The sequence below is a fragment of the Oncorhynchus clarkii genome, chromosome 19 (genome assembly GCF_045791955.1).
Source record: "Oncorhynchus clarkii lewisi isolate Uvic-CL-2024 chromosome 19, UVic_Ocla_1.0, whole genome shotgun sequence".
Classification (NCBI taxonomy): domain Eukaryota; kingdom Metazoa; phylum Chordata; class Actinopteri; order Salmoniformes; family Salmonidae; genus Oncorhynchus; species Oncorhynchus clarkii.
In genome coordinates, this window is record NC_092165.1 from 26,247,547 (window position 1) to 26,319,635 (window position 72,089).

Below are 72,089 nucleotides of genomic sequence, written 5' to 3' on the forward strand. Positions count from 1 at the left end.
ATCATGAGGGTGGAAAATGATGTGGCTATATTGAAGCAACATCTCAAGACATCAGTCAGGAAGTTAAAGCTTGATCGCAAATGAGTCTTCCAAATGGACAATGACCCCATGCATACTTCCAAAGTTGTGTCAAAACGGTTTAAGGACAACAAAGTCAAGATATTGGAGTGGCCACAAAGCCCTGACCTCAATCCTATAGAAAATGTGTGGGCAGAACTGAAACAGCGGGTGCGAGCAAGGAGGCCAACAAACCTGACGCAATAATATCATCTCTGTCAGGAGAACTGGGCCAAAATGCACAAAATTTATTGTGGGAAGCTTGTGGAATGCTACCCCAAATTCTTGACCCAAGTTAAACCATTTAAAGGCAACGCTACCAAATACTAATTGAGTGTATGTAAACTTCTGACCCACTGGGAATGTGATGAAAGAAATAAAAGCTGAAGTAAATCATTCTCTCTACTATTGTTCTGACATTTCACATTCATAAAATAAAGTGATGATCCTAACTGACCGAAGACAGGGAATTCTTACTTGGATTAAATGTCAGGAATTGTGAAAAACTGAGTTTAAATGTATTTGGCTAAGGTGTATGTAAACTTCCAACTTCAACTGGACATACGGTCTTTGTGGGGACGCCGTCGTCCATGCACTAATTGATGAAGCCGGTGACTGAGGTGGTATACTTCTCAATGCCATTGGATGAATCCCGGAACACATTTCAGTCTGTGCTAGCAAAACCATCCTGTAGCGTAGCATCCGCATCATCTGGCCACTTCCGTATTGAGCGAGTTACTGGTACTTCCTGCTTCAGTGTTTGCTTGTATAAGCAGAAACCAGGATAGATTTATGGCCAGATTTGCCAAATGGAGGGCGAGCGAAAGCTTTGTATGAGTCTCTGTGTGTGGAGTAAAGGTGGTCTAGAGTTCGGTTGCACATGTGATGTATATGTAAACTCAGCAAAAACCGAAACATCCTCTCACTGTCAACTGCGTTTATTTTCTGCAAACTTAGCATGTGTAAATATTTGTATGAACATAACAAGATTCAACAAAAAGAGACATAAACTGAACAAGTTCCTGATGTAACTCGGACAGTTGTTGTTGCCATCATGTACCTGTCCGACAGGTGTGATGTTTGGATGTACCGATCCTGTGCAGGCGTTGTTACACGTGGTCTGCCACTGCGAGGACGATCAGCTGTCTGTCCTGTCTCCCTGTAGCGCTGTCTTAGGCGTCTCGCAGTACGGACATTCACGCAGATGAGCAGAGACCCTGGGCATCTTTCTTTTGGTGTTTTTCATAGTCAGTAGAAAGGCCTCTTTAGTGTCCTAAGTTTTCCTAATTGTGACCTAAATTGCCTACCGTTTGCAAGCTATTAGTGTCTTAACGACCGTTCCACAGGTACATGTTCATTAATTGTTAATGGTTCATTGAACAAGCATGGGAAACAGTGTTTAAATCCTTTATAATGAAGATCTGTGAATTTATTTGGATTTTTACTAATTATCTTTGAAAGACAGGGTCCTGAAAAAGGGATGTTTCTTTTTTTGTTTGTTTATATAACGTTTTTTTTTAAATCAAAGTTGCCCGGAGGTCACGTGTTCTACTTATATCAGTACACTCCTAACAACATAACCATTACGAAACTTCCATTCGATCAAATAAACCTCCATACAACAAATAAGCCATTACATGTTTTTGTTGACCAAATTCGACACTTCTGTTGACCTCCATACAAAACCTCCTCGCTTGGTGAGTGGGAAAAAAACGAAACTCCGCCACCTGCCGGAGAAAACATATTATTGGTATATTATATTACACAGTGTCCATGTAGCTTCGCCTCTATTTTCAATGAGTGCTAGCTTTGTAGCTTTGTGACTTTGTCAAGTAAACTCGCTGGATATGAACATTTATGTATAGTGCATACTGTTATTATCTTATTCAATGATTCATCATTTGTTTAACAACAGTTTCCAAAAATAAAGATTGAACGTCAATTATATGTTTACATACTGGATCCAATGTGTACATCCGGCGTGTTGCTGCCTCTACCGCGCAGACTCGTCTCTGTGTTTCCGTGTTAGCTAGGCTGGCTAACAGTAGCCTAGCTAGCTGGCTGCCGTCAGCGGAGCTTTTACAATCGACTCCGACTAGATACATGCAATATCGATGGATACACGATTTTCGACAATAATTCATTAATATGCATATGCTTAAACTGTGTACACGTGAATTGTACTGTTGAGAGTGCAGTGACAACACAATCCGTAACATGCGAGCGAGATTAAGAACAAGATATTAGCCAAGTTTGCGTCTTTAACTAACATCTAGCTAGGAAGTGCACTATCCAATTTATGGTGGCTTTGTTGATCCATTTAGTGTGTTTCGTCCTCGTCTGTATTGAGGGAAAATGAAGAAGTTCAATATTAGAAAAGTGCTGGACGGCTTGGCTGCTTCTTCATTTTCCTCTGCATCTCCACAACCGGGAACTAGTCAAAACGATGTGATCCAAGAGACACTACAGTCGGAGCATTTTCAGCTCTGCAAGGTGGGCTACTAACTAGCTAGCTGTTTTTGCTGGGAATCATTGAAGTTTACCAGCGAGCGAGTTAGCAGGAGCTGTGTTGACACGTTGACAGCGCGTGATTTTTAAATCATTAGTGTCTTAAGTTATTTGTGTCTCTGCTGACATTGCATTGATGCGGTTCTTGTAACTAGCTAGTATAGGGGGTTGCCAGCTATATAATTATAGGATTGCTAGTTGTCAAGATAATCAACTGACTGCCTCTCACAGTCCCAATGTCTGGCATTGCCATTGGCCAAAGCATCAACCCACCAGCTAACTAACGTTAACAAGCAAGGTTATGTCATCTGTCTTTAATGTCCTCAACCAACCAGCCATAAATTAAATCTGAATAATCCTCTGGATTATGTCATTAAGTAGCGGACTAAACTGCACTCAAGGAATTTTCTGATTTAATTTCAGTGGAGTTTAGCCTGCTATAATTAAAGTGATAATGTCATCCAGTGTTGTTGGCTAGCTAGCAAGCTACAGCAGCTATCCGATGATCTGACTGTGACAGGGAACACCTGGCTTGTCAAACGGGATAGCTACTTTCCTAGAAATATTTAGCTTTTTTCTTCTGTGGGAAAGAGAGACTCGTCTAGATATGGATTTAAACTGATCATACATCTTTTGTATTTAGACGAAAACAATTGCCTTTGAAATGTCACACAGTTTCCTGGATACAACAAAACATGAGATAACATAACAGTACTTGATTGAATGTCTGTAAATTGTTTATCTGGAGGTGATCTAACAGCTAATGCAGAATATGTTCTTTGGCTCCTTCAGACTGTGCGCCATGGCTTCCCTTACCAACCCTCCTCCATGGCCTTTGACCCTGTGCAGAAGATTCTGGCTGTCGGGACTCAGAGCGGAGCTGTGAGACTGTATCTTTTTTTGTCTTTAAATAGGGAACTCAACAAACAGTATTAGCAATCCCAGTGCAATTAGACCTATCTCTGACATTATTCATTTATGGCCAGTTTCCCAGACAGGGTTAAGCCTTGTCCAGGATTAAAAAGCATGCTCAATGGAGATTCTCTGTTGATAGTTATATGGGACCTTATATTGGCTTCAGTGTAAGATCCTCAAGTTCAGTAAATTAGGAAATTGTGGTTATAGAGGATTACCCAGTAGTAGCACATGTTTCTCTGAGCAGCAGAGTCAGGTTCACTATATAGGGAATAGGATGCCGTTTGGGACGCACCCACAGACTCATTAGTAATATCTCTACCATGACATGATGAGCTGTTCAGCTCTGCTCTGCTGCCATATCCTGGGGAGCCAACCTGGCCCAAGCTCCTCCACTGTGCTGCCTGGTGTATGCCGGCCCAGTTCCCCCTCATGGCCTAGGCTATGTGCTTTGAACATCTGGTCCTGCTGTGCATGTCTGTCAGACCGTGTGAGAGCGCACACAGCCAAGCTGCTGGCTACATGCTGCAGTCCCAGGCAGGGTCCCGGTCCTCATTGGTGAAACATAAGCCTGGAGAATAAAATAGCTGTTGGATTTGTACAACTCCCTAAAGGCTCAGTCAGTTAAGCTCGGCTTGGGTAAACGTGTTGCTTTGAAGGTCATTCAATGGCATGGCACCAGTTTATATTGTTCTCAGACAGTCTTTTTTTGGCATCATGTCATGCTCTAGTTTAGAAAATGTTCGCTTTGCACAACGCAAAGTAACACAGTCTGCTGTATGTCATCAGGAGCATCTCATTGCTCCTTGGGTAAGTCGTTATTGTAAAAGATAATGTGTTCTCAATGACCTTAACTGATTTAAACAAAGCCAATATATGAGCAGCCATTTACCATATGTTTCTTATTTATAGGGATGGGTTGCTCTATTCCTTTGTCAGTCCCAGTCTGTATCCTAGGACCATTGTTTGGTTATAATCCACCTCCTAAAGAACATAAACACACACTCCTCCATGTCTTAGTGGTCTAAAATGGTCTACATTTGATAGATCTATCTATACTACCACAGTGTTTTCCTCTATATTTCATGGACATTTCCACTACTTATCTAATAGCTTTATTTCTATGACTCTTGGAGACAGGTAGCCTAGAGGTTAGAGTGTTGGGCCAGCAACCGAAAGGTTGCGGTTGTCAATACCCAAACCGACAAGGTGAAAAATCTGTCGACGTGTCCTTGAGCAAGACACTTCACCCTAATTTGCTCCAGGGGAACCTTTACTACTGTGTGTGTATATGTGTATGTATGAAACTTGCAGTAGTAGTCTCATTAAGAAATAAGGCCCAAGGTGGTGTGGTACAGTGCATTCAGAAAGTATTCAGACGCCCTGGACTTTTTCCACATTTTGTTACGTTAGCCTTATACTAAAATAGTTTCCCCCCCTTCAATCTACACACAGTACCCCATAATGACAAAGCAAAAACAGGTTTAGCCATTTTTTGCTAATGTATTACAAATAAAAAATAATAACATTTACATAAGTATTCAGACCCTTTACTCAGTACTTTGTTGAAACACCTTTGCCAGCGATTACAGCCTCGAGTCTTCTTGGATATGATGCTACAATCTTGGCACACCTGTATTTGGGGAGTTTCTCCCATTCTTATCTGCAGATCCTCTCAAGCTCTGCCAGGTTGGAACTGAAGCTTCGCTGCACAGCTATTTACAGGTCTCTCCAGAGATGTTTGATCGGGTTCAAGTCCGGGCTACTCAAGGACATTCAGAGACTCGTCCCAAGCCACTCTTGCGTTGTCTTGACTGTGTGCTTAGGGTTGTTGTCCTGTTGGAAGGTGAACCTTCACCCCATTCTGAGGTCCTGAGCGCTGGTGCAGGTGCAGGTTTTCATCAAGTATCTCCTCTATTTTGCTCCATTCATCTTTCCCTCTGTTCTGAATCCTCTCCCAGTCCCTGCTGCTGAAAAACATTCCCACAGCATGATGCTGCCACCACCATGCTTCACCGTAGGGATGGTGCCAGGTTTCCTCCAGATGTGATACCTGGCATTCAGGCCAAAGAGTTCAATCTTTTTTTCTCCTGGTCTGAGAGTCCTTTAGGTGCCATTTGGCAAACTCCAAGTGGGCTTTCATATGCCTTTTACTGAGGTGTGGGTTCTGTCTGGCCACTCTACCATACAGGCCTGATTGGTGAAGTGCTGCAGAGATAGTTGTCCTTCTGGAAGGTTCTCCCGTCTCCACAGAGGAACTCTGGAGCTCTGTCAGAGTGACCATCGGGTTCTTGGTCACCTGCCTGACCAAGGCCCTTCACCCCCGATTGTTCAGTTTGGCCGGCCGGCCAGCCAGCTCTAGGAAGAGTCTTGGTGGTTCTAAGCTTCTTCAATTTAAGACTGATGGAGGCCACTGTGTTCTTTGGGACCTTCAATGCTGCAGACATTTTTTAGTCCCCGTCCCCAGATCTGTGCCTCGACACAATCCTGTCTCGGACCTCTACGGACAATTCCTTCCACCTCCTGGCTTGGATTTTTCTCTGAAGTGCACTGTCAACTGTGGGACCTTATATCGACAGGTGTGTGCCTTTCCAAATCATGTCCAATCAATTGAATTTACCACAGGTGGACTCCAATCAAGTTGTAGAAACATCTCAAGGATTATCAATGGAAACAGGATGCACCTGATCTAAATTTTAAATCTCATAGGAAAGGGTCTGATACTTATTTAAATAAGGTATTTCTGTTTTATTTTTTTATACATTTTCAAGAAAAATCTAAACCTCTTTTCACTTTGTCACTATGGGGTATTGTGTGTACATTGATGAGGAAAATGTTGTATTTAATAAATTATTATAAGGCTTGTAACGTAACAAGATGTGGAAAAAGTCAAGGGGTCTGAATACTTTACGAATGCACTGTATATGGCCAATATACCACGGCCAAGAGCTGTTCTTGTGCACGCTGTTGCGGCGTGATATAATGGCCATATATCAAAAACTCGTGAGGTGCCTTATTGCTATTATAAACTGGTTACCAACCTAAATGAAGCACAAAAAAAGTAATGTTTTGTTATATCCATTATCAGGCAATCAGCATTCAGGGCTCAAACCACCCAGTTTATAATACTGTTACCGGTTACAGATTCTGAGGCGTTTGACACTAGTTCCTACTTCACAAATGTCAAATAGCAGAAGAGCAAGTTTTTTGCATGTTGTGTTATATTGTAAGCTGTTTGGTTTTCTATTGAAACACATTATTGTTTGTACATTTCCATGTGATTGAGATATGCAGGTTCTTGTCTTATGATTGTCATCATGTTGTCATCTGATATGAACCCTTTTGCTGTTGTGAAATGCTGCAAGGCGAACCACTGTGGTTTACCAATGAGGAAGTGTCTCTTTATCTGTCAGTTGGTGGAATAGCCTTTTTCTCTCTGTGGTGTAGCATGCCTGGGTTAAAATATACTGAACAAAAATATAAACACAACATGTAAAGTGTTGGTTTCATGAGCTGAAATAAAATAAATCCAAGAAATGTTCCACGTGCACAAAAAGCTTCTTTCAAATGTGATGCACAAATGTGTGCATGACGGGTGTGGCATATCAATAAGCTGACTAAACAGTGCAGTTTTGTCACAGAACACAATGCACAGAACACATATGTTGTAAGTTTGAGGGAGCAGGCAATTAGCATTCTGACTGCAGGAATGTCCACCAGAGCTGTTGCCAGATAATTTAATGTTCATTTCTCTACCATAAGTTGTCGAGAATTTGTCAGTACTTCCAAATGGCCTCAACCATGCCAGCTCAGGACCTCCACATCTGGCTTCTTCACCTGGAAAACGGATGAAACTGTGGAAAACGTCTCAGGGAAGCTCATTTGCATGCTCATCGTCCTCACCGGGGTCTTGACCTGACTGCAGTTTGGCGTCGTAACTGAATTCAGTGGGCAAATGCTCACCTTTGCTGGCATGCTGGAGAAGTGTGATCTTCACGGATTAATCCCGTTTTCAACTGTACAGTGACTGAGTATGGCGTCGTGTGGGCTAGCGGTTTGCTAATGTCAACGTTGTAAACAGAGTGCCCCATGGTGGCGATGGGGTTATGGTATGGGCAGGCATAAGCTATGGACAACGAACACTATTGTATTTTATTGATGGCAATTTGAATGCACAGAGATACCGTGACGAGATCCTGAGGCCAATTATTGTGACATTTATCCGCCCCCATCACCTCATGTTTCAGCATGAAAATGCACGGCCCCATGTCGCAAGGATCTGTACACAATTCCTGGAAGCTGAAATGTCCCAGTTCTTCCATGGCCTGCATACTCACTGCCCATTGAGCATATTTGGGATGCTCTGAATCAACGTGTACGTCAGCGTGTTCCAGTTCCTGCCAATATCCAGCAACTTTGCACAGCCATTGAAGAGGATTGTGGCATGTTGTCTCACACAACAGCCTGATCAACTCTATACGAAGGAGATGTGCCGTGCTGCATGATGCTGATGGTGGTCACACCAGGTACTGACTGGTTTTCTGATCTACGCCCTTACCTTTTTTTGTAAGGTGTCTGTGACCAACAGATGCATATCTATATTCCCAGTCAAGTGAAATCCATAGATTAGGGCCGAATGAATATATTTCAATTGACTGATTTCCTTATTTGAACTGTAACTCGGTAAAATCTTATAAATTGTTCCAGGTTGCGTTTTATATTTTTGTTCAGTGTGCTATTTGAAATGTTAAAAATGCTTTGAGAGCTTGTTCTAGCCTACCTGAAGTGTCAGATGGGTGGGATTTACAGTTTTGGGTCTATGCTATTGGTCTAATTAAGCCAGGCAGACTCAATCAATTACAGATCAAGTATTTCAACTGTTATCAAATAGTATTGGAACCCAAGTCTGCTACTAAGAACAGTGCCTCTCAACTAGAAAGGAGATGCTGATGCTGTCATAGGAACCACATGTGTCTACTTCACTGCCATTGCACTCATCATCAAGTGACTTTATAGCCCTCTGATCAGATCCTATTGTGATGCCTAACAGTGGAGGCTGCCTGGTTAATGGCACTCTGTTGGGCTGTAGTGTAACCCCACCTTAGTTTGTTCAAGGCATTCAGAGGTTGTTTGATTTATAGCTGCTGTTAATCCTGTTCAAACAGACATTATTTCAGTGTGTCTGTCCAGATCCAAGCTAACGACACAGTAGCAAGTACACTGAGTGTACAAAACATTAGGAACATCATCCTTATGTTGCGTTGCTCTCCCTCTTGCCCGCAGAACAGCCTCAATTCGTTGGTGTCGAAAGCATTCCTCAGGGATGCTGGCCCATGTTGACAGCAATGCTTCCCGCAGTTGTGTCAAGTTGAACTGTTAGTGGCATTGGGGTATTATCTTGCTGAAAATATCAATTTTGGATGCACATGATTGGCAATGATGTCCTGTGGCATTCAAAACGTTGCTCCACTTTTTTATCAAGGGGCCCAATGTCTGCCATGAAAACAGACCCCACACCACCGCCAGCCTGCAATGTTGACACGCACCATGTTGGATGCATGTACTCATGGTTTTCTCCATACCCGAGTCCTCCCATGGGCGTGAAACAGCAGGAACCGGGATCCATCAGACCAGACCAGGCAATGTTTTTCCACCTCAGTGTTTTAGTTCCTTAGCCCACCGCAACCAATTTCTTTTTTTCTTTTTTTTCTGAAATAAATCTTAAGGTCGTCGACTGCCATACCACATTCATGTCAAGGTACGATGAGTTGTGCATTGGGTGCTGGACTGTCAGTTGGCTGACTGGCACTTAAATCCTTTGTCTTGCCCATTCACCCTCCGAATGGCACACGTACACAATCTATTTCTTAATTGTCTCCAGGCTTGGAAATTGTTATTTAACCTGTCTTCCTCCGCTACATCAACACTGATTTAAACAGGTGACATCAATAAGGGATCATAGCTTTCATCTGGATTCACCTGGTCAGTCTATTATACACTCAGTGTATACTGTTCTGTTCTGCCTGCGGCTCTGGAATCCTGACCTGTTCACCGGACGTGCTACCTGTCCCAGACCTGCTGTTTTCAACTCTCTAGAGACAGCAGGAGTGGTAGAGATACTCTTCATGATCGGCTATGAAAAGCCAACTGACATTTACTCCTGAGGTGCTGACTTTCTGCACCCTCGACAACTACTGTGATTATTATTATTATTTGACCATGCTGGTAATTTATGAAGATTTGAACATCTTGGCCATGTTCTGTTATAATCTATACCCGGCACAGCCAGAAGAGGACTGGCCACCCCTCATAGCCTGGTTCCTCTCTAGGTTTCTTCCTAGGATTTGGCCTTTCTAGGGAGTTTTTCCTAGCCACCGTGCTTCTACACCTGCATTGCTTGCTGTTTGGGGTTTTAGGCTGGGTTTCTGTACAGCACTTTGAGATATCAGCTGATGTACGAAGGGCTATATAAATACATTTTATTTGATATACAGTACAGCAGGCCTTATCTCTGAGCATGTCTGTCGTCTGGTGCTCTTTTTATTTTCACGACCAGGTACATTAAGGAGGCTTTATAACTTATAAATGCCGCCCTAGCTTAGTTAAACATTCTAACCCCATTAGAAACCAACATATAAGCTTGTTTTATCCTTTTGTTTGTAGACAATGTAATTGTAAACAAACTACAGATTGGCCCTTTAAGTATTTTTAAGCTAAATCTAATTTAATCTGCAGTCATTTTGAGACTGCTATTGGCTCAATTCCACAGTGAATTATTTCTCACAGGACTGTTCCCATGGTTGCTTGGCAGTTATGTATAGTATATCAGTGGACTTGGGGTCATACGTAGTTTCACAGTGTCAGCAGACAGGAAACATCTGACTTGAATGACCCTACAGCTTGCATCCCAAATGGCACCCTATTCCCTATATAGTGTACTACTTTTGACCAGAGCCCTAGTCACAGGTAGTGCACTAGGGAATAGTGTGCCATTTGGGACATACGCACACACAGAGAGAGAGAGCTGAGACGCCGTAGTAGCCCTGTGCTGCCTGTCTAATTGGCTTCCATAGAGTTATGAATAAGTAACACTGTCATGGTCTACTGGTTTTTATTTATAACTCCCTCACTTGTATTTAGTCAGTCATATGAACATATATAGTTGTTGTGTGCAGCGGAGTCAGTTACTGTTGTTTTAAAAGCTAAGGGAGGGAAGCAGCGAGTCTTGACTTTCTCATTCAACTGCTCAGGGAAAATACATCAAACAGACCCAATGCTGAAGTTGAATGCAACATGGTCTAAGCATAGGAGGATCCCCATGTGCCAGTCGGATACAGTACTACCATGCCTCCCCTTTTAAATACTATGTATCTGTATTGTTTTCCTCATTGTTTCCTTGAACCCTGCCAGAATGGGTATTTACACAAAATATTTACACAATGGCTGGTGCTGTATGTGTCTTGCTGGTGACAAATCTAATTTCCCCTGGGGATGTCTATAAACCCAGATGCTGATGATGAATACATGTCCATCTCTCCTGTATGGTCTGTCCCTTGACTGAGCTGTTTAGTTTTGGCCGTGCGGGTGTGGAGTGTTACTGTCAACATGAGAGTGGTGCAGCTGTCATTCAGCTCCAGTTCCTGGTCAACGAGGTGAGTCCCGCTCACAGAGTTGGGTACAGGGCACATCTTTGCAATTTTTGTTCCCCCTCTATCCAACTTGATTGTCCCGTTCCCCGGCAGCACTCCCCAGGGCTCTGTCTCAACAGTGTTTCCTCAATTCCTTGTGTCCTCTCTGCTCTCACCTTCTCAAAACGCATTTGAGAAGGAGGTCCGAGGGACAGAACCTCCCAATGCGTTTTGAGAAGGAATTCGAGGAGAAAGGACATTATGCAATCGAGGAAATGCTATTGATAAAGTCCTGGATTGAATCATTGCCTTATCCCTTCAGCCCTAGTTAGTCATCCCTTCAGCCCCATTCCTCTTCCATATAATCTGTTTTTATCCTGCTCATTAGCATGCACTACAGTCAGTTAGACAGTATGTAACTCGCCTAGTGGTTCTTACCCAATGTTTAAAGGGTAGGTAGCATAAACGTAACCACATTTAACACATGGATTGGTGTCAAAAGTCCCAATGCAAAGTTACAGCTGACTTTTCTATTTTGGGATTTATTACATAAAACCGATCAAAATGTCGTAAAATATTTTCCAGGTGATTTAAAATAATGTAAACTCCTACAGAAAATAACAAAATGTATCACTTCAAGTTAAACCAAACCGTTTGCGCTCATGACTACCGATTTCAATTAAATGTTCAGCCAACTTACAAACCAATACTTTTTGAATGTATTGTTACAAATCGACTTCTAAGCTTTCTAGCCAACTAGCCTACTAACGTTAGCCCTAGATGCCTACTAACGCTAGCCCTAGCAGCCTGCTAACGTTACATTAGCACTGAATGAGTCAGCTAGTTGCTATGAACACCTAGCACACAGCTACATTAAAGTAAAATCATTGGAAATAACGCCTTCTAACCAAATATTTAAAAATGCTAGCTATATGCAGTTATCTTAGACGGCAAGCCAGCCAGCAAAAAGGAGAACAGATGAGGTATCACCGTTACACAATTAGAGCAAGCCGGTATGATTTTCTCTTTTTTGTTTTGAGCCCACGGCAAGAAGGCACCGGTGCCTGCAGTGTTAACAGGTTCCCACTAGATAACACAGCCACAAACTCTGTGAAGAGCATGAGTTGTGGCTTGCGTTAGCCTGCTTGAGTTAGCTGCCGTGCTAGTATACGAACTCGGTAGCACAGAGTAGATCCTCCATATGACGTTGAGAAATAGTGCATTGTGGGTAGTTCCGGAAATATGTTAATAAATGTCAAAACCCCAAAACACAACTATGTTTGTAGTTATAGGTAACCAGACCGTGACTACAGTTAAGTTACTAAATCTTTGACCACACTGTGTTGTTACTTTGAGTAAAAACGTGTGCTTCCTACCCTTTAATGGACCATGGATCTTTACTAGTGAACACATTGAGTAAACAGTAATGTAGGCTTTGTGGAGGCAAAACTCTGTAATGCGTTCTTTATTGTATGGACATGATATTATCTGACTCAGCCCTACCTCTGACTCAGCCCTGTCCTGTTATCATGTTTACTGAAGTTGTGTTCAGTAGGCAGGCAAAAACGAACGAAAATGTCCAAAATGGAGTGAAACGTATACTTGTCGAATAAGAAATACACATTTTTGTCAAACTTTTTGCAACCATGTGCCATTATGAACATGACCCTGTTGGTTCTTTATTAGATGTGTGGAGGTATTATAACCCCTTCATAACCACTATCAACAGGGGGCGCTAGTCAGTGCCTTAGCTGATGACAGCGTTCATCTGTGGAACCTGAGGCAGAAGCAGCCAGCTATCCTGCACACTCTCAAATTCAACAGGGAGAGGTACGTAGGTATAACATGAACAGTGGTCATATTTGAATAGAGCTAAAGCTGTAGCTACGTTCAAGTTGGCTAACTTAGACCCATGAGTCATCATATTAAATATAAATAGTATTTTCTCTTGTCTTGATTCACCCACTCTGCGGTTGTGGTTACGTCCAAAATGGCACCCTATTCCCAATATAGTGCACTACGTTTGACCAAGGCCCATCAAAAGTCGTGTGCAATCTAGGGAATAGGGTGCAAAGCTGGGACATACCGTGTGTCCAAAATTACTCCTGCTGCTTGTTGAATCTCTCCCGCTTCTCTGTCTGGCCAATAGCCCCTGAACCTGCTTGATACCATAGTAACCAATTTCCTTCTGCTTTTAGTGATGTCATGTTTTATTCTAATGAAAGACTTCGCAAGGCCCAGTGGGTGCGTCTGAAATGCCACCGTCTTCATTTTATAGTGCACTACTTTTGACCAAGGCCCATAGGGCAATAGTGTATCATTTCGGACACAGACAGTCAGTTTCTTGCTACCAAATAGGAATTCATGCTGCTGTCTCTGTATGCAAATATTACACTGTGTATTTATTATGGACCCTTTTTGTCACATGAAAGTGGTAGGTTCACCGGTCAAGTTTTGTAGATTATTTGATATGTCCCTCGCTAAGATAGGTTATTAGGTCCCCCTTTTTTAATGTGTATATTTTATTGCTTCAGAGAGAGCTATCAGATTGACAGTATTTGACAGGTGAACCTACACTTGATGTAGTTATGTTTGTTGAAGTAACTAAGAAATAATATCCTCTTTCTCATTCACCTTTTTACATTATTCCCTTCCATTTTGACAGGATCATGGTCAAATAATCATAATTTCTGCATCCCAAAATGGCACCCTATTCCATATATAGTGCACTACTTTTGGCCAGAACATTATGGGCCCTGTTCAAAAGTAGTACACTATATACGGAATAGCATGCCATTTGCGATTCACCTCTTGATTAGTTTTGCCTTTGCCCCTACAGGATCACGTTTTGTCACCTGCCCTTCCAGAGTAAATGGCTGTACATTGGCACAGAGAAAGGAAACATCCACATCGTCAACGTTGAGTCCTTCACACTCTCAGGCTACGTTATCATGTGGAACAAAGCCATCGAACTGTGAGTTTGTCTGTCTGTTTTATGCTGTTATCTGCTTAGGTTTCTATGTCTATGTCCCAAATGACATCCAATTCCCTATGGGCTCTAATCAAAAATAGTACATTATACAGGAAATATTGGTGCCATTTGGGATGCACCCTGTGTGTTAGTTAGAAGTCTGTCAAAGACTGTGTTTAATTCTTTTGCGCCATTTCTGCCATGTTATTTTAACTTAGACCAAGGGTTTTAAACCAAGGGTCCATGGCCCCTAGGGGCCTGTGGAGGTACTATATATATATATATATATATATATATATATATATATATATATGTATGTATATATATATATATAATGTATGTTTCTTTCTAATGATGTCAACATTATTTTTCAACTCCTAATATTGAGCAAATTACACTAATTGGAGCCAATTACACTCACTGGAGTATCTGACATATGTTTGAAAAAGTACCCGCAAATACTGTAGGCTACCAGTGCGGCAAGTGCTGCTGGTAAGCTTTTTTGACTTGGACATACTTTTTTGCCAACACATGGCTAACCTTTGTTTAACCAACTAAACAGATGCTCTTAGCGAAAATGTGCTTGTAGTTAGTTACCTTTCTAGCGCATAGGCTGAGTTAAGAGTTTACACGTACTCTTTCAAAATAATGAAAAACAATCTACCAAATCTCCAAAAGGACTAATTCGAGGCAGAAATCAGTTGGAGCACTCAACAAAAAAAGCAGAGAGTAATAACTTTGTTCAGGATGAGTACAGTTGACTGACATTTCAACGTCAAGCTGACGTGTTCTTTAGTGTCAAAGTCAGTCACCTGTACTCATCCTGAACAATGGAATAAAGTGAGTTAAAATGAATTATTCTCTGCCTTTCTTCTTGAGTGCTCCAACTCTTTTCTGCCTCAAATGAGTCATTTTGGAAGTTTTTCTTGGTAAGCCCTTTTCATGACTTTTGTCATTGTTGTCAAGCACCCCTCCTTTCCTTTGTTTGGTGAGGTGTGAAAGCCCACCTGAACACTTATCTCCCAAATCTATTAATTTTAATATGTTGATTACTTCTCCTTGCCTTTATCATTCACCTGATGATAAGACAAGATGTGGTATTTCTTCCCCCCACTAACGTACAATGGGGGTCCCTGGGTTTGCCTGGGAGGGGGTTGAAGACTTAGACTATTAATTTCCTTGACAGCTGGGGAAGTTGGAATGTAAAACCAGGAAGAAGAATTGAGTGAGATAAGAATCTTACATTCATTGTTTGAATGAAACAGCCAGTAGAAGCCAATCATGTTAGGAGTGAGCCTGTTCCCTCCATCTCCCCCTGTTCCTCCTTAGGTCCTCCAAGTCACACCCTGGGCCTGTGGTCCACATCAGTGATAACCCTATGGACGAGGGAAAGGTAGGAACTTTCCAAAGAACATTTAATTTATTCATTCCAGAGCTTCACAACATTATTGATTATTTACAACATGCTACTAAAAATCCAATTTTCAAAATGTTTTGTTATTTTGGCAGATTTTGATTGGATTTGAATGTGGGACTGTTGTGTTGTGGGACCTGAAATGCAAAAAAGCTGACTACCGCTACAGTTATGATGAGGTAAGGCATTTTTCTGTGGCTGTTGGTTCCTTTGGGGACTGACTGGGGAGAGGGGGAGTTCCATTTAAATATGAAATGCACAGTGAACATTGTGGTTCAAGATTTGTCGTACTACATTATTGATCTTCATTGCTTAAGTTTGTATTGGGGCTTGATGTTGATGCTCAATTCAACGTAATTATTGGAAAGTACCAATGGATATGTAAGACATGTATATTTTTGTGGTTTCTGACTGATTATGTAACAATAGTTTGGAAAAAATAAGATGTTAGAAGATAGCCTTTTCTAAAAGTCACGAGTCATCCACACCACAACATGCTGTTATTATTTCCCTCAAAGTTAATGTACACTAATGAAGCAGCCACTCTGTGTTTATTCCTCTCTCTGTGTTTTCTCTTCTCCTCCAGGCTATCCACTCGGTAGCCTGGCACCACGAGGGCAAACAGTTCACCTGCAGCCACTCAGATGGAACTCTGACTACATGGAACGTACGCGTCCCTGCCAAGCCTACAATCATCATCACACCACACGGTACGTTCTGTTGTACACACAGACATACCACCAAGGGTCTCAATGCACCTTAGGGGGGAAAACAGAGGGATGGAAACAGCACAACATATACCAGGCGGTGTCAGAAGGGCCTACATTTTTTTGACTCGGGCTACCCAAGTCGATGACATGGCATGTGGTACTGGAGCACCTTGTCTGGGACCAAAAGGCTCATAAACAGCTTTTACCCCCAAGCCATAAGACTGCTGAACAGTTAATCAAATGGACTATTTACATTGACCCCCTTATTTTATTCTTATTTGTTATTATTTTTTGCACTGACTCTTGCACAGGCTTGATGTACACTCACTGGACTCTAACCACACACACACACACACACACACACACACACACACACACACACATACACACATACACACACACACATACACGGACACACACAAAACACACACACATGCATATTGACGCTACACACACACACACACACACATTTACATTCTGTTTATTATCTATGCATAGTCACTTTACTCCTACCTACATGTACATATTACTTCAATTTCCTCAACTAACCCGAACCCCTGCGCATTGACTCGGTACCGGTACTCCTTGTATATAGCCTTGTTAAAATTATTTCGTGTTACTATTTTTCCTTTAGTTTATTTAGCAACGTATAAAAAATGGTTTAATCTTTGCAATGTTGGTTAAGGGCTTGTAAGTAAGTATTTCACTGTGAGGTCTACACCTGTTGTATTCAGCGCATGTGACAAATCAATTTTTCAGCACATGTGACGAATACAATTTCATTGGAAATCAAATTTTATTTGTCACATACACATGGTTAGCAGATGTTAATGCGAGTGTAGCGAAATGCTTGTGCTTCTAGTTCCGACAATGCAGTAATAACCAACAAGTAATCTAGCTAACAATTTGAGCATGCCTAAATGAGTTATGATAGACTACATGTTTATGTGGGCATTGAAATACATGTTTACGAGTTCTATAAATCAGTCTACAGAAAGTAATTTTTTTTGTGTGTGCAAAATGACATCTCAGGTAAGCAGCCCAAGGATGGAAAGAAGCCAGAACCATGTAAACCTATCCTTAAAGTGGAGTACAAAACGACAAGAGCTGGGTGAGTGATTGGTTGTCCTAATAAACAATAATAAATAAAGGCTAGTCCAGGGACCCACACGTTGTCCTGTGACACACTTGAGCATATGATAGGTCTTGTATTATTTATTTACTGTACTTGTTTCTTATCTAGGGACGCCTTTGTGGTCATGTCTGGAGGCCTGTCCTATGACACAGGGTGCAGGAGAGCCTGTCTGACGGTGATGCATGGGAAGAGTACTGCCCTCCTGGAGATGAACTATCCCATCGTAGACTTCCTCACGCTCTGCGAAACACCATATCCAAATGGTGAGTTAGAGTTTTATACTATGGAAGCATATAGCTGTAAAAAAAAATCCTTTTGAAATTGGATAATGATACTTTATGAGCGCCACCTTATTCCCCATTTTGTTGTGTTACAGCCAGAATTCAAAATGGATTAGATTTTCTTCTCTCACGCATGTACACACAATATCCCATAATGACAAAAAGAAAACTTGTTTTTTGAAATGTATTGAAATATCTCATTTACTTAAGTATTTGCACCCTTGAGACCATACTTTATAGATTACAGCTGTGAGTCTCTAAGAGCTTTCCACACCTGGATTGTGCAACATTTGCCAATTATTTTCAAAATTATTCAAGCTCTGTCAAATTGGTTGTTGATCATTGCTAGACAACCATTTTCAGGTCTTGCCATATATTTTCAAGTAAAATTAAGTCAAAGCTGTAATTCGGCCACTCCGGAACATTCACTTTCTTCTTGGTAAGCAACTCCAGTGTAGATTTGGACTTGTGTTTTAGGTAATTTCCCTGCTGAAAGGTGCATTCATCTCCCAGTGTCTGGTGGAAAGCTAGTATTTTTCCAGTGCTTAGCTCCATTTTGTTTATTTTTTTTATCCTGAAAAACTCCCCAGTCCTTAACGATTACCCATAACATGATGCAGCCACCACTATGCTTGAAAATATAAGGAGAGGTAATCAGTAACGTGTTGTATTAGATTTGCCCCAAACATAACACTTTTTGTTCAGGACTAAAAGTGAATTGCTTTGCCACATTTTTTTCAGTATTACTTTAGTGTCTTGCTGAAAACAGGATGCATGTTTTAGAATATTTTTATTCTGTACATGCTTCCTTCTTTTCACTCTGTCAATTAGGTTAGTATTGTGGAGTAACTTCAATGTTGTTGATCCAGCCTCAGTTTTCTCCTATCACAGCCATTAAACTCTGTAACCGTTTTAAAGTCACCATTGGCCTCATGGTGAATTCCCTGAGTGATTTCCTTCCTTTCCGGCCACTGAGTTATGAAGGATGCCTGTATCTTTGTAGTAACTTCACCATGCTCAAAGGGATATTCAATTTTTTTTTACCCATCTACAAATAGGTGCCCATCTTTGTGAGGCATTGATAAACCTCCCTGGTCTTTGTTATTGAGTTTGTGTTTGAAATTCACTGCTCGACTGAGGGACCTTACAGATAATTGTATGCGTGGGGTGCAAAGATGAGGTAGTCATTCATAAATCATGTTAAACACTATTATTGCGCACACAGTCCATTCAACTTATGTGACTTGTTAAGCGCATTTTTACTCCTAAACTTATTTAGGTTTGCAGTAATAAAGGGGTTAAATACTTATTGACTCGAGACATTTCAGCTTTTCATTTTTCATTAATTTGTAAAAAAAAATATATATATTTTAAACATAATTCCACTTTGACATTATGGGGTATTGTGTGTAGGTAGGCTTTTGACAAAAAATCTGACATGCCATAACTTGGTATATTTGGAAAGAAGAAATCTGGGAGATTGAGGAAATAACCAGAAGATAGGTAGGCGTTACATAGTTCAGAATACACAAGATCAAGCACACACAAAATAACATTTTGTTTTGTTTTTTTATTTTGAAAGTTGTCTTTCATTGACAAGCTATGAGTGAATTATTGATTCCCAGAGCTGGAAACGCATCAGATGGCTTCCACAACATGTGAAAAATATATTTTTTTAATGGGATTGATAGACCCAACAACTAGAAATGGGCAGATGTTTTAGTAAGTGGTTTCAGGTGTGGTCACGGGACATTTCCAAGTGTCCCTAAACCTCTCCAAAGTGGCATGTCTGTAAGTTAGATAATTCCAGTGCTATTACATATTTGCAATCCCTAAATGCTATTTGTTCAGTATGAAAACACAATTCATACTATATCAACCTCACTCAAACATTGTGGTGGTGTTATGGGGTATCCAGGGTACATTCAAGTGTCCTTTCCACCTCTCCAAAGTGTCCGAATGTGGTAATTGCACTGTTTTTGCACACTGGACGTGCCTAAAAGTTATTGTTCACTATAAAAACTAAATTTCTACAACACCAACCTCTCTCGAACATTGTGGTGGTGTCGGGGTACATACAGGGGATATCCCAGTGTTTTTTTTTCAACCTCTCCAAAGTGCCTGAACTTTTAGCCTAGGCATATCCAATGTATTGGTCCCACATACAAAACAATATAAAAGCAACAGATATACATAAAATATATATAAAAATGTGTTCTCAAACATAAACTTGTTTAGACACGTGTCCTTCACTAAAAAAGGTGCAAAAATAGAAATAAGCTGAACTATTTACAAATGGCATTTGTGTTGGATTTACATCCCAGGTGTAGGTTATTTAATTTCACTTTCACCGTAGCTTGTGTATGTCATGATAGTCTTTGAAGCAGTCCCTCTCTGCCATTTCAGACAGAAGATCTGGCATCCCCCCTTTTCCCCCTTTTGTGTTTTGTGCAATGCTTGCAGTTCTTCCTTTTGTCTTTTGGCATGCGTGTTGGGTAGTGGCGTTCACCTTGAGTGGGGGTCTTGTGATGGTCCCCAATTCGGCCATTTCCAACACCAGCTGCTCTCGAAGGCCAACTGGGAGAGAGGGCTTTTGCCATCTGCTTGTGGAGAATGAAACCATTTACTGTAGCCAACTCCTCTTATCAGAGGTGTGGACTCGAGTCACAACTATGATGACTTGCAACTCGACTTTGACTTTAATACCAATGACTCGTGACTTGACTTGGACTTGAGCCTTTTGACTCGACCTGACTTGATACCCTCCCCAAGCCCAAATATTAAAAATGATCCTATTAAAAAAGTGTGCAGTGCATCAACTCTTCATTTAATGGATTACAGTTCGAATCGGACAGCAGCCAATCAAATTGTGCCAGCTGAGAAAAAGATGTGCGTGGCAGTGCAGAGGAACGTCGGCGGGTGAATTCAGATGGAGCCCTTGGAAAGATGATACCCAAAATTATTATTTTTGGATATAAAGACGCCGCTGTATCAACAAAAAACAGATTGCAACTTGCGAAACATGCGGAGGCGCAACAACTTCCAACTTTGTTCGACATTTGAAGCTGCTCAAAGAACGGTAAGTTGTGGCTAATATAGCCGACAGCTATATAATTTCTAACTTTACTAGTGTAGCATGTAGGCTAACGTAACGTTAAATCAATGAGCCTCCACACAGTCACTCAGTGCGGGAACGTGATCATTGCACCCAAGATTGAGCTACAACTGGCTAGGCAGTTGGCAGCCTAAATCCTGCCTGATGTTACTGCTGTTCCTAAAACCATTGACATATGTTAGCCTACTGTAACCACACAGAGAGTGTGTGTGTGTAAGGTTGGGAGATTGTGTACAAGCCTACATCGCCCCATAGCGATCCTCGATAGTCGATCACTATTGGGTGGGGGGGTCTTTGTCATGGCTACCCATGTATTTCCATGGAAATATAACATTTATTTGTAACGTAATAAATGTAAAGATTTTTAAAAGCATTCATGATTTGCGTAAATGTAATATACTACATATTACTCTTGTTAAAAATATTAAATGCTATTACATTTGGTGAAGAGCACATTATGACTTGTTTAGGACTCAAAACTCTAAGTTTAGGACTTGAGACTTGACTTGATACTTGACAGTCTTGACTTGAGTGCTAAGACTTGAGACTTACTTGTGACTTGTAAAACAATGACTTGGTCCCACCTCTGCCTCTTATACCACTTCCTGGTCTTGTGGAGGACCTGGTAGTAGCCTATCAGAGCATCAGTTAGATTGACACCCCCATGCTGGCATTGTAGTTCTTTACAGGAATGGGGACATTCTTCCTTTTTAACCCTCCTTGAGACAAAGTTGTTATTGAATGCCTTATGCTGTGTGGTGAGCATGGTTACTTCCCTAGTGTCCTTCCATTTCACAAAAAGCACCTTGTTCAAATCAAATTATATTGGTCACATACACGTATTTAGCAGATGTTATTGGGGGTGTAGCAAAAGCATGTGTTTCTAACAGTGTGCCCATATAAGTGGATCCAATCCTTCTAGAAAGCAATTTTTGTCGGCCAAGTCGAAATCCTCGCTGTCCAAATCGCTCCCCTGATCCGAGTCCGACTAGTATTTTATTAAAAGCTTCTATGTTGGTATGCTTATTCATAGCTGCCTTCTTATTAGCTTCCTGTTTGATATTCTTAGTTTCTTTCCCCCTTAAGATGCCATCTTTTATGCTAAATGATGAAATCTGTTTTACAATGTAATGTAGCGTGCTTAGTGCGGCTTGTCTCTGGGCCAGGTAGCAATAGTTTGCATTATACATAAAAGGTTCTAGGCCTTGCTTTCTCTCACCCAGGTCAACTGCATATCCCTAGAAAACGTATCTCATTGGCTACAAGACTATCAAGGTGCCATAGTAGCCAATCCCCTGTGTAATGGATGCCTACGGCGCATAATCAGCCTGATGTCATGTTTTTAATGAGCAAAGATATAGTCACTCGGTGGACATTCACATTGCCATTAAGTCATACATCATCAGATAACATTGACAATAGGCTAGATTTGTTCCTACCAACCTAAGAATTAATTTCATACCCGCCATGTATCTATAATACAGACCAAATGGAAGCTTACCTTGTAAGAACATTTTGACTCTCGGGGCTGGTGGTCAATAACGGTAGGTCACAGACAGCCAAATAAGACATCCTAGTTTAATTTTTTTATTCAACCTTTATTTAACTAGGCAAGACAATCAAATTCTTATTTTACAAAGACGGCTTACCCCGGCCAAATCCTCCCCTAACCCGGACGACACTGAGCCAATTGTGCGCCGCCCTATGGGACTCCCGATCACGGCCGGTTGTGATACAACCCGGGATCGAACCAGGGTCTGTAGTGACGCCTCTAGCACTGAGATGCAGTGCCTTAGTCCGCTGCGCCACTCTGGAGTCCCGGATTTCAGTGTGTATCGACGTATTCTGTGTTTATTTATTTTATGCTTCACAACGCTAACCGGAATGGAGGTAGCAGCCATCTTGAAATGAGGTCTTCGTCTCAGCCTGCCCAAATATGATAGTAAGCCACACCAAATATTTTAAGGCACAGATCAATAGCCAAGATACTCAGCATTCCGCAGACACCCTGCTTTTGCAGATAAGGGCTTCCGTTCTCATACCAGACTGAACTGGAAAAAAAAATCTTTACATTTAAGAGGTTAAACAACAAAATGTGGAAAAAGTCAAGGGGTGTGAATAATTTATGTATATTAAACTTCAATATCTAACACTGTGATTAGGATTTCTTTATCAAGACTTTTCTGTCTTTTTCCCCATGGTTTAACTCTTCTTAACATGTTTGAACTTTTTTTTCTGCATCACAGATTTCCAGGATCCTTATGCCGTAGTTGTCCTTTTGGAAAAGGATTTAGTTGTCATCGACCTTAGACAAATAGGGTGAGTTTTGTTGTTACAGTAGGCTACTTGTGTGCTTACTTGCATGTTTACTTATGGTGGCACGATACATGGAACGATGGCCTACTGTTTGCAGACTTGACATATAGTAGGGGGGTGGGGTTAGAATGTAAAGTAATGAAGTAATATTCTTCTTCTAAGTCTTAGTGTCTTACAACCACAGCCTTTTCCCTTTTGATTGACAGATACCCAATATTTGAGAACCCGTACTCTTTGTCGATCCACAAGTCTCCAGTGACGTGCGTAGAATATTTTGCTGACTGCCCTCCTGAACTCATACCTGCACTTTACTCTGTTGGCTCCTGGCAAAAGAGACCGGGTTACAGTAAGAAGGTAATGTATCCCACTTGAAAAGAACATTTTATAAAATAGGCTTTATCCCACTTAAGAAAGGTGTTATGTGCTTACAATTTGTTTTAAATATTGGAATAGGGCTCTCTAGGCTAGGTGGGGCGCTACCGTCCCCAGCTGACCAACATCAGAGAGACAACATCAACAGAAATCTCATAATTAAAATTCCTCAAACATACAAGTATTATACACCATTTTAAAGATAAACTTCTTGTTAATCCTACCACAGTTTCCGATTTCAAAAAGGCTTTAAGGCGAAAGCATACCATGCGATTATGTTAGGTCAGCGCCTAGTCACAAAAAAACATACAGCCATTTTTCAGCCAAAGAGATGAGTCACAATAAGCAGAAATAGAGATAAAATGAATCACTAACCTTTGATGATCTTCATCAGATGGCACTCATAGGACTTCATGTTACATAATAAATGTATGTTTTGTTCGATAAAGTTCATATTTATATCCAAAATCTCAGTTTACATTGGCGCGTTATGTTCAGTAATGTTTTGCCTCCAAAACATCTGGTGATTTTGCAGAGAGCCATATCAATTTACAGAAATACTCATCATAAACGTTGATGAAAGATAAGCGTTATACATAGGATTAAAGATATACTCATCCTTAATGCAACCGCTGTGTCAGATTTCAAAAAAGCTTTATGGCGAAAGCACACCATGCGATAATCTGAGTACAGCGCTCAGCCACCAAAACAAGCCATACAGAAGAGAAAAAAAGAACACAGAATGGGCATCAACACTGTCACATGACCTTGTCATACAGATTGTGGAGTCAACAAAACTCGGAAATAGCGTTATTAATATTCACTTACCTTTGATCTTCATCAGAATGCACTCCCAGGAATCGCAGTTCCACAATAAATGTTTGTTTTGTTCGATAAAGTCCAACTTTATGTCCAGATACCTCCTTTTTGTTCACGCGTTTAGTTCACTAATCTAAATGCACAAAGCGCAGGCACTAAGTTCAGACAAAAAGTCAAAAAAGTTCAATTGAGGTTCATAGAAACATGTCAAACGATGTTTATAATCAATCTTTTGGATGTTTTTATCATAAATCTTCAATAATATTCCAAAGGAAAGGGAACGGAGCTCGCGCAATAAACAACTCATAGCTTTCAGCTGAGCCACTTACTGTGAGTGGTCTTATTCTCTCCCCTTTCACAATAGAAGCCTGAAACAACTTTATAAAGACTGTTGACATCTAGTGGAAGCTTTAGGAAGTGCAATCTGACCCCATTTACACTGTATATTGGATCGGCAATCACTTGAAAAACTACAAACATCAGATTTCCCACTTCCTGGTTGGATTTTTCTCAGGTTTTCACCTGCTATATGAGTTCTGTTATACTCCGACATCCTTCAAACAGTTTTAGAAACTTCAGAGTGTTTTCTATCCAAATCTAATAATAATATGCATATCCTAGCTTCTGGGCCTGAGTAGCAGGCATTTTACTCTGGGCACGCTTTTCATCCGGATATGAAAATACTGCCCCTTATCCCAAAGAAGTTACATGTGTTATGTTCTTACAATTTGTTTTAAATATTGGACTAGGGCTGACATAAAACAATTATATTGGAATAGGGCTTTGCCTGTATCTATGTGGTCACAAGGTTATATTTGTGTAGTAAATGCCTTTTTTTGTATTTCCAGGAATGGCCCATAAGTGGTGGTAACTGGGGCCAAGGCACACTAAGCTACCCTGAGATCATCGTCACTGGGTGAGTACCTACCGAACACCTGAAGGCTGAGACAGAAACACAACCATAGAGATCCTATAATTCCCCTCTATAAGTAATTCTTTATACGTCTATGTGCACAACACTTACTTACTTATAAACTGGATTTCTATTATGTATTTATGGTATCCATTTACAAACAAAACTGTTCTCATTTTCCTTCTTTGCAATGAACAGACATGCTGATGGCTCAATCAAGTTTTGGGATGCTTCTGCAAGTGAGTGGCGTTTCATTTGATTCCTTCGATTATATAATTGGTTGAAATAAGAATACCACAATGGTTCGTCCCTTTTGTAAAGCAATGGAATACATTTGTGTGTAGTATGTAGGTCATTGCTAATAGTTCAGTACAATATCCCCCTTCCTTTGTTCTAGTAATGCTCCAAGTACTGTACAAGCTGAAGACTGCCAAGGTGTTTGAGAAGGCTCTAAAGGATGGTAATGAGGAGAAGCCGAGCACGGAGATAGTGGATGAGGATCCCTACGCCATCCAGACCTTGTCGTGGTGCCCAGAGAGCAGGATGCTGTGTGTGGCTGGAGTCTCTGCCCACGTCATTATCTATAGGTTCAGCAAACATGAAATAACCACTGAGGTGGTGCAGGTAACTGTAGCAACCAGTTTCTCAATATCATACCAATGCAGCGTTTTGAATATAAAGTTGAAGTCGGAAGTTTACATACACCGTCGCCAAATACATTTAAACTCAGTTTTTCACAATTCCTGACATTTAATCCTAGTAAAAATTCCCTGTTTTAGGTCAGTTGGGATCACCACTTTATTGTAAGAATGTGAAATGTCGGAATAATAGTAGAGAGAAGGATTTATTTCAGCTTTTATTTCTTTCATCACATTCCCAGTGGGTCAGAAGTTTACATACACTCAATTAATATTTGGTAGCATTGCCTTTAAATTATTTAACTTGGGTCAAATGTTTCGGGTAGCCTTCCACAAGCTTCCCACAATAAGTTGGGGGAATTTTGGCCCATTCCTCTTGACAGAGCTGATGTAACTGAGTCAGGTTTGTTGGCCTCCTTGCTCGCACACGCTTTTTCAGTTCTGCCCACAAATTTTCTATAGGATTGAGGTCAGGGCATTGTGCTGGCCACTCCAATACCTTGACTTTGTTGTCCTTAAGCCATTTTGCTATAACTTTTTTCATTTGGAAGACCTATTTGCAACCAAGCTGACTGATACCTTGAGATGTTGCTTCAGTATATCCACATAATTTCCCACCCTCATGATGCAATCTAATTTGTGAAGTGCACCAGTCCCTCCTGCAGCAAGCACCCCCACAACATGATGCTGCCGCCCCCATGCTTCACGGTTGGGATGGTGTTCTTCGGCTTGTAAGCCTCCCCTTTATCCTCCAAACATAACTATGGTCATTATGGCCAAACAGTTATATTTTTGTTTCATCAGACCAGAGGACATACGTACCTGTTCCCTCCAGCATCTTCACAAGGTCCTTTGGAGTTGTTCTGGGATTGATTTGCACTTTTCGCACCAAAGTACGTTCATCTCTAGGAGACAGAACGCGTCTCCTTCCTGAGCGGTATGACGGCTGCGTGGTCCCATGGTGTTTATACTTGCGTACTATTGTTTGTACAGATGAACGTGGTACCTTCAGGCATTTGGAAATTGCTCCCAAGGATGAACCAGACTTGTGGAGGTCTACATTTCTTTTCTTAGGTCTTGGCTGATTTGTTTTGATTTTCCCATGATGACAAGCAAAGAGGCACTGAGTTTGAAGGTAGGCCTTGAAATACATTCACAGGTACACCTCCAATTGACTCAAATTATGTGACTTAGCCTATCAGAAGCTTCTAAAGCCATGATATAATTTTCTGGAATTTTCTAAACTGTTTAAAGGCACAGTCAACTTAGTGTATGTAAACTTCTCACCCACTGGAATTGTGATACAGTGAATTATAAGTGAAATAATCTTTCTTTAAACAATTGTTGGAAAAATGACTTGTGTCATGCACCAAGTAGATGGCCTAACAGACTTGCCAAAACTATACTTTGTTAAACAAGAAATTTGTGGAGTGGTTGAAAAAAGAGTTTTAATGACTCCATCCTAATTGTATGTAAACTTCTGACTTGAACTGTATGTACTGTATATTAGGATGTGTGGGTATATTACAGGGATGTTTTTTTTTACCTGACTAATCTGGAATTCCTGCTTTTATGACTTTCTCCATTTATAAAATCGTTGAACTTTACCTATTTCCGAAACCATTATTTCCCCCTGATTTCCCATTTCATCTGCTATTAGTGTTCATGTTTATGACTAGATAGTATCACTAGGGCCCTGTGTTTTGGGCATGAATGTCACATGACCTGGATTTGAACCTTTTTAAATTAAGCTTTTTTTCCAGCACCATCCTCAATTGCTTTCATTTTTGGTTTAATTCTCATTTTTAATTGTTAAACTCTAGGTGATATGATACTCCAAAACGCAGGGCCCTCATTATGACTGTAAATAGCTCTGGATAAGAGTGTCTGCTAAATTCCTCAAATACAAAAAAAGTAACATTTATTTACTCTCAGCTGTTGGAGGTGCGTATGCAGTGTGAGCTGGATGATGTAGATTCTCCAGACACCGCAGGAGAGCATCCTCTCACCCCATCTACCCCAGTGCACTCCACCTGCCCAACCCAGGAGGGAGAACCCCCTGAGACCCAGTCCTCCACAACTGATGACGGGCCCCGGGATAATGTACCATGCCTCAAGTACGAACCAAACAGTTCATGTTCTTTTCCTGCTTAGCATTGACATTTTCAATTGTAGAATCTCCAATATAATGTTTTATTACAAAAAGTGCCATCCGTGAAGATAAGATGATAATAAGTAGGCTATTTCTATATAAAATTAATGCAGATACAAATACATGTGAACAGTAGGTGGTAGTGTAGATGTGTAATCTAGGTACACTACAGTATGCACTTTTAACACCACAAGTCACCTAATCCTGTTGTGTTGTTTCCCTGCAGGGTCCGGAGCTCCCCTCTGAAGCAGTCTCCTGGTTACCAGGTGGAGCTGGTAATTCAGCTGGTCTGGGTTAGTGGGGAGCCGCCTCAGCAGATCACCAGTCTGGCTGTCAACTCCTCATACGGACTGTAGGTCTACGTCTGTCTGTCTGTCTGTCTGTGTGTGTCAGCACGAACCACTGCACTCTTGATGGTCACGGTGTACATTAGACACATCACCTGCAGTTGTATTCATGCAGAGATCATACACAAAGGGAATATACTGTAACTGCATCAAAGGCTTTATTGGTTGCCTTAGGGCACACGTGTCAAACTCATTCCATGGAGGGCTGAGTGTCTGCGGGTTTTCGCTCCTCCCTTTTACTTGATTGATTAATTAAGGTCACTAATTAGTAAGGAACTCCCCACACCTGGTTGTCTGTTTTAATTGAAATTTAAAAAAAACTACAACCTGCAGACACTAGGCCCTCTATGGAATGAGTTTGACACCCCTGCCTTAGGGGCTGAAAACCTTTTTGTGTTGTTTATAAAACTGCAGAGGACCTCGGTTAAATTATCGCATTCTCTTTTCCCTCAGTGTGGTGTTTGGCAACAGCAATGGTCTGGCTGTAGTGGACTACCTTCAGAAGACCCTCGTCCTGAACATGGGCACGTCAGAGCTGTACAGTCCCTCAGACCCCTACCAGAGACAGCCTCGGTCGCCTCGCAAGAAACCACAGCCGTCTGGAGGTGAGGGGCTCCCTGAATGTTGAGTAGGCTAAGGCATGTTGTATGTTCCCAGAAATGAGACATGGGAGTATATTCAGACAGAAAGTAGAATCAGAAAGACTGCAATATCTTCCTTTTGCGATTTTAGTTTTTCATGCAGCAGCAGGGGATAGTAACTTAAGTATGTTCCCTAGAGCTCCCACCTGACGGGGTCATGAAAGGGATTAGTATAGTGATGTCAAGTGAGTTGTAGTCCGGACTGAAAGGCACTGATAGTCAAAGCCAGGGGATCGAATGAGAACACAACTACTGTATATTCAGTGAGGTCCAAAAGGATTTGGACCGTGGCAATTTCTGTTGTTGTTTTGGCTCTCTACTCCAGCACTTTGAAATGACACAATGGCTGAGGTTAAAGGCCCAGTGCAATCAAAAATAGGTTTTCCTGTGATTTAAATATATTTCCACTCCTATAAGGTTAGAATAATATTGTGAAAATGATAATGCCCTTTTAGTGTAAGAGCTTTTCGAAAAGACTTCCTGAAATTTCAGCCTGTTTTGGTGGGATGGAGTTTTGGCCTGCCTGGTGACATCACCAGGTACATTTGTTTTATAGACCAATAAGAAAGAGTTCCAAGCCTCTCTGCCAATAACAGCTAGTTTTCAGTTTTCCCCTCCCCACTCAGACCCCTCCCAGACATTCCTAGCAGATTTCCTGCTTGAGAAATTGCTCTTTTGTTTGTTTTTGACCATTTTAATTGAAAACAATCACAGATAGGTACTTACTTGTTACATAAAAATTGCTACATTGGGCCTTTAAAATGTAGACTGTCATATTTTAATTTGAGGTTATTTTCCTCCATATTGGGTGAACCATTTAGAAATTACAGCATAGTCTTTTCATTTTAGTCTTTTCATTTTAGAGGACCAAAAGTATTGGGACAATTTGCTTGTGTATTAACTTACTGTAGTCAAAAGTTTAGTATTTGGTCCTATATTCCTAGCACGCAATGACTACATAAAGCTTGTGACTCTACATCTTGTTGGATGCATTTGCAATGTGTTTTGATTGTGTTTCCGATTATTTGGTGCCCAATAGAAATTAATGGTTAATTGTTGTGTAATTTTTGAGTCACTTTTATTGTAAAAAAGAATAGAATTTGTTTCTTAACACTTTTATATTCATGTGGATGCTAGTTTGTAGCCAGACGTTTGATGTAGTCATTGCATGCTAGGAATATTGGACCAAATACTAAACTTAAGTGAATTTTTACAAATACTTTTGGTTCCCTAAAATGGGCTGGCTATGTAGAAAAAGTGCTGTAACCTCTAAACGGTTCACCCGATATGGATGAAAATAGCCTCAAATTAAAACGGCAGTCTGCACTTTAACCTCGTAGTCATTGTATCATTTAAATTCCAAAGTGCTGGAGTACAGAATCAAATCAACAAAACATGTCACTGTTCAAATACTTTTGGGCTCGTCTGTCTATGACTCTTAAAGCCAGTCACTGAGCTGGCTAGAGGTGCAGGCCTCACACTCTTGGCAGCCAGTTTGGCTTCACACCCTAAGTGCTCCACCCCTGTAGTAGCCATCTCTCTGTCATCACTGGTGGACTGTCCATCTGTTCAGTGGCTCAGTAGAAACTCAGAGAAACATGCTTATCATGAGTGGGATCTGTCTGTGCCGCGGAGGTACTGCAGGGAGTCTGCGGAGAGATTTAAAAAAAAATATATATATATATACATCTCTTCTCTTTTTTTATTACTAACCAAATCAAATCACATTTATTTACATAGCCCTTCGTACATCAGCTGATATCTCAGTGCTGTACAGAAACCCAGCCTGAAACCCCAAACAGGAAGCAATGCAGGTGTAGAAGCACGGTGGCTAGGAAAAACTCCCTAGAAAGGCCAAAACCTAGGAAGAAAGCTAGAGAGGAACCAGGCTATGTGGGGTGGCCAGTCCTCTTCTGGCTGTGCCGGGTGGAGATTATAACAGAACATGGCCAAGATGTTCACATTTTCATAAATTACCAGCATGGTCAAATAATAATAATCACAGGCAGAACAGTTGAAACTGGAGCAGCAGCACGGCCAGGTGGACTGAGGACAGCAAGGAGTCATCATGTCAGGTAGTCCTGAGGCATGGTTCTAGGGCTCAGGTCCTCCGAGAGAGAGAAAGAAAGAGAGAAATAGAGAATTAGAGAGAGCATACTATAACCAACTATAACAGATTCAACCAATTTTGGCCAAGGGATCCGTGGAATAAGTTTAAAACTTCTAATGCAATACAATGTAATAATATTAAAGGTGCTGTATGTCATATTTTTCCATTGCAATTTCAGAATGCACACACAAAATTGCATTTAATGGTGCAGCCCTCTTATTGGTCTACAAAAGACGCACCATCTCTGTTCCACACCGCCATGAGAAAACTAGTGATCAGTCGTGGAAATAAAAGTGCAGAAAACAACTTGGCTTCCTATTTAAAAGAAGATGAATAAAGCTATGAAAGAAAAATACTGGAGTTTTGGCGCAGTTACTGGCGCAAAAACTATATTGTCAAAACGACATATCCTAAAAAAAATAATATCCCTATGTAAATATTATTTAAAACTAATTGTATCAGTATTTTACATGTGATAAGGCCGCACAGAAGGTCAGAGATAATTTCAGATCGTTGTAAAAATCTGAAAGATCCAAAAGGGCCACTAGATGTCTTGTGATACCAACATTTTAAGATACCAAAATTCTGGTATTGTAGTTTACTGGTGAACTTATAAAGTTTCCAGTAATATACACTCTCTTTGCAACCCCACTCCTGTCATTCCCCCACTCATGTTCTCTTGCTCTCTTGCTTTCTCTCTCTCCCCTCTGTCCCCCCTCTCTCTGTCCTCTTTCCACTCGTGCTCTTCAATTGCCACTCAATTGCCACTCGCTGTTGCACATAAGCTTCAATTCCCCCTGTCAAAAAGGGGATTTATGGCTGATTTGAGATGAAATCGTCAACCCTGTTACTTTTTATTTGGCACTTAATAGACACTTACTATAGTATATTTTATTTACTTAACCTCTTGATAGGAAAACATGTTTTTTTAGGAAATTGAACATGTGCTCTTTATGATTAAAAAAAAAGAGAGAATGAGGTGAAATCAAACGTTGTTTTGGGACCAAGTTACACTTGGAGCACTAAATTGGTGGATGACCCAGTTGCTAGCCTCTGAGTTCCTTGGATTCTTTCTATTCTTATGATTTTTTATCAATGTTTTATCTTAACTTTCTTTACTGTGGTTCTCCCTCTGTTTCTCTCTCTCTCTCTGTTGCTTGCCCTCTCTGTTGCTTGCCCTCTCTCTCTCTGTTGCTTGCCCTCTCTCTCTCTGTTGCTTGCCCTCTCTCTCTCTGTTGCTTGCCCTCTCTCTCTCTGTTGCCCTCTCTCTCTCTGTTGCCCTCTCTCTCTCAGTTGCCCTCTCTCTCTCTGTTGCCCTCTCTCTCTCTGTTGCTCTCTCTCTCTCTCTGTTGCTCTCTCTCTCTCTCTGTTGCTCTCTCTCCCTCTCTGTTGCTCTCTCTCCCTCTCTGTTGCTCTCTCTCCCTCTCTGTTGCTCTCTCTCCCTCTCTGTTGCTCTCTCTCCCTCTCTGTTGCTCTCTCTCTCTCTGTTGCTCTCTCTCTCTCTCTCTGTTGCTCTCTCTCTCTCTCTCTGTTGCTCTCTCTCTCTCTCTCTGTTGCTCTCTCTCGCTCTCTGTTGCTCTCTCTCTCTCTCTCTGTTGCTCTCTGATGCTCTCTCTCTCTCTCTCTCTGTTGCTCTCTCTCTTTCTCTGTTGCTCTCTCTCTTTGGCCTTGTAAAGACAAAGACATTCCACCTGTGACGTCTTGCATGGCCCGCCTTTCTATCTTTTATAAGTCTGTGAAACAGACTTATCGTTCTTCTAACGCCCGTAAGTCATCTCATGTTTATCATACTCGGTTGTCTTCTCCATTTTTTTCTCTCCGTCTCTCTTCTTCTCTTCGATCTGTTTCAATCACCATTTGTTTTCATGCATTCAGACAACTTATTTTAGCTGACACTTATTTAAAAGTGTATGAATAAGTAGCTTAACTGGACAGGGAATATGATTTTCATACGATAGTCACATGGAGGAATGGGGAAGATATACTGCAATAACTGACAGCATTAGTCTTAATATCTATAAGCTCAGTTAAAAAGCTGCTCCTACCAAAGTTACTTGCCTCAGATTTTTCCAAACTATGAACATCTTAAGCTCACTTTGAAGCTAGTTGATGGTCAGCAGCAGTCTTCAATGTAGAGAACACGTTGGTCTAAGACATGTCTGTTCTCCACAGCTCTCAGTGATAACAACACGTTGGTCTAAGACATGTCCGTTCTCCACAGCTCTCAGTGATAACAACACGTTGGTCTAAGACATGTCTGTTCTCCACAGCTCTCAGTGATAACAACACGTTGGTCTTAGACATGTCTGTTCTCCACAGCTCTCAGTGATAACAACACGTTGGTCTAAGACATGTCTGTTCTCCACAGCTCTCAGTGATAACAACATGTTGGTCTAAGACATGTCTGTTCTCCACAGCTCTCAGTGATAACAACACGTTGGTCTTAGACATGTCTGTTCTCCACAGCTCTGTTGGTCTAAGACATGTCTGTTCTCCACAGCTCTCAGTGATAACAACAATGGAAACAACGCTTTAGAAGAGAAAAGCAACAAATCACCAACGTCAGGTAAAATGTCATTCTCCATTACTGTATAATACAAAGCACAATCTACCTTTTACTTGAAGAAGTACAAATGACACATGTTTGACATCTATTTACTAGCTGCTTTTGAGTATCGACTCAGTTAAGGAGTGTTGAAAGGGTTGATGTCCACTGAAGTGTTGTTGTCGCCGTATACAGTAGGCTCTACGTCACCCACCAATTCAGACGATGAACACAAACAGGAAAGGTTCATACAGAAGGGTACTGTATTACATTGATGAATCAACCACATCTACTGAGCTTCATTCTTCCCGTATGTTCTGGCCACCGGCAATGCAATTTTACATTTGTCTTTTTAAAACACATTTGCAGTGAAGTCCAAAAGCAGACGGTTTTCCAAGACGGTTGCCAATGACTTTGGTAGTGTATGATCCCTGTGTTATAAACTCTACTGCTTTCTCTCTCACCGACTTCACTGGGCTTCTAACCAAGGCTGTGCCTTAATCCAACGTGCTAATAATGATGATGATGATGATGATGATGATGATGGAGACGATACATGCACTCAATCTGGGTTGTTGCCGTCAATCACAAGGTGGCTGATTGTCTGTCGAAGTGATCCGCCACACTTTGTCAAATGCATGACAGATAAGAGGGGCCTCCACGTTTCTCTCTTAGGATGACATTTACTCTGCTTTTTGCACTAGAGTAAAATCATTGTAGCACATGTTCTCTCTGAAGAGAATAGAATGTGAAATAAAGATCAAACTTTTTACAGAATCACTCAAATCTAAAAGCGATGCAATTTTTCACTGGTTCAAACGTAAAGTAATTCTGACTATTAATCTCTTACTAATTTTGAACTAATTTGAGGTATTGGGAATGTTCATCAATAGAATAACGTAAGTTTTGGTTTGACAAAAATCTATAAATATTTATATTACAGGACCTTGGTACTCGATTATTCCCTTGAATGATTTTTCCTCTCTCTCCTTTCCAGTCTTCCTTTCATTGTAACAATAACCTGAATTCAATCTCTTTTTCTTGTCTACCTCTTGCTTTTTTTGACGTTACATGCTGTGTGTGTGTGTAATAATGCTGGGCTCGCGTTGACTGTGTGAGAGAGGGTACTTCTCCTAGCCTGGCTGTTCGGCATGATGCACTCAATAACCAGCTGCCTCTGAGGATCAATGCTAATTCTACATTCTCCTCTCACGCTTTTTTTGCCAATGAATGGCGGATGACAAATTATCTGAGAGTGATCATAACAAGCGTCATTTTATATGACCAGTTCAAAATGTTTTATTCCGTTGTAAAAGAGGGTATGTTTTTTTTATTTTATTTATACTTTTTTTTTCTTGCAGCCAAGATGTCAAGGAAAATTTGCTCGCCTACAGAGCAAAAGACAGACCTGGGTAAGCCCTTACAACTCTGTGTTGTTTACATTCCCTAGTAGCCCTTTTACTTTTCAGGTGCTGTTCCAATCCCACTTCTTAAGTACCCCAAACTTTACTTACATTTTCCATGTTCATAAATGTTGTTTTGTGAGAGTGTAGCCCTAGCCTGGTGGATCCAGCTTTGTTGATAGCTTCGTTTACCATTACAACAGAATCGTGTGCTATCGCACGATCAGGCTTTGGTTCCACCAGGCTAAGCTTAGCCTGACCTGTAAGAAAGACACTACTGTGCAACATTCAAATGCTGTTATCTTGTAATCTGGTAAACTGAGACACGTACTCTCTGTTTGCCCTCGTCCTCTCTGTGAGCAGAGAAGAGGGTGCGACGCCAGCGCTCTCTCCCGTATAAGAAGCGCTTTTGTTGTGTGAAGGAGGGCAAGGAGCCCAGGAAGTCTCTCTCCCAACAAAGGACTCTCTCAGTCCCTTACCTCAGTGAGTGGACCAGGCATGTGGTCTGCGTCTGAAATGGCACCCTATTCCCTATATAGTGCACTACTTTTGACCAGGGCCCACATAGGGCTCAGGTCAAACGTAGTGCACTGTATAGGTAATAGGGTGCCATTGACTTGGGCTGCAGTGGGATAACTGGTACTGGTACTAACCCCCACCTCTTCTGCTAAGTCCTACTGTTAGCTGGTTCTGAACTTTGAACTTTAACACTAACTCTCTCACTGACTGACTTGTTGGTTCCCTTGTTTTGTTTTTGAGGACGTTCTTCAGTTACTGTCTGCATTGTGTTGAAAATCCTCATTTTCTTGTTTACTTCTCTGAAACACGTGTGTTGAATGCAGCAATGTGTTTGACACAGAGATGGATAGTGATCACTACTTGGAAATAACCTGTTTTTGCATGGACATTGCCATTGAAGGCTTTCACCATTTTGAAGCAGTCAACTGGGTGAGACTTCCTACAGGTTAAGGAAGGATCACATAATTCCATCCAGGTCACCAGAATGGATGAGCCATTCTACTCTTGAGCAAACATTCTATAACCAGCACGTGGCAGTAAATCACCAACCTTGGCTTCATGTCTGTTTAAACAACACACTCCAGGTGGCACAGTATGCCACCTGTCAGCCAGCCAGACAGCCAGTTTGTTTACCAACTCCTAGAAGTAGTAGAAGAAAATTGACTACTTTGAGATGGAGATGGCCTCAATGGGGCTGCCCCTGCTCTCACAGTCACCATCATGGTACAGACACAAAGATGAGTCATCTATGTTTTCCCCATGCTATTCAAACTGCCACTCATATTGTAGTAAAGTAATCCCCTTGTCTCCTCAAGTGTGGTACTGCATAAGGTCGTTTTTTTTTGGGGGGGGGGGGGGCGTTCCACATTGAGAATAGGCTTTCTTTAGGCAAATGGCCAGGGTGTTATTGTAGGTCAATTAGGCACTGAACTTATTTGTCAACATTTTTTGGAAAACACAATAACACGATCTCCGGTAATCTCTTGGTGATGAAAGGCCATGTGGTTTCTCTGGAATTTCCTTTATTTTGTGCTACTGTCGTTGGGTGGGTGTTTCATGTGCTGCTCCTTGTGTGCATTGTGAAGAAATGTGATGTTTTTTTCTCATTCTCTCTAGCTTGGATGTACCTCTGTGTCCCTGGGTTAATAACCACTCTTATTTTCCTTTTCCTATTCCTACTAAATCAAAGTATCTACTTTTCATATTATCCCTCACTTCCCCTCTCTCTCTATTTGTCCTCTGTGGGCCACCATCCAGATGCCAAGGACAGTTTGTTCAGCCGCTCGAGGAGCTCCAGTGTGACCAGTATAGAGTTGGAGTCCCGCGAGGCCATCTCCTCCATCCACTTCAGTGAGAGTTTCCCCAGGAAGACAGACGGCAGTGGCAGTCCCAGCCTGTGGGTGGGCACTACCCAGGGCACTGTTCTGGTTCTGGCCCTAAGCCTGCCACCCACAGGGGACCTGAGGCTTCAGCAACCTGTCAGAGTATCATCTTGTGGTCAGTGTGTTTGCACCCTATTCCATGTAGTGCACTACTTTTGACCGTGGCCCATATGGCAGCCATGGTAAGTTTTAATGACAAGACAATGAATGCTACTCAGGGCGCCAGTCCAACTTTTCAGGTCTCAGAGAAGGTTAATTAGTCACGGTGGTGGCAGAAGCATTACCACCACCGTCATTGTGGTGGTCGAATCTGGATGTAACCGGAAGGAATAGCTTGCGGCCACAAATGTTTCTTTGCGTTAAAGCAGTGGTTCCCATACTGTGGTTTGGGGACAACTAGTGGTGTACAAGGTTACCGCAGATTGTCAGCAAACTATATATATTAACACAAATATATACAGTGCATTCGGAAAGTATTCAGACCCCTTCTTCCACATTTTGTTACATTACGGCCTTATTCTAAAATGGATTAAATACAACATTTTCCTCATCAATCTACACACAATACCCAAAATGACAAAGCGAAAAAAGGTTTTTAGAAAGGTTTGCAAATGTATTAAAATAAAAACATACCTTTATTTACGTAAATATTCATACTCCTTGCTATGAGACTAGAAACTGAGCTCAGGTGCATCCTGTTTCCATTGATCATCCTTGAGATGTTTCTACAACTTTGATTGGAGTCCACCTGTGGTAAATTCAATTGATTGGACATGATTTGAAAAGGCTGTCTATAAGGTCCCATATTTGACAGTGCATGTCAGAGCAAAACCCAAGCCATGAGGACGAAGGAATTGTTCGTAGAGCTCCGAGACAGGTTTGTGTCGAGTTACAGATCTGGGGAAGGGTACCAAAAAATGTCTGCAGCATTGAAGGTCCCCAAGAACACAGTGGCCTCCGTAATTATTACATGGAAGAAGTTTGGAATCACCAAGACTCTTCCTAGAGCTGGCCGCCCGGCCAAACTGAGCAATCGAGGGAGAAGGGCCTTGGTCAGGAAGGTGACCAAGAACCCGATGGTCACTCTGACAGAGCTCCAGAGTTCCTCTGTGGAGATGCAGCTCCCCACCAATCAGGGCTTTATGGTAGAGTGGGCAGCCTCATTGGAGTTTGACAAAAGGCACCTAAAGAACTCTGACCATGAGAAACAAGATTCTCTGTTTTTCAGCGGCAGGGACTGGGAGACTACTCGGGATCGAGGGAAAGTTGAACGGAGAAAAGTGCCGAGAGATCCTTGATGAAAACCTGCTCCGGAGCATTCAGGATCTCAGACTGGGGCGACGGTTAACTTTCCAACAGCACACAGCCAAGACAATGCAGGAGTGGCTTCAGGACAAGTCTCTGAATGTCCTCGAGTGGCCCAGCCAGAACCCGGACTTGAACCCGACCGAACATCTCTGGAGAGACCTGAAAATAGTTGTGCAGTGACGCTCCCTATCCAACCTGACAGAGCTTGAGAGGATCTGCAGGGACAAATGGGGGGAAACTCCCCAAATACAGGTGTGCCAAGCTTGTAGCGTCATACCCAAGAAGACTCAAGGCTGTAATCGCTCCCAACGGTGCTTCAACAAAGTACTGAGTAAAGGGTCTGAATACTTATTTAAATGTGTTTTTTAAGTTTTTTTAATGAATTTATAAAAACCTGTTTTTGCGTTGTCATTATGTGGTATTGTGTGTAGATTGAGCGGGGGAAAAATGTAATACATTTTAGAATAAGGCTGTAACGTAACAAAATGTGTTAAGGGGTCTGAATACAGTACTTTCCGAATATACTGTAATATATTTTTTGCATTTGTTTGTTTGCATTAGAGAAGGAGGGAGTGAGAAAATTCCTCAGAGGTCTAACCTGTTTCTGTTTTCCAGGTACTCTGATCAGACTATGGTGCAGCATAGCTCATAAAGCATTATAAATGTGCTTGTAATGCATTATGAATGGAAATATATAACTTGCCTCTCTATCCCAGGTACTCTGGTCAGACTTAAAGGAGGTATCCTGACCATGGCTTTCCTTGACTCCCTTGGGGCGGTCCTCCCCCCTTCCTACGAGCCGTGGTCGGAGCCCAACCCTCCGGACGAGGAGGAGAAGGAGAAGGCAAGGCGGCGCAGGCTGGCCTCTCCACCCCCCACCCAGGAGGGTCAGGACAGCCAGTATGCTGTGGTGTGTTCAGAGAAACAGGCCAAAGTGGTGGGCCTACCCTCCCAGTCCTGCTTCTTCAAACACAACATCACAGAGAGCTCCTTTGTGCTGAGAGCTGACGTGGTGCAGATGGCTGCTGGACTCTGCCTCGCCTGCTTCTGTGCTAATGGACACATCATGGCTCTGAGGTACTCTTATAGGCCCAGTCTGTGGTACTGTATGTACTCTGAGGTACTCCTACTGTAACACAGACCTCTGGTGCTGTTTATGACTGATTGTGGCAGATGTTGTGTACTACAATGCCTATTTCAGTGCATTCATACTGTTTGTGTCTCTTGTTCAATCTTTGCCTCTCTCCCTGTCTTTCTCGCTCCTTCTCTTCCTTCCAGTCTACCCAGTCTCAGACCACTCCTGGATGTGAACTACCTTCCCCTGACAGACATGAGGATAGCCCGGACCTTCTGCTTCTCCAACCTGGGCCAGGCCATGTACCTCACCTCCCCCACCGAGATACAGAGAATCACATACAGCCAGGAGACCTGCGACAATCTACAGGTACGTACGTACGTGTGTGTGAGTGAGTGACGGAGAGATATCACGTTTTGTGTTTGTGGGTATGATAAATACTTTAGTTCTCTTTGACACATACTGTTACATCGGTATCTTCTCTAGGAAATGATGGGAGAGTTGTTTACACCGATAGAGACACCGGAGGCTCCTAACAGAGGTTTCTTCAAGGGCCTGTTTGGGGGAGGGGCTCAGTCCCTGGATAGAGAAGACCTGTGTGAGTATCATCCCCACAGTACACCTCACCGTCAATATAAAACTGGCTTCTCATTTAACTGTGACTGACATTCTAGAGCATTTTGAGGGCACATCGGATTGATTTGGACATAGATTATGCTGTACAATATGTTTGGCATGTGTTTATTAATGGCACATTCTTATTGGACGTAGAGCTAATGGCATTGCAATGATGAAGCCTGTTTTGTTGGCACACTGGTTCTCTCCTTTTCTCCTCGACAGTTGGTGAGACGGCGGCGGGAAAGGCGTCTCGTAGCCTGGCGCAGCACATTCCTGGGCCCCAGGGCATGGAGGGCATGAAGGGGGCAGCCTCGGGAGTGGTGGGGGACCTGGCCCGTGCCCGGATAGCCCTGGACGAGAGGGGGCAGAAACTGGGCGAGCTGGAGGACAGAACCGCAGCCATGATGGCCAGCGCTGACTCCTTCTCTAAACACGCTCATGATGTAGGGAATATCCACCTGGTCATCTGAGGTGCAAACCTGGTGTCAACTAGTATTTGTTATCTTTCAAATACTTTGAGCGTTTGATTGATTCTGCCTGGAGTGCACGATGGACAGGGTTTTCACTTTCGAGAAACAATGAAGCTCAGCTAAAGTATTTGAAAGAAAATGAAAACTACCCGAACCCAGGTTTGATGAGACGCCTGCCTTCTGTGACAGTGTTGTCAATATATATATATTTAACCTTTTATTTTATGAGTCTCGTACTCTCATCCTCTTCCTTCTTTTTCTCTCTCAGATGATGCTGAAGTACAAAGATAAGAAGTGGTATCAGCTTTGATTGCAGCGAGAGGAGACAGTGGGCCTCAGTTCTCTGCTCACACCTCTTCATCTACAGGAGATGCAGCTCCTCCTCTTCTTCATCTCTCTGCAGGAGGAAGTGTTATCTAACAGACTGATGCCTTCCTCCTAGCAGCACAATATAACACTCTGCATTACCTCAGTCACCTGGTTACCAATGAAGAGGAGTAGACTAACACAGACAGACAGGAACAGAGGAGGAAAGTTATTCTGGATGTTTCTATGTCATCTGAAAGAGATTATGTTCATTTCCTTAACACACCACAGGGGAGCCTAAATGTATGGGTGCTGCTCTTGTGTTTTATCAGTCATGTTCTCAGCTGCTTTGTTGTCCACGAGGTAAGACAATTCTACTCAAAATGAGCACCGTTAGGTTGCCTGTGATTACCTGTGCAGTGTCCAGGTGAGGTGATGCCTGCTCTTCAGTGTCAACCAATCGCAATGGACATCTGAGGGGAGTCTCCTGTGTGTGGAGGAAGCTCCATGGAAACCACAGTCAGTGGCGCCAGCTCTCTGCTCTTGAAGTCTCAATATCTATAGCAATGTTGATGAAAGGATGAATCAGTGATTGATTCACCCCCTCTGTGTTTCTTCTCAAGTCATTCCTTTTTTTCCTACTGATTTGTGTCGTCTTTCATGCGAGTCATTATTTGAGACAGTTTATGTTTTTCAGGAGTCCATCCACTCACTTAATTAACCATGAGTTTATTGATAGGTCCTTATCACACCATCAATATAACCTATCTTTTCTCCTACTTACAGTAGGCCTGGTTATACTTACTTATATTATCAGGGTTTGTTTTTCTATCAGATTTGTTTTGAAGCAGGAAGTCATACTATACAGTTCCCATGTTTGTTTACTGAAAGGTAAAAGTTGAACTGGTTATGGAGAGTGAGTTATCAGCTGTTGCGTGTGCTGAGTGAAAATATTACAGGCTCTTACTGAACCCACTAGACACAATGAAGTCTACATTAATATGACCAAAACGTGAAGGATTAGTATGTTGAAAACACTTTGCAGTTCTATCGTACTAATAGAGGTATGGCCTTAGAATGACGTCAGTGCCAGTTTTGTATTTTTGCTCTGGACTCTTGATTGGCTGAGAGATAAGAGTTATGTACAACGGAATAGGGTGAAGTTGCTGATCTTGGGTCAGTTTAGCGTTTTCCTCACTAATGGTTGTGGGAGGGGATTCTAGCTAATCCTAAATCTGTACCTAAACGATACCGAAAGGCCTACAACTCTTCCTCAACATACTACACAATGTCGTAATATTGCGGTACTGTATACAGGTTGGAGTCTTCTCACAATCCTTTGCGATACTGATTCTAATCGGACAATTTGATTCATACCACTCATGGCTTATTCATTTTAAATCGTTTTTAATGTTTAGAAAAGAAAGCATGTCTGTTCCATCACAAGGATACAGATATAAGCTTGCTGTCTTTGTATTCGTAGCGTCAGTAGAAGATGTGACCAGGTGTCACTTGATGTGCGGTAAAACATTCTTTGGCCATTATTCTCTGAATCGACCGCTATTTTACAGACAACTCTCCTCCGCCTTTGCTTATCATGACGCGTATATGCTAACCTCTACCTATGTATGTGTATATCTGTGTGTTTGTGAACGTACATATATTCAGATATGTGTATGGGCACATATTTATACTTACAGTATATATTTTTCCTTAATGGTGTTTTTCAGCGTGATTTTTTTTTTGTTGTCCGGTGCAAGGAGATGCTGCCATTTGTGTTGAGGTAGACGCGTTTATCTTATGTTCTTGATTCCAAATAAGAGACTACAGATTGTTTTCACCCCAGCCAAAAGCTGTAAATAAATGAGTACTGCGACAAGACAACTGGAGACAAATCTGATAGTGTTGGTTCGGGGAAAATGACACAGGGTCTGTCCCAAATGACACCCTATTCAAAAGTAGTGCACTACATAGGGAAAAGGGTTGCCATTTGGGACTCAGCTGAGACAGGTCAGCAGCCATTTTATTTTCTGACACCAAAGAGTTGCTTAATTATACACTGTTGTCTTGTCTGTCCAAACTCCAACAGTCTGTCTGGATGTGATAACTATAGACCATACTGTTTGGAACATGGTGGAACAGCTTCTCCATGCTTGTCACTCCCTAACCTTGTAACTTGCCACATTACATCATGTACCTGTGTGCAGAAGACCCAGAAAAAGTAGATTTTCTTTTGACCGGGTGTGTTATTTCTCGTACTACTGAGCTACATATATTGTAAAGAGCTGTTGTGTGGTTTTGCACTGTTTCGCACCTTGAACCACTTGTTTTGTTTTGTATTTTTTCTTGTTCATTTCTCTGAGGGACCAAAATATGGGAAGGTTAACTGTGTCATTTCCCAGTAATATACAGACTTGCTTCACTTTCGGATTTGTTTTCATTGCCAGTTAATGATGTTCTAATAGATTTATATATTTGAAAAAATATTATTTTAATTTCAATATATTCCAAATGAATACTTTTAATATAATTTAAGAAGAATAGAATGGTGCATTTTAAGACGACACATTTTTCTCCAAAACAATGGTTGTACATATTGCCCAATATTCAAACATGGAAATAAACATTTCTGGTGATCTATTAAGTGTGTGCATCTCAGAATCTGATAGATCCAGTTTTTGGAAGATTATCTGTTGAGGGTGATTTCTCTGGATGGGTTCCCAGTATATTTACATCCACAAGAAGCCATTCAGTCAGGTCACAACGTATTTAAGGTTCTTGTTGTTCTCTTGCACTTAGGGGGATGCATGAACTTTTAATGTTTACAGACTTGAAAGAACCATGTATTCGATCTACCGTCTATTGCAACCTATCTTGATTGACCACAAATTCATGAAGTTTCTCGTTATCAGAAATATTCATCAGTTGAGCTGAGTGTGGTAAATGTTTGGTTTTCCTCTGGAGTGTGAAAGACTATATTTATTTGCTCCTAGATATCTGTGATCCTTGGGACATCCCTACCCCATTTGAAGTTGACATTTTAAAATGGTTGGGGTTAGGGTTTAGGGTAGGGATGTCCCAATGATTCCAGATAGCAATAACCATATTTATTTGATGAGATCCATGATTTTGTTTTCCTGTGTTCCCCATACTCTCTTTTCTTACCTGACAGATCAATTGCAACTGAAAAAATACTGTACACAAACTGCAACCAGGAAAGGCCAAAAGGTTTCTCAACCAACCAACCGCCATACTTGTATGGGATAAAGAGCTGTGTAGTTACAATTTATTGTACAGTTTTATAAAGCTGCAATTTCACATGGATGGATGTCTGAGTCTGAATTCATCTGCTGCCACAAACGATTCAGGAAGTATGTAGCTATATAGATACTTTTGGCCGTGTAGTCTATGTGGACACCCCTTCAAATTTCAGCCACTGAGACATGCAATCTCCATAGACAAACATTGTCAGTAGAATGGCCCATACTGAAGAGCTCCGTGACTTTCAACTGGCACTGTCATAGGATGCCAGCTTTCCAACAAGTTAGTTTGTCTAATTTCTGCACTGCTAGAGATGCCCTGGGCAACTGTAAGTGCTGTTTTTGTGAAGTGGAAACGTCTACGAGCAACAACGGCTCAGACGCAAAATTGTAGACCACACAAGCTCACAGAATGGGACCGCCGAATGCTGAAGCATGTAAAAATAATCTGTCCTCGGTTGCAACACTCACTACCAAGTTCCAAACTGCCTCCGGAAGAAACATCAGCACAAGAACTGTTCGTCAGGAGCTTCATGAGATGGGTTTCCATGGCCAAGCAGCCGCACACAAGCCTAAGATCACCATGCGCAATGCCAAGTGTCGGCTGGAGCGATGTAAAGCTCACCGCCATTGGAGTTGAATCACCCTTCCAACATCTGGCAGTCCGGTGGACGAATCTGGGTTTGGCAGATGCCAGGAGAACGCTACCTTCCCCAATGCATAGTGCCAAATGTAAAGTTTGGAGGAGGAGGATTAATGGTCTGGGGCTGTTTATCATGGTTCGGGCTAAGCCCATTAGTTCCAGTGAAGGGAAATCTTAATGCTACAGCATACAATGACATTCTAGATGATTCTGTGCTTCCAACTTTGTGGTAATAGTTTGGGGAAGGCCATTTCCTGTTTCAACATGACAATACCCCCCTGCACAAAGAGAGGTCCATACAGAAATGGTTTGTTGAAACCTGTGTGGAAGAACTTGACTGGCCTGCTCAGAGCCCTGACCTCAACCCCATCGAAAACCTTTGGGATGACTTGGAACACAGACTGCAATCCAGGCCTGTTCGCCCAAAATCATTGCCCGACCTCATTAATGCTCTTGTGGCTGAATGGAAGCAAGTCCCCCAGGAAAGTTTCAACATATAGTGGATATTCTTCCCAGAAGAGTAGAGGCTGTTATATTAATGCCCATTATTTTGGAATGAGATGTTTGATGAGCCACACACTTTTGGCCATGTAGTGTATTATTGTGCAATTGGAAAACTAATCCAATGAACTAATTTGTCTCAAGTGGTCTTTGTGGCTGTTAACTGATTGAAAATAAATGTCATATTTATGCAAGTTGGAATCAAGTGTTAAACAACATGCACGGCTATAATTGTTGGGTCAAGTAAATCAAAACAAATTATCTATAAGTTGGTTTCAATCAGGTGTGTCATCAGAGCAGGGCTGGAGCGAATGCCTGCACGCATATGCTCATTAAACGTTCTGTGTTTTAAGGGAAGATAAAACGTCTCTTGACAGGAATCATAAATCAGGCGTGGTACAACTCATTAAATATATATATATTTGTAGCCTACTGATTCACTTCACTCGACAATTATTGCCTTAATTTTGTATAATTGATCCCAACATGCAGTACTGCTTGGCAATGATTTACTTATTTTCAATCAGTCAACTACGGTGCGTCGGACAGGGGCCGCTAGAGTACAGATAATTCTCACTGGTCATAAAACTACACAGGCAGGCGCACAGCGAATGCGTTTTGATTGAATGGAACTTTAGAGTCGAAAGCATACTAGACCGAAGAGAAAGTTCAATCGGGAGAGAGAGAGAGAGGATGCATTGAACCATGTGCTACAACAAATGTGTTAGTAGCTGTTGATAAGAAGCAGTGATAAATGAAAACCTTTTTAGCTCACATTTAGGTTACCGTCTCGGATCCTCCTGAAGTTTGTAACTATATCGCGACTGAAAACTGCTGCAACGAAACGAACATAAGGTTGAGGAATAGAAACCGACTGATATTCACCCTGTGTAGGTTTACACCTATTGCACAATTCCTTTATTTGTCTTTTGAACCCCGTTGTGTTTTGCTTGGATATCATGCCACGCGTTCTCGCCTGCTTGGATTAATTGATAACCACATGCACCTGCTTGGTTGGATTTTTGGAACCTCCACAACATGCAGGCCTATGAAACATTTACGCAAAAATGTTTATATTCTGAATCGTGAATGCACACGTCTTGGTCATTATTGAACACTAGTTGACTTGATTCCTTGGATCTTTCATAACTGGAATCATCTTTGCATGAGGCTGGAACGTTGGACCACTGATGGCGATGACATAGCGGCCGCGGCATATGTTATGTCACAAGGATACCGCGCGCCCCTGAAGTTTACGTTTTGGAGAGAATACTATTTCTAACAGCATATGCATGGCATACATTGCTCATCATATCGGATATCAAAATGATGCGCACCGGCCCAAGCCTTGTCTACGAGTGGCTACAGACTATTCAGGTGCCCCAATACTTGGAGGCGTTTGTGGACAATGGATACGATGATCTGGAAGTTTGTAAACAAATTGGGGACCCCGATCTTGACGCCATAGGGGTACACGCGCGGCACCACCGACAAAAAGTACTCAACGCGGTGAAGAAGTTAAGAGAGGAGGACAAAAAAAAAGCTCCCGGTCTTTACTTCACCCTCGAGCCTCTGAACCCCTCTCCCCTGAGCCCCTTGTTGGGCACCAGCACCACGCTCATCACAGATTGCGAGAATGACTTCCAGTGGTCAAGGTCATGGACAGAATCCAATCAGGAGGAGGTTGGAAATGGAGGTCACCAACAATCATCTTGTCCAACAAACCACAATCTAAGTTTAACTGATGATTGTAAAGAGTTGGTGGCCAATCCCAAACCGAAGGTCTTGATCAGGGATAAACTTGTGAAAGATGGAGTCAACCACAATGAGCCGCCATACACCTATAAGGTAGGCTCCTATTTGTCATTCACGATGTTGATTACTATAAGGATTTGTTCAGAGACTGTCACATACAATTACACACTCTTCCCTCTGGGCTTGCTGTGATGAATAGTATGGCCAATTTCTTTGATGGTGCTGTCTACCATCAATTCTGCTCATTCTTCCAGTCAGGATGACTCTGTTGTTTGAAGTCTGTGACAGGCAGTCGGAGGACTTAAATATGCATATATTTAGAAAATATATTTACTCAGAAATGATTTTGGTCCTATACGTCTGACCGGACACCTGCTAAAGCAATCTTCCATTGTCCGAGGTCATTTCATTTGAAGTCCTACGGTAAAACGTTATTGCCCTGGCTGGGGTAATAAGCTCATAGCCTTCAGACTCTGACAGCTGTCAATGTTACCTAACAGTATTTTACTGTGGGTGGAACTAATGGCTTCCATTGTGGAGGAGTCTAACTCCATAGAGAAATACAATGCCTTCGGGCTTTTTCCACATTTTGTTACAGCCTGAATTTAAAATGGAATACATGTATAATTTTTTTTTTTCACTGACCTACACACAATAACCCAGAATGTCGAAGTGGAATTGTTTTTGAAATGATTTAACTGAAATGTCTTAAGTCAATAAGTATTCAACCCCTTTGTTATTGCAAGCCTAAATAAGTTCAGGAGTAAAAAGGTGCTTAACAAGTCACATAAGTAGCATGGACTCACTCTGTGTGCAATAATAGCGTTTAACATGATTTTTGAATGACTACCTCATCTCTAGCCCACACATACAATTATCTGTAAGGTCCCTCTGTCGAGCAGTGCATTTCAAATGGATACAACCACAAAGACCAGGGAGGTTTTCCAATGCCTCGCAAAGAAGGGCACCTCTTGGTAGATAGGTAAAAAATAAAATAGCAGACATTTTAGATTTCCATTTGAGAATGGGGAAGTTATTAATTACTCTTTGAATGGTATATCAATACACCCAGTCACTACAAAGATACAGGTGTCCTTCCTAACTCAGTTGCCGGAGAGGAAGGAACCCTCTCAGGGATTTCACCATGAGGCCAATGGTGACTTTAAAACAGTTACTGAGTTTAATGACTGTGATAGAAAACTGAGGATGTATCAACGTTGTATTTGCTCCACAATCATAATGTAATTGACAGAGTAAAAAGGAAGCCTGTTCAGAATAAAACATATTTCAAAACATGCATCCTGTTTGCAATAAGGCACTGAAGTAAAACTGCAAAAAATATATAATAATGAGTGCGATTTCCTGGATCGGTGAGCCAGGCACGGCTGTCCAAAATGTCTCTTCTCCTCCAAAAAGTCGTATTGGAGCTGAGCTGTGTCACAACAGATTAAGAAGGCATGCTTCGACTACAGTCTCAGGCAGCATTCTATAGAATGTCCAGAGAACACAGCGCATCAGCTACTTTGTGTTGGTTTCCTTTTTACTGTCTTTAGCTCCTCTCTGAAAAGATTACATTTGATTTAAAAAATATATATATATTTGTTTTTTACTATGGCTCAGAGTTTTCACATTGCAATCTGTATTATGTAACATGTTATAATGCCACCACACGCAAGTAAAATTAAACTCCTTCTAAATCCGACTTGGATAATCAGTATTTTCCAAACTACAGTGCCACTAATAAGTGACTTGATTATTATCCATATGCATGCAGAACTGTGCAGCTGCTCTGCACGCATTTTAAGACGATGTTGTACTTTTGTGCTCCGATTCTCTGCTACATGCCCATAATGTTCATGAAAGATTCAGGGGCTACAAACTGCTAAGTGCAGAGAGGCACTTCGTGACTCACTACTGACCTTTTGTATGGAAGCACAGGCAAACAGATTCAGGTTTATCTGACTGAAAATATACTGAACAAAAATATAAATGCAACATGTGAAGTGTTGGTCCCATGATTCATGAGCTGAAATGAAAGATCCCAGAAATGTTCTATACGCACAAAAAGCTTATTTCTCAACTTTTGCACACATTTGTTTGCATCCCTGTTCATGATAATTTCCCCTTTGCCATGATAATCCATCCACCAGACAGGTGTGGCATATCAAGAAACGGATTAAACGGCATGATAATTACACAGGTGCACTTTGTGCTGTGGACAATAAAAGGCCACTCTAAAATGTGCAGTTTTGTCACAACACAATACCGCAATTGGCACACTGACTGCAGGAATGTCTACCTGAGCTGATGCCAGAGAATTGAATGTTAATCTCTCTATCATAAGCCATCTGAATGTAATTTTAGATAATTTGGTAGTATGTCCAACCGGCCTCACAACTGCTGGTGTGACCAGATCAGGACCTCCACATCCCTTTTGTGGGGAATAACTCATTCTGATTGGCTGGGCCTGGCTCCCCAGTGGCTGGGCCTATGCCCTCCCAGATCCACCCATGTCTGCGTGCCTGCCCAGTCATGTGAAATCCATAGATTAGGGCCTAATGAATTTACTGAACTGTAACTCAGTAAAATTGTTGCATGTTGCGTTTTATATTTTTGTTCAATACAGTTATTTTTGGTCCTTTTAGTTGTTTCAAAGCAGCACAGACAGTTTAGTTAGACTAACAATTGGCTGACCTGATCAATTCCGCAGAGGGTTTTATATCAATACATTAAAAGGGAACAAACAGGAAAATACTGGAGAAATGGAAGGGGCAAAAGGCTATGGCAAAAATATGTTTTCCATGTCTGCCATAATCAAAGCATCTGTGGGAATTTGATTGATACCCTAATTGATTAGATTGAACAGTGGTGTGCTATACAATGTTTGTTTTGACCTACAGTATTTACATTGTTGATATAATCGTTAACTCTGGCATTGTTTGCTCTTTCACATATCTGCTGATGTCAAACTGGCATTTGGAAAAGGACAACCACAGCCAGAGCTTGATCCATGGGCTGTTGATGGCTTTTTGGAATCGAGTCCTTTCAGGTCAGCAGTTTAATTCCATTAAGTTGGATGATGCAGATATAGGCTACAGGCCAGGTAGAATGATTCATGCTTTCTACAACCGGAGGAGGAACCGTAGAATCATTCGAATTGTAGAATTAGAATCATTCTATGTAAGGGGCTGTATTGGGGATAAAGGGATCAATCAGAACTGTTTTACTAGAGTAATACTACATGTGATTAGTGTTATTATAGTTATGCATGGTAATAGCGTTGTTATTACACAGTGAGAATGGATCTTATTACAAGCCGATCTGACGGCATTATCAAGTATATGCTGCTGGTTTGGAGACTGTCCTAATTTGATAATTGAAAAATGGGTCTGTATGCTGTAATTGCCTAAAACCTTGGCCTTGTTTCGATATGTGTTCCATAGCAGCACGGCACGATCAATCCTAACTAACTGAGCCTGGCGACGTTCCAAATGGCACCCTATTCCCTTTCCTAGTGCACAAATTTTGACCAACGAGTCTGGGGGGGAACAATTAATACAATTAGGCCCTCATAAACGATTTAACTACTGCCTGGGGCCTGGAATAGACATTGTGTCTTATAGAAAATGACAAGCATTAGAGGCTATTTAAAGTATAGCTGTAATCTATGTCCATATAATACGATTGCAGCCTCAGGCTCGACTTTCTCACAGTGAAGTTAATCTATGCTGGAATACTTAGCTACTGTAGGTATTTCTCTCTTTACTATATTGACAAAGACGAGATTTAGAGCAATAAGAACTAATTAGTCATGAAATGTAGCTTGCACAGTTGAGGTTTTAGCAGAACTATATAATGTGGCCTAGTTGGTTGTCTGTTTTTAACAGATTTTTCTTCTTTGTTATCGGCGTTGGTGTTTTACAAGGATCCAACAAAGTACATCATGAGATTTCTCTGAATTCACGTAGAAAAATGTGCCTTTTGTCATTCTAATGTGAGGCAGCATATGGTAAGTTTTGTCCCACCAGACTCCTGGTGGGACGTGCGTATTCCCCCTTTCTCTCTGTTACAACAATGGGGCACATTACCCAAGAACCCCTCTGCTCCACTGGACTGGCAGTCTGACACATTCTTAGAACAGAGTGGCTAACAACAGTTCCACTACCATAGAATTAGAATGAGTTCTATAACTTCTAAAGCCCTGCTCCGGAAGGGTTGGCCTGGTTTGCCCTTCGAGGCTCGCAAGACAAGCAGAACCAGCAGGCTCTTTTGGACAGTCTGGCCCAAGATAAAGCCAAGCTGAATAGGAGCTCAAACGGACAAAGCTCTATAGAAACAGACAGATGTCTCTGTCTTTGTTTCCAAAAAATACAGTATTAAATGGACTGTTTGTCTTTCATGCATTCCTTAAAACAATTGACTACTTGGCTATACTGTGCTATATGTGAGAGTTGTGCGGTATCCAGATTTCCATAACTTCATACTGTGCCTGCTCTATCCCAGGCTATACACTGGGGTCACTTAGAAATGTCCTTGTTTTTTAAATAAAATATTTTTATTGTGTGTCTATTTAAAATAACATAAAATTGATCAGAAATACAGTGTAGACATTGCTAATGTTGTAAATGACTATTGTAGCTTGAAACGGCTGATATTAATAGAATATCGTCAGAGGCGTACAGAGGCTTGTTATCGGCAAACATCACTCCTGTGTTCCAATGGCACGTTGTGTTAGCTAATCCAAGTTTATCATTTTAAAAGGCTAATTGGTCATTAGACAACCATTTTGCAATTTTGTTAGCACAGCTGAAAATGGTTGTTCTGATTTAAAGAAGCAATAAAACTGGCCTTTAGACTAGTTGAGTATCGGGTGCATCAGCATTTGTGGGTTCGATTACAGGCTCCAAATGTCCAGAAACAAAGAACTTTCTTCTGAAACTCTTCAGTCTAGTTTTGTTCTGAGAAATTAAGGCTATTCCATGCGAGAAATTGCCTCTTCACTGCTGATGTTGAGACTGGTGTTTTGCGGGTACTATTTAATGAAGCTGCCAGTTGAGGACTTGTGAGGCATCTGTTTCTCAAACTAGACACACTAATGCAGTTGTCCTCTTGCTCAGTTGTGCACCGAGGCCTCCCACTCCTCTTTCTATTCTGGTTAGAAACAGTTTGCACTGTTCTGCGATGGGAGTAGTACACAGCATTGTACGGGATCTTCAGTTTCTTGGCAATTTCTCGCATGCAATTAATTGCCTTCATTTCTCAGAACAAGAATAGACTGACGAGTTTCAGAAGAAAGTTCTTTGTTTCTTGCCATTTTGAGCCTGTAATCGAACCCACAAATGCTGATGCTCCGGATACTCAACAAGTCTAAGGAAGGCCAGTTACAACGAGCATGCAGATAAGGTTCCCTGAGACTCTTTCTGAGAGTTTGTGCAGAAATTCTTCGGTTGTGCAAACTCAGTTTCATAAGCTGTCCGGGTGGCTGGTCTCAGACGATCCCGCTAGTGAAGAAGCAGGATGTAGAGGTCCTGAGCTGTCGTGGTTACATGTGGTCTGCGGTTGTGAGGCCGGTTGGACGTACTGCCAAATTCCCTACAACGACGTTGGAAGTGGCTTATGGTAGAGAAATTATCTGGCAACAGCTCAGGTGGACAATCCTGCAATCAGCATGCCAATTGCATGCTCCCTCGACTTGAAACGGTGTGGCATTGTGTTGTGTGACAAAACAGCACATTGCAGTGGCCTTTTATTGTCCCCAGCACAAGGTGCATCTGTGTAATGATTATGCTGTTGATGGATGGGTTATTTTGGCAAAGGAGAAATGCTCACGAAAGGGATGTAAACATTCGTTAACAGAATTTGAGAGAAATAAAAATGTTGTGCATATGGAACATTTCTGGAATCTTTTTCAGCTCATGAAACATGGGAGCCACACTTTTACATGTTGCATTTATATTTTTGTTCATAGCTTACAATTGTCTGGAAAATTATCTGTCTGTGTGCAGGTCATTAATCTGCATCGATTTGAATCACAGACTAGGACTATTGTAAAACCTGGAAGTGGGTCTTGTGGTCTACAGCACAATAAGCTTCCTGCTGGGTCTCTAATGCAGTAACGTTAAGGAACTGTATAAATAAAGACTTCATCTGTTAAGGCCACGGATACATACATGCATACATTGGTCCCTTCCCTCTGTAAGTAATGTTTTGAATTACAGCGTATGTGTTTTAAAAGCCCAAATACTTTAAGAACTGTACATTCATGTCTGCTTTAACCCTCGAGTGGTCGTCTGGTCAGTCTGTAACATTGCCTCACTACCCTGCAGACACATCAGTGCAATAAATCTTGATCTTAATGGCCTTGCAGCACAGTGACTGACTGGTATTTAGTATCTCTAGTAGTACTTCACTATCCCTTTACTGACATTAACAGCTATAAATAGACCTACTGTATATAGATGAATGCATATTTCTGTCAGACTAGAGTACACTGAAGATCATGTCAACTATATAATGTAGGTCATAGTCAGTGCCCTATGGAAGTCGGGTGAGGTTGTTCAATAGACTACTATCTCAGTCTAAATATAACTTAGCTCAGTCTTGTTAATTGCAATCCACTTTTCTGAATCAGTAGTGAACAATTGAGGGGTTAGGGTGCCATTTGAGATGCAGTCCTTGTTTTCTGTTAGTTGTATATTCCTGCTGGCTGCTAAGTCTACCCATAGTTGGCAACTTATTGGCCACCAGCTGTTTAGACCCAAGGAGCTCTCCCCCTGTCTTCACATCCCCTCCTCCTATAGTTGAGGGTTATAGCCAGGCTGGTCCCAAGGAGCTAGACCCTCCCCTCTTCACATCCTTCTCTTATAGGTGAGGGTCATAGCTAGCCACCCTCTTCACATCCTCCTCTTCTTCTCTTATAGGTGAGGGTCATAGCTAGCCACCCTCTTCACATCCTCCTCTCCTTCTCTTATAGGTGAGGGTCATAGCTAGCCACCCTCTTCACATCCCTCTCTATAGTCTAGTCTCCAAGGCCCAGACTACAACCAGCTGGCAGCCCCAGTGTGGTTCCAGTGATGTAGCTCTCCTTCTCCCTCTATAGTGAAGGGTCACAGCCAGGCCACTGCTGTAATAGTGCATTTGAAGCCTGCTACAATGACCTTGCTTAAGTTCCACAACTGACTTACACTTTTTCTCTCCCTCCCCCAAAACAATTTTTACTAGATTTAAGATTGGACATTTTCAAGGGGGGGGGGGGGGGGGGGTAAGAGTTCATTATTAATTTATTTAATCAGGGAGTCACCATTGAGACCAGTGTCTCTCTTACGAAAAGCCCTGCATAAAGAATTTCAGAAAATACATTTAAAAAACGAATACAATATAACAAGTCAAATACAGCACAACAAACATAAATGTACACAACAGTCAACTAGTAATATAGAGGGAATTACGGTTTTTTTCAGTCAGTGGAGCAGAGGGGAACAGCCTCTACTGCAGCCTGAGTCCATACTGCAGATCAAGTACCATTACTCTTGTGCAGACTGCACTCATTCATTTCCACACTAACTTCTGAGTTGTCTTTGCATGCATCCCTCTATGCTTCTCGTTACCCACCCAAGGTGAAATGGAATTATGCTGTTACCGTGTGTGTACTATATTGGTGGAAAAGAAAATTGGGGGAAGTAGGAAGTAACCCTGTCACACACAAGACAAGAGAATCCGTTCCTACGTTTCCTTCCAATTGGCTACATTTTCTCATGCGAATATTCTATCATCCGCATTAAGAAGATATGCGAATATTCCCACCAGTGGTGTTTCCGCCAAACTTACTTAGGATAAAAATCAGTGCGTGATGAAATAGTATGCGCAAAATGTACTTTTTTGCTTAAATTTTCATTTACTGAATACATGGGTTTCCAGTGCTTTTTCAGCTCTACGGATAGTTTTGTCACATACTGTTTACGTTAATAAATAGCAAATGTGCATACTCTGGTTTTAGCATGCGCGCTCTAACCAACAGTTTGCAGATACAGTAGGCTGTGCGGGTATACACGTCTCAAATATTATGGGTGAGCGAGAATATTTGTCAAACTGCAGTCAAACGTCGGTCATCATATCAGCAGAATCAGGCCCTCGATTTCTATTCGAAAGGAGCATCAAGCTCATCACCATGCACTTTCACCACCATGTGAAATTCGTTACCCCTTTCATCTGTAGTTTAAAACTGCGTGGTTTCCAGAGTCGTGGGAGGACCACACACCATATCATCGTGTGAATCAAAGTTTACTTCAATATGATGGTTATGATGTGCAAATATTGATCGCCTATTAAAGGCGTTTCCAGCTAAATTTCTTCACGTAATTTTAGACACAAAGATCCCACCGTGTCGAACTAACAAATTATCTGTCGGCATTTCTAAAGTTGTACCGAAACGTACTGTTTACATCACAGCTGTAGTGAATTATTTTGTTGTTGATGAAAATACCATCAAATTAAAATGACAGTCTGCATTTCAACTTCAGTCATTGTGTCATTTCAAACCCAAAGTTCCCCAACTTTTTATTTTGTATTGCCTCTTCACTGTATAACAGGGGAAATCCATATGTATGAACAGAACACAAATATTTTTGTGAAATATAGGTTTGCCATAGTACCTTATATTGAAAACGTGTTTTAATGACTAGATTACTAATCTACTACCTTCCCGGAAAATCCCACCCACAATAAGTAATTGACCCTACCAACTCTGACAAATTGTATTTAATATTAACAGAACAGCACTGCATACATAATGTAAATGTGTTTTGTTCTTAACCACACATTCTGAAAAATCAGGTAGCCTACCTTGACAATCTTGCTTTTAAGATCAGAAAATAAAAGGGTTTTACATTTAAGAAATCTGTAGCCTGCAGGATACTATTATTGATTATTTCCTCCTTTTTCATTTTGTACGTTTTATTTTACCCCCTTTTTCTCCCCAATTTCATGGTATCCAATTGTTAGTATCTTGTCTCATCGCTACAACTCCTGTACGGGCTCGGGAGAGACTTAGGTCGAAAGCCATGCGTCCTCCGAAACGCAACCCAACCAAGCCGCACTGCTTCTTACTACAGTGCGGGCTCGGGAGAGACTTAGGTCGAAAGCCATGCGTCCTCCGAAACGCAACCCAACCAAGCCGCACTGCTTCTTACTACAGTGCGCATCCAACCCGGAAGCCAACTGCACCATGTGTCAGAGGAAACACCGTGCACCTGATGACCTTGGTTAGCGTGCACTGCGCCCGGCCCGCCACAGGAGTCGCTGGTGCGCGATGAGACAAGGATATCCCTACCGGCCAAGCCCTCCCTAACCCGGACAACGCTAGGCCAATTGTGCGTCGCCCCACGGACCTCCCGGTCATGGCCGGCTGCGACAGAGCCTGGGCGCGAACCCAGGGTCTCTGGCAGTGCCCTAGACTACTGCGCCACCCGGGAGGCCCTATTTCACCCTTTTTTTTAATTGCCATTCCGTTTTTAATAGTGGAATTTTGAACAGCCACGTTGAGTAAGCTATATCTGACAGCAAATGATGAAGAACAAGAATGTTGTTTTATCGAGATACAAATATCCTGGCCCTTTTCATTTGGCGCATACAGACCACTGCATAAAAAGGCACATTTACGGGTTCAACACACTAGTGCACAATTCCGAAAATGTACTGTTTCTGGGAAATTTGTGGGCACGTGTTCGGGCCTTCGTGTCCTATAAATCTCAGATAACGGACCACCTTTGTGTATGGACGTGTAATATGTCCGGAAACGGTTCAGTAAATCCTGAGAAAGGACCACACGCATCCACCCACTTACCAGAACCCATCTTGAAATTCCAGTGCTTGCCTTTGACGTCAGTTGCAATACATCTCCGTCCATGTCCCTCCCGTAAATGGCTGTGTACTTGCTCAAGGTTGGGCATACTTATTCGCCTCATTGAATGCTAATGCTTGCCTTGTTGGCTGTCACTGGTGTAATGAAAACACAATTATTAAATGACGGAATTACAGTGAATTAGGAATTAATTAATTACTTTTAATGTATTATCTTCACACATCAGGATTCCTTCACCTTTTCAGAAATGTAATTCAAGCACCACTATGAAGGTTTTTCCAGCACCTCACAACATCGCTATACTAAAACAATACACTTCTTGAAGGATGACAATTTCAGTAGAGCAAGAGAAAGTGGGTAATGGCATCTGCATTTAAGCTGAGCAGAGCCTGAAACTAAAGTAACTCCTGCCAGTACTCTGATTCTTTTGAAAACGCTTTAATCTTTTGAATTTTGAATGTTGTGCTTACCTGTTTAAATGTCCTAAAGGGGGGTGGGTGTTCTACCTCATGGAGGAATATGAACAGCCCTATTCAAAGATCAACTAAAGTATTTTCAAAAGACTCCAGCACAATACTGACAGTAGCCATCCAGCTTGGCCCAGAGCGAGCCTCCATTTGGGGTGCTATAGTGTTGGGTTGAGGGGTCCAGGTTTGCCTTGATCGAAACTCCCCAGACATGATCCGTGTGGTGTGGCTCGCGAAGTCGCGTTGGTCCCTCTCCAAGCACCGCTGTAGTTCTTAAATAAGGGCAGTGAGGGAGGACCACACTCCGGAAGTAGGGACGTGACGAACCACACTGATTGACGGTTTTGCAGGCCATTATTTTCATCACTCATCATCTCATCGTCTGCAAGCACTCTTCATCGTGCATCTAGAACCAGTAGAACACAGTAAACAAAGGCATCAGTCTCAAGTAATATATCTTTATCCCACCAACCTCAGATTGAGAGACAGTAAAGGGGAATTCCAACCTTTTGACATTTATCACTTACCTTTGATTGTACTTCCCCAAACAGTTTTTCTTATATCTTGTGAAGATTATTGGACTATTGTGAAAACAACATTTAACGACTGTTTTCATTCTACTCTTCTAGACTAAAATGCAGCCCCAGTCCAATGTTTGGACACACCCCTACTCATTCAAGGGTTTTTCTTTCTTTTTACTATTTTCTACATTGTAGAATAATAGTGAAGATATCAAAACTATGAAATAACACCTATGGAATCATGTAGTAACCAAAAAAAGAGTTAAACAAATCAACATGCATGTTATATTTGAGATTCTTCAAAGTAGTCACCCTTGATGACAGCTTGATGATAGCTTTGCACAGTCTTGGCATTCTCTCAACCAGCTTCATGAGGAATGCTTTTCCAACAGTCTTGAAGGAGTTCCCATATATTCTGGGCACTTGTTGGCTGATTTTCCTTCACTCTTCAGTCGAAACTCATCCCAAGCCATCTCAATTGGGTTGAGGTCGGTGATTGTGGAAACCAGGTCATCTGATGCAGCACTCATTACTCTCCTTGGTCAAATAGCCCTTACACAGCCTGCATGTCTGTTGGGTCATTGTCCTGTTGAAAAACAAATGATAACCAGGATGGGTTGCGCTTAGTGGGGCTAAGTGTGCCTTGAAATCTAAATAAATCACTGACAGTGTCACCAGCAAATCACCCCCTACACCATCACACCACCACCTCGATGCTTCAAGGTGGGAACTACACGTACAGAGGTCATCTGTTTACCTACTCTGCATCTCTTAAAGACATGGCGGTTGGAAACACAAATCTCACATTTTGACTCATTAGACCAAAGGACAGATTTCCACCTGTCTAGTATCCATTGCTTATGTTTCTTCGACCAAGCAAGTCTCCTCTTCTTATTGGTGTCCTTTAGTAGTGGTTTCTTTAAAGCAATTCGACTATGAAGGCTTGATTCACACAGTCTCCTCTGAACAGTTGATGTTGATGTCTGTTACTTGAACTCTGAAGCGCTTATTTGGGTTGGAATCTTAGGTGCAGTTAACTCTATCTTAGTCTGTAATACCTACATGTTTCAAGCAGACCACCATAGTCCCTATGCCCAAGGAAGCAAAGGTAACTTGCCAAAATGATTACCACCCCTTAGCACTCACGTCGGTAGCCATGAAGTGCTATGAAAGGCTGGTCGAGGCTCACATCAACAGCATCCTCCCGTATACCCTAGATCCACTCCAATTTGCATACCGCCCCAACAGATCCACAGATGGCTCAATCTCACTCCACACTGCCCTTTCCCACCTGGACAAAAGGAACGCCTATGTGAGAATGCTGTTCATTGACTACAGCTCAGCGTTCAACATCATAGTGCTCATCACTAAGCTAAGGATCCTGTGACTAAACACCACCTTCTGCAACTGGATCCTGGACTTCCTGACGGGCCGCCCCCAAGGGGTAAGAGTAGGCAACAACACATCTGCCACGCTGAATCTCAATGCTAGGGCCCCTCAGGGGTGTGGACGTAGTCCCCTCCTGTACTCTCTGTTCACCCAAGACTGCGTGGCCAAACGACTTCAACACCATCATTAAGTTTGCTGACGACACAAGTGGTAGGCCTGATCACCAACAACGATGAGATGGCCTATAGGGACGAGATCAGAGAACTGGCAGTGTGGTGCCAGGACAAGAACCTCTCCCTCAGTGTGACCAAGACAAAGGAGCTGATCGTGGACTACAGGAAAAGGTGGGCCGAACAGGCCCCCATTAACATCAACGGACTTTAGTAGAGGGGGTTGAGCGTTTCAAGTCCCTTGGTGTCCAGATCGTTGGTGATGTGATCATGGTCCAAACTCACCAAGCCATTCGTGAAGAGGGCACAACAAAACCTTTACCCCCTCAGGAGACTGAAAGGATTTGGCATGGGTCCCCAGATCCTCAAAGTTTTACAGCTGCACCATTGAGTGCATCCTGACCGGTCGCATCACTGCCTGGTAATGCAACTGCTCAGCATCTGACCGTAAGGCACTACAGAGGGTAGTGCGTACGGCCCAGTACATCACTGGGGCCAAGCTTCCTGCAATCCAGCTTCTTGCGATTTTCCGCATTGACTGACCTTCATGCCTTTAAACCAGTGGTTCAAACTTTTTTTATAGTCCCGTACTCCTTCAAACATCAACCTCCAGCTGCGTACCCCCTCAAGCACCAGGGTCAGCACACTCTCAAATGTTGTTTTTTGCCATTTATTATAAGCCTGCCACACACATGATACGACACATAAGAATGAGTGTGAGTTCGTCCCAACCTGGCTCGTGGGAAGTGACAAAGAGCTCTTATAGGACCAGGGCACAAATAATATAATAATTCTGCTCTTTATTTAGCCATCTTACATAACCTTAATTCATAATTTTTGATTTACAAATAACTCACCACAGGCTAATGAGAAGGGTGTGCTTGAAAGGATGCACATAACTCTGCAATGTTGGGTTGTATTGGTGAGTCTGTCTTAAATCATTTTCCACACAGTCTGTGCCTGGTATTTAGTTTTCATGCTAGTGAGGGCGGAGAATCCTTTCTTGCATAGATGCGTGGATGGAAATGGCATTTGTGTCTTTTTGAGTGCAGCCCTATCCAGAAATCTGGCTGTGGCTTCTGATTTTAAGTTATTTTCACAGAACAGATTGTTGCAGTTTCAATGATGCTTTCTTGTTCAGATATCAATAAGTGGACTGGAGGCAGGTTGTTTGTCATCCGTTTCTGGAAAGTACCTGCGTAATTGCGCAACCAACTCACTCGGGTGCTTCGCCATATCACATTTGACATTGTCCGTAAGCTTGAGTTCATTTGTGCACAAAAAAATCATAGAATGATGGAAAGACCTGTGTGTTGTCCTTGATAATGCAGAGAGAGAAGAGCTCCAACTTCTTAATCAGCCTCAATTTTGTCCAGCACATTGAATATAGTTGTGGAGAGTCCCTGTGATCCTAGATTCAGATCATTCAGACGAGAAAAAAACATCACCCAGATAGGCCAGTCGTGTGAGAAACTCATCATGCAAGGTGTCAGATAAGTGAAAATTATGGTCAGTAAAGAACTTTAAGCTTGTTTCTCAATTTTAAAAAACAGTGTCAGCGCACTTCTGTATATTGTAAAAGCATTACATGGTCGCTGCCCATTTCATTGCATAGTGCAGAAAATCCACGAGATCAGGGGCCTTGTTTTAACAAAGTTAACCATTTTCCCTGTAGTGTCCAAAACGTCTTTCAAGCTGTCAGGCATTCCCTTGGCAGCAAGAGCCTCTCGGTGGATGCTGCAGTGTACCTAAGTGGAGTTGGGAGCAACTGCTTGCATGCGCGTCACCTCTCCACTATGTCTCCCTGTCATGGCTTTTGCGCCAGCAGTACAGATACTAACATGAGCAGCAGCTACGTTTGGCTACGTACGTTAGAGGAATTCCCGCGAGAGAGTAACGGTTAATGTGATTGGATGTCAATTATTTGACTAAGCTATGTGTATTTGACACTGTCGTTATTTCGCTGAACATTAATGGTTTAATAAATAAAAAATTGTGGTGAAACGAGGCTACTCAGGCGAGGGGGGACACTCACCCGAATGTATAGCCCCATTGGAAAATATAAATGTAAAGAAAACAAAATGTGAATCACATTTTATTTGGCGTACCCCCGAATGCATTGCTCGTACTCCTGTTTGGGAATACCTGCCTTAAAGTAATGATGGACTGTTGTTTATTTGAGCTGTTCTTGCCATAATATGGATTTAGCCTTATTTGGTAAAAGACCATCATCTGAATACCAACCCTACCTTGTCACAACACAACTGATTGGCTCAAATGCATTAAGAAGGAAAAAACATCCACAAATTAACTAAACAAGGCACACCTGTTAATTGAAATGCATTCCAGGTGACTACCTCATGAAGCTGGTTGAGAAAATGCCAGTAGTGTGCAAAGCTGTCATCAGGGCAAAGGGTGGCTACTTTGAAGAATCTCAAATGTATAAAAATATATTTGATTTGTTTAACACTATTTTTTTGGTTACTACACGATTCCATATTTTATAGTTTGTCTTCTATTATTCTACAATGTAGAAAATAGTATATAGCCCTTGAATAATTAGGTGTCAACTTTTGACTGGTACTGTATATATTTTTTTGTAATACAGACTAGCCAATGGATGATCATTTTCTGGTACGTAAATTAGAGTGTAGCTGCTCCAGTGCTTAGGCGCCTGTGTGTATACAGTTGCAAGAAAAATTGTGAACCCTTTGGAATTACCTGGATTTCTGCATAAATTGGTCAAACAATGTGATCTGATCTTCTTCCTCTAATTCACAACAATAGACAGGGTGCTTAAACTAATAACACACAAATTATTGTATTTTTCTTGTCCTATATTGAAGACATCATTTAAACATTCACAGTGTAGGTTGGAAAAGTATGTGAACCCCTAGGCTAATTACTTATCCAAAAGCTAATTGGAGTCAGCTAACCAGATGAGATTGGAGATGTTAGTTAGAGCTGCTCTGAAATATAAAAAAACACTCAATGTCCGTTTGCTATTCACATGAAGCATGGCCTGATGTGAACCATGCCTCAAAAGATCTCAGAAGACCTACAATTAAGTATTGTTGACTTGCATAATGCTGGGAAGGGTTACAAAAGTATCTCTAAAAGCCTTGATGTTCATCAGTCCACGGTAAGACAAATTGTCTATAAATTGAGGAAGTTCAGCACTGTTGCTATTCTCCCTAGGAGTGGCCGTCCTGCAAAGATGACTGCAAGAGCACAGCGCAGAATGCTCAGTGAGGTTAAGAAGAATCCTAGCGTTTCAGCTAAAGACTTACAGAAATCTCTGGAAGATGCTAACATCTCTGTCGACGATGCGTAAAACACTAAACAAGAATGGTGTTCAAGGGAGGACACCATGGAAGAAGCCACTGCTGTCCAAGTCAAACACTGCTGCACGTCTGAAGTTCGCAAAAGAGCACCTGGATGTTCCGCAGCGCTACTGGCAAAATATTCTGTGGACAGATTAAACTGAAGTTAAGTTGTTTGGAAGGAACACACAAAACTATGTGTGAAGAAAAAAGGCACAGCACACCAACATCAACCTCATCCCAACTGTAAACTATGGTGGAGGGAGCATCATGGTTTGGGGTTGCATGCTGCCTCAGGGCCTGGACAGCATGCTACCATCGACGGAAAAATGAATTCCCAAGATTATCAAAGCCTTACATTCTCCTGCAAAATGCCATCTGTTTGCCAATTGAAGCTTAACAGAAGTTAGATGATGCAACAGGACAACAACCCAAAAGACAGAAGTAAATCAATAACAGAATGGCTTGAACAGAAGAAAATGTGCCTTCTGGAGTGGCCATGACCTCAACCCGATTTTGAGATGCTGTGGCATGACCTCAAAAGAGCGGTTCACACCAGACATCAAGAATATTGTAGAACTGAAACAGTTTTGTAAAGAGGAATGGTCCAAAATTCCTCCTGACCGTTGTGCAGGTCTGATCCGGAACTACAGAGAATTTTTGGTTGAGGTTATTGCTGCCAAAGGATGGTCAACCAGTTATTACATCCAAGGGTTCACATACTTTTCCCACCCGGCACTGTGAATGTTTACATGGTGTGGTCAATAAATACAAACGTATAATTGTTTGTTACTAGATTAAGCAGGCTATTGTTGTGATTTACATGAAGATCAGATCAAATTTGATGTAGAAATCTAGGTGTTTCCAAAGGGTTCACATACTTGTTCTTGCCACTGTATTATAATGTAGTATGTTGCATAGAGTAACATAGTTCTTATGCTATGCATAGACATTGATTGACCACTCTGATTTCCTTGTTATTTTATCTCTGAAGCTTGACTTTCACTAAATGTATTGAAAGTGTACTCCTCTGTCCTGCTCGTTTATTTGATGTAGTAAAAGTTCAAACCAAACAAAAGTGGCTAGGAGATTTAAAGAATATCTAAAAGTACTCTACTAAATGAGCAGGGTGGATGTTTCATCTCCCAAGAGAAGACAAGGTCACAAAAAGGGAACTTGCCGACGGAGGGTGTCTTCCGAGGAGGAGAGCGAACGGATCCGAGCAAGAGGTAAACTCACTAGCAATGAACGTCATAGCCACAATGAGTAGTGTCGTGGAAATTTCCTCTATTTACCAAATCATGGGAGCAAACCACAACACAAGTCAGAGTTAGTTATCAAAGTCCATCTTTAATTATATGAGCTCTATCACAACCCTGTGACTCTCAGGCAATTCAGTGTCTATCAATGAATTCTCTGAGAGCCCCCCAACATAGCAACTGAGATCCTTTAATAGCAAAGAACACACATAGTCAGACAGCATAGACATAATAAATAGTTCATCTTTGTCTCCCTACTCAGAACCATAAACCAATCCTCCATATCAACAGGCATATATCAAATTGTAATTTAGATACAACCAATTCTGAATACAACCAATCCTGGACAAGCTCACGGGGAGCATAGAATGATTCCAGACACTGCCATCCTCCTCTCCCCGATGGGAAAAGTAGGGAGTGACTGGCACACAGACACAGTGGAGCAAAAGATATGTTTACACATGATGACACCTTGACCTCTCCCCTCTCTGTGGCCCATGCAACTTAGTCTTGACATAGAACAGATAACTGCAAACCCTGCCACAGTATTATACAAAAATAACATTCTTGATGAGAAGTAACTTACAAACATATGATGAATATAAAACATCTTACCTATGTTACCAACCAATTCTGTTTATTCCCCAACAGTAGATGAGGAAATGGAGTAATGGCTGGATACATTGGGAAGATGTATGCATTTGATGGCACTACAGAAGATTTATGTGCACTGTGAATGGATTGAGGAATATTTTGAAGCCAATGGTTAGCCAAAAATGATTTGTTTTAAAAGTTTGATCATCTAATCCTTTTGAAGCTTTCAAAGTGTTCTTACACTATGATTTTGAACATTCACAGCAACTAGGGAACATCCATGGCAGGCATTATCATCATAGCTTGTTTGCTACGTAACTTCTGAGAGAGAGAGCACACACAATGTTACTATGACCACTAGGTGTAGCCTTGTCAGCAAATGACTGATGTTTGAACACACACATACGATTTGGTCACTTGTAACTTGCTGTTTGGGCAGTCCAAAAACGGATATGAGAAACACAACTGATTTGAGCATTAAGGAGCATCCCTTCCATCTCTCCCACAACACACAGCCATACTCTACTAACTCATATAACCCATCCCCACAACATACCTTCATACAGTATAAACCCTTCCATCCCCTCAACATACATTCATACAGTATAAACCCTTCCATCCCCTCAACATACCTTCATACAGTATAAACCCTTCCATCCCTTCATACAGTATAAACCCTTCCATCCCTTCAACATACCTTCATACAGTATAAACCCTTCCATCCCCTCAACATACCTTCATACAGTATAAACCCTTCCATCCCTTCATACAGTATAAACCCTTCCATACCTTCATACAGTATAAACCCTTCCATCCCTTCATACAGTATGAACCCTTCCATCCCTTCATACAGTATAAACCCTTCCATCCCTTCATACAGTATAAACCCTTCCATCCCATCAAAATACCTTCATACAGTATAAACCCTTCCATCCCTTCATACAGTATAAACCCTTCCATCCCTTCATACAGTATAAACCCTTCCATCCCTTCAATATACCTTCATACAGTATAAACCCTTCCATCCCCTCAACATACCTTCATACAGTATAAACCCTTCCATCCCTTCATACAGTATAAACCCTTCCATCCCTTCAACATACCTTCATACAGTATAAACCCTTCCATCCCCTCAACATACCTTCATACAGTATAAACCCTTCCATCCCTTCATACAGTATAAACCCTTCCATACCTTCATACAGTATAAACCCTTCCATCCCTTCATACAGTATGAACCCTTCCATCCCTTCATACAGTATAAACCCTTCCATCCCTTCATACAGTATAAACCCTTCCATCCCATCAAAATACCTTCATACAGTATAAACCCTTCCATCCCTTCATACAGTATAAACCCTTCCATCCCTTCATACAGTATAAACCCTTCCATCCCTTCAATATACCTTCATACAGTATAAACCCTTCCATACCTTCATACAGTATAAACCCTTCCATCCCTTCATACAGTATAAACCCTTCCATCCCTTCATACAGTATGAACCCTTCCATCCCTTCATACAGTATAAACCCTTCCATCCCTTCATACAGTATAAACCCTTCCATCCCATCAAAATACCTTCATACAGTATAAACCCTTCCATCCCATCATACAGTATAAACCCTTCCATCCCTTCAACATACCTTCATACAGTATAAACCCTTCCATCCCTTCATACAGTATAAACCCTTCCATCCCTTCATACAGTATAAACCCTTCCATACCTTCATACATTATAAACCCTTCCATCCCTTCATACAGTATAAACCCTTCCATCCCTTCAACATCCCTTCATACAGTATAAACCCTTCCATCCCTTCATACAGTATAAACCCTTCCATCCCTTCATACAGTATAAACCCTTCCATACCTTCATACATTATAAACCCTTCCATCCCTTCATACAGTATAAACCCTTCCATCCCTTCATACATTATAAACCCTTCCATACCTTCATACAGTATAAACCCTTCCATCCCTTCATACATTATAAACCCTTCCATCCCTTTATACATTATAAACCCTTCCATCCCTTCATACAGTATAAACCCGTCCATCCCCACAAACATACCTTCATACAGTATGAACCCTTCCATACCTTCATACAGTATAAACCCTTCCATCCCATCAACATACCTTCATACAGTATAAACCCTTCCATCCCTTCATACAGTATAAACCCTTCCATCCCATCAACATACCTTCATACAGTATAAACCCTTCCATCCCTTCATACAGTATAAACCCTTCCATCCCTTCATACATTATAAACCCTTCCATCCCTTCATACAGTATAAACCCTTCCATCCCTTCATACAGTATAAACCCTTCCATCCCTTCATACAGTATAAACCATTCCATCCCCACAAACATACCTTCATACAGTATAAACCCTTCCATCCCATCAACATACCTTCATACATTATAAACCCTTCCATCCCTTCATACAGTATAAACCCTTCCATCCCATCAACATACCTTCATACAGTATAAACCCTTCCATCCCTTCATACAGTATAAACCCTTCCATCCCTTCATACATTATAAACCCTTCCATCCCTTCATACAGTATAAACCCTTCCATCCCTTCATACAGTATAAACCCTTCCATCCCTTCATACATTATAAACCCTTCCATCCCTTCATACAGTATAAACCCTTCCATCCCTTCATACAGTATAAACCCTTCCATCCCTTCATACAGTATAAACCCTTCCATCCCTTCATACATTATAAACCCTTCCATCCCTTCATACAGTATAAACCCTTCCATCCCTTCATACAGTATAAACCCTTCCATCCCATCAAAATACCTTCATACAGTATAAACCCTTCCATCCCTTCATACAGTATAAACCCTTCCATCCCTTCATACAGTATAAACCCTTCCATCCCTTCATACAGTATAAACCCTTCCATCCCTTCATACAGTATAAACCCTTCCATCCCATCAACATACCTTCATACAGTATAAACCCTTCCATCCCTTCATACAGTATAAACCCTTCCATCCCTTCATACAGTATAAACCCTTCCATCCCTTCGTACAGTATAAACCCTTCCATCCCTTCATACAGTATAAACCCTTCCATCCCTTCATACATTATAAACCCTTCCATCCCTTCATACAGTATAAACCCTTCCATCCCTTCATACAGTATAAACCCTTCCATCCCTTCATACAGTATAAACCCTTCCATCCCATCAAAATACCTTCATACAGTATAAACCCTTCCATACCTTCATACAGTATAAACCCTTCCATCCCATCAAAATACCTTCATACAGTATAAACCCTTCCATCCCTTCATACAGTATAAACCCTTCCATCCCTTCATACAGTATAAACCCTTCCATCCCATCAAAATACCTTCATACAGTATAAACCCTTCCATACCTTCATACAGTATAAACCCTTCCATCCCCACAAACATACCTTCATACAGTATAAACCCTTCCATCCCTTCATACAGTATAAACCCTTCCATCCCTTCATACAGTATAAACCCTTCCATCCCTTCATACAGTATAAACCCTTCCATCCCATCAAAATACCTTCATACAGTATAAACCCTTCCATACCTTCATACAGTATAAACCCTTCCATCCCTTCATACAGTATAAACCCTTCCATCCCATCAACATACCTTCATACATTATAAACCCTTCCATCCCTTCATACAGTATAAACCCTTCCATCCCATCAACATACCTTCATACAGTATAAACCCTTCCATCCCTTCATACAGTATAAACCCTTCCATCCCTTCATACAGTATAAACCCTTCCATCCCTTCATACAGTATAAACCCTTCCATCCCTTCATACAGTATAAACCCTTCCATCCCATCAAAATACCTTCATACAGTATAAACCCTTCCATCCCTTCATACAGTATAAACCCTTCCATCCCTTCATACATTATAAACCCTTCCATCCCTTCAATATACCTTCATACAGTATAAACCCTTCCATCCCATCAACATACCTTCATACAGTATAAACCCTTCCATCCCTTCATACAGTATAAACCCTTCCATCCCTTCAACATACCTTCATACAGTATAAACCCTTCCATCCCTTCAACATACCTTCATACAGTATAAACCCTTCCATCCCTTCATACAGTATAAACCCTTCCATCCCTTCATACAGTATAAACCCTTCCATCCCATCAAAATACCTTCATACAGTATAAACCCTTCCATCCCTTCATACAGTATAAACCCTTCCATCCCTTCAACATACATTCATACAGTATAAACCCTTCCATCCCCACAACATACCTTCATACAGTATAAACCCTTCCATCCCTTCATACAGTATAAACCCTTCCATACCTTCATACAGTATAAACCCTTCCATCCCATCTTTTACACATCTCCATTCTCTACCCAGCTGTATCTGGTAGTTTTAGATACTGGCTGAATACTGAATGACTACTGTATGTTATCTCTCACCTCAGAGACTGTGTATATAAGATGACCCCTCTCAAAGAACTTCTAGGGTACAGGCTGAGCCAATTGGGGCCAGTAGATGTGAATCTGTGTTAGAGATGCTGGGAGTAGTGCTATGGTACCATCTATATCCCCAAGGCTAACAGGGAAGTGCAACTCCAATTATGGAGTTTCAAGCATCTTTCACAACAACTACAAAATGTTAAACTGGGATCCGGTGCCACTGTCCTTCCCACAGCTGTTTTTAGAAATACATCAAAGCACTATAATATTGAAGATAAGATCCTTACCAACTAATATCAATATTTTATATTTAGGTGTGCAAAAATGATTTGCCCTCTAAGGTTTTTAAGAAAATATTTGCTTGTCTTTTAATTCCGTTACCTAAAACCCACATACTGTATCTTAAAGATATCTTCCAATTTCGCTCCCTCATGAGAAGTGAGGATAATGAAAGTTCACAGAAGTAACAAGTAAAGGTGGACCTACCAATTTAGGTAGTGTTTTTACTGGTAATAATTTTGTTTAAAATGTGTGATTCTGTTACCAAATCTATAAGAGGATGACTGCAACAAAATTGGCTACAATGGGAATTAGTAGTCACATAGTAGTCACAAACCACAGCTGGGTCACCTGCTCTGAGTGTTTTTATAAGGATGTTTTTCCATTGCGACTGAATGTCCCCCACCCCAGTTAATGTCACCTCTCCTGGCTCTTACCGACCAGCTAACCATGAGCCCCCTTTCTTTCCATTCACTGTAACCAGCATTCTCACCTACTGAGCACTGACCGACACCAGTCATCTCAGTGTCATTCTGTTACTGTGGAATTGCCCAAACACAAATAATATTCTCTAAGGAATGTATTGTAGAAAGAGGAACAAGACAGCGGTGTCCTTTATTCTCTCTCTAGCTAACCGCTGGCAGAAATAGTAAGACCAGTAACACATTTACCCAGCATGAACCAACAGTATAGCATGTGGGCGAAAGTGTTTGTTGATTGTTTGCAGTGGTGGTATATTAACACTTGTTAATCTCTCAAATAAAGAAGTCAACTGAAATCTCTTCTAAATTGCTGCTGTGGGGGGGGGGGGGGGGGGGAGATCATGTAAGTGAACTGTTAATGCTGTACATCAGATTAGATGGGAAAGGTCAACAGAGGTTTACTGATGCACTTAGTGGAGTCCGACCGTATAGGGAAATCCACAGGAAACTGGCTTGCCCAGACTGCCTGCTGTCTGTCTATACCTAAGTCACTCTCTGCTCTGCTCCATTTCAACTCTGCAGTTGATCCATGGCCTTTAAAGTTTTTATGGTTTAAACTATACAATAGAGCAAACAGGAAAAGTATATATTCGTCACTGCGTGCTTTATATTTCCTTCAAATTTATTTTTGTCCACTGGGGGAGGGGAGGGGGGGGGGGGGGTAGATGGGTAAATAATTATAATTTTTGAATAATTAAATTAAAATTATCATTATTTAAATGGTTTACAATACTTTGACAAACTCATACAAAACTGAACACTCAGGAAACTGAACACTGTCAGTCAAGGAGCATTAACCTACAAATTGCTTAAACATTGCACAGCTGGAAGGACAATTAGGTGTGTGGGTAGGGGTAAGTGCATGCTGAGCCAAGTAACCTAACCATGCTATCCGGTCAGTAGGAGAATCGTGCAATTGCCATCTTAGAAAACCACTACTGTCTTGGCAAGACATTCAACCTTATCCAAGCAATTAAGAGCATTTACTTCACTGCTCCCTCTCTCCACACTCACTCTGGTGTCAAATCGTTTGGTGATTCCCCAGATACTCCAGTACGAGGTAGCATATGGAGGTGGGAAGGGGAAACATTGCTCTGTCCCAGTACCCAGCACAGATGGACAGACTGTTGCAAACAGGATGCCTGTTTTGGAATATTTATTATTTTTAAAAGTTTCCTTTTCACTCTCAATTAGGTTAATATTGCGGAGTAACCACAATGTTGTTGATCCATCCTCAGTTTTGTCCTATCACAGCCTTTAAACTCTAACTGTTTTAAAGTCACCATTGGCCTCGTGGTCAAATGCCTGAGCGGTTTCATTCCTCTCCGGCAACAGAGTTAGTGACTGGGTGTATTGATACACCATCCAAAGTGTAATTTATAACTTCACCATGCTGAAAGGGATATTCAATGTCTGCTTTTTTTTTTTTCAATGACTATGATGTTAAAGTGCATATCATGATTACAGATAATTCTGAATGAATTGTGAATAATGATGAGGGAAAAGTTAGATGCACAAATATCATAATTATTCACAATTAATTCAGTGACACAATACTTTATTTACCATTTCTATTGGGCACAAAATAATCTGAAACACAAACAGCAAATGCATCCAAGAAATGTGTGGTCACACGTTTGATGTCACCATTACATGCTATGAATATGGGAGCAAATACGGACGGTTTTATTTTTATGAGCTTGGCCTTATTTCTATTACAGCATATTGGATGACTGTCATTAATATTCCATTCATTCCAGCTCAATGTAATATCAATAGGTTTAGGCTACTGCATGATGCTCAAATTTTCACTACACCCATCAAGATGTTGCTACAACTTAGCCTACGAATTAAAGTTTACAACATAGGTGCACAGGTAGAGAGGATTTTGAGTAATTAAGGTGATAGTGACTCATTCAATACCGACTATCACACTCTTGCAAACAAGTTTCTGTTGGACAAATTCAAGTATGTTTATCCCTGTTTCATTCAGTTTGCTTCTGTTTTAAGAAATATTTTTCAACAAAATGAATACACCCCTGATCACCGCAAACAGTTCACTTTCATAGCAGCCACATACAAACAGCATGATCAGCCACCTTAGTCATAGACTGTTCTCTCTGCTACCGCACGGCAAGTGGTACTGGAGCGCCAAGTCTAGGTCCAAAAGGCTTCTAAACAGCTGCTACCCACAAGCCATAAGATTCCTGAACATCTAATCAAATGGCAATTTGCATTGTCCCCCCTCCACTCTTTTTTATGCTGATGCTACTCTGTTTATCTATGAATAGTCACTTTAACTCTACTCTACCTCCAGAGGGGCTGCAGATAGCCTAGTGGTTAGAGTGTTGGGCCAGTAATTGAACGGTTGCTGGATCGAATCCCCGAGCTGACAAGGTAAAAAGTTGTAATTAAAAAAGCTGTAGCCCCTGTACAGTCATGGCCAAAAGTTTGCCAT

The 72,089-nt window shown here is 41.5% G+C and overlaps 1 protein-coding gene across 4 annotated transcripts; it reads left to right on the plus strand.

Moving 5' to 3' along the window:
* Positions 1-2,059: 2,059 nt before the first annotated feature.
* Positions 2,060-43,312, plus strand: LOC139374980 (syntaxin-binding protein 5-like). 4 transcript variants are annotated; one of them, XM_071116277.1, is made up of 29 exons: positions 2,060-2,550; positions 3,358-3,455; positions 11,051-11,132; positions 12,838-12,938; positions 13,948-14,082; positions 15,409-15,472; positions 15,589-15,672; positions 16,080-16,203; positions 17,236-17,314; positions 17,447-17,601; positions 22,981-23,053; positions 23,257-23,404; positions 25,090-25,157; positions 25,353-25,393; positions 25,552-25,778; positions 27,728-27,909; positions 28,171-28,296; positions 28,745-28,896; positions 33,543-33,608; positions 33,783-33,845; positions 33,957-34,004; positions 34,949-34,999; positions 35,354-35,473; positions 36,767-37,006; positions 38,916-39,276; positions 39,478-39,643; positions 39,761-39,872; positions 40,115-40,335; positions 40,631-43,312. In XM_071116277.1, the coding sequence occupies exons 1-29, from the start codon at positions 2,413-2,415 to the stop codon at positions 40,670-40,672; spliced, it is 3,567 nt and encodes a 1,188-aa protein (XP_070972378.1). In that variant the 5' UTR covers positions 2,060-2,412; the 3' UTR covers positions 40,673-43,312. The 4 variants fall into 4 exon arrangements, with proteins under 4 accessions (XP_070972378.1, XP_070972380.1, XP_070972379.1 ...); XM_071116279.1 differs by lacking the exon at positions 35,354-35,473; XM_071116278.1 differs by lacking the exons at positions 33,783-33,845; positions 33,957-34,004.
* Positions 43,313-72,089: the final 28,777 nt, after the last annotated feature.

Excerpts from the sequence above, each read along its gene's own strand:
- LOC139374980 (XM_071116277.1), top strand. The coding sequence starts at position 2,413 with ATGAAGAAGTTCAATATTAGAAAAGTGCTGGACGGCTTGGCTGCTTCT. Across the intron at positions 25,158-25,352 it reads CCTGAGATCATCGTCACTGG|ACATGCTGATGGCTCAATCA; the intron begins GTGAGTACCTAC and ends TGCAATGAACAG. Across the intron at positions 39,644-39,760 it reads AGACCTGCGACAATCTACAG|GAAATGATGGGAGAGTTGTT; the intron begins GTACGTACGTAC and ends TATCTTCTCTAG.